Source organism: Prunus dulcis, chromosome 3 (genome assembly GCF_902201215.1).
Source record: "Prunus dulcis chromosome 3, ALMONDv2, whole genome shotgun sequence".
NCBI classification, from domain to species: Eukaryota; Viridiplantae; Streptophyta; class Magnoliopsida; order Rosales; family Rosaceae; genus Prunus; species Prunus dulcis.
In genome coordinates this window covers 8,040,071-8,108,216 of record NC_047652.1, presented here as the reverse complement: position 1 = coordinate 8,108,216, position 68,146 = coordinate 8,040,071, and the positions used below count along the sequence as shown (strand labels likewise).

General features: G+C 36.1%; 7 protein-coding genes across 13 annotated transcripts in view; 4 read left to right on the top strand and 3 right to left on the bottom strand.

Moving 5' to 3' along the window:
- Positions 1 to 7,905: 7,905 nt before the first annotated feature.
- LOC117620862 (ribulose bisphosphate carboxylase/oxygenase activase, chloroplastic) lies at positions 7,906 to 15,256 on the top strand. Its single transcript, XM_034351105.1, has 11 exons — positions 7,906 to 8,449; positions 8,811 to 8,820; positions 9,506 to 9,568; positions 9,937 to 10,050; positions 10,318 to 10,379; positions 11,698 to 11,752; positions 12,026 to 12,227; positions 13,134 to 13,240; positions 14,009 to 14,064; positions 14,781 to 14,873; positions 14,971 to 15,256. Exons 1-11 carry the CDS (start codon positions 8,012 to 8,014, stop codon positions 15,076 to 15,078), a joined length of 1,308 nt encoding a protein of 435 aa, XP_034206996.1. The 5' UTR covers positions 7,906 to 8,011; the 3' UTR covers positions 15,079 to 15,256.
- A 6,460-nt stretch (positions 15,257 to 21,716) lies between these two features.
- On the top strand, positions 21,717 to 25,242 carry LOC117620861. The gene is made up of 2 exons (XM_034351104.1): positions 21,717 to 22,136; positions 24,657 to 25,242. Exons 1-2 carry the CDS (start codon positions 21,920 to 21,922, stop codon positions 24,851 to 24,853), a joined length of 414 nt encoding a protein of 137 aa, XP_034206995.1. The 5' UTR covers positions 21,717 to 21,919; the 3' UTR covers positions 24,854 to 25,242.
- A 1,086-nt stretch (positions 25,243 to 26,328) lies between these two features.
- LOC117622949 (putative glucose-6-phosphate 1-epimerase) lies at positions 26,329 to 32,275 on the bottom strand. Its single transcript, XM_034353768.1, has 9 exons — positions 32,056 to 32,275; positions 30,255 to 30,329; positions 29,471 to 29,527; positions 29,214 to 29,374; positions 28,733 to 28,873; positions 28,120 to 28,222; positions 27,918 to 28,017; positions 27,345 to 27,592; positions 26,329 to 26,778 (listed from the first exon to the last, which is right to left on the bottom strand). Exons 1-8 carry the CDS (start codon positions 32,161 to 32,163, stop codon positions 27,378 to 27,380), a joined length of 960 nt encoding a protein of 319 aa, XP_034209659.1. The 5' UTR covers positions 32,164 to 32,275; the 3' UTR covers positions 26,329 to 26,778; positions 27,345 to 27,377.
- A 15,124-nt stretch (positions 32,276 to 47,399) lies between these two features.
- Positions 47,400 to 50,432, top strand: LOC117623043. Of its 3 annotated transcripts, none has more exons than XM_034353886.1 (2): positions 47,400 to 47,779; positions 47,872 to 50,432. In XM_034353886.1, the coding sequence occupies exon 2, from the start codon at positions 48,179 to 48,181 to the stop codon at positions 48,989 to 48,991; it is 813 nt and encodes a 270-aa protein (XP_034209777.1). In that variant the 5' UTR covers positions 47,400 to 47,779; positions 47,872 to 48,178; the 3' UTR covers positions 48,992 to 50,432. The 3 variants fall into 3 exon arrangements, 2 of the variants coding, with proteins under 2 accessions (XP_034209777.1, XP_034209779.1); XM_034353888.1 differs by having other exon boundaries at positions 47,403 to 47,779; positions 48,294 to 50,432; XR_004585063.1 differs by lacking the exon at positions 47,400 to 47,779 and having other exon boundaries at positions 47,788 to 49,268; positions 49,368 to 50,432.
- A 4,834-nt stretch (positions 50,433 to 55,266) lies between these two features.
- LOC117621665 (fasciclin-like arabinogalactan protein 8) lies at positions 55,267 to 57,141 on the bottom strand. Its single transcript, XM_034352229.1, has one exon. The coding sequence runs from the start codon at positions 57,139 to 57,141 to the stop codon at positions 55,267 to 55,269; it is 1,875 nt and encodes a 624-aa protein (XP_034208120.1).
- Positions 57,142 to 59,736: 2,595 nt separating this feature from the next.
- Positions 59,737 to 60,905, top strand: LOC117622124 (senescence-specific cysteine protease SAG39-like). The gene is made up of 2 exons (XM_034352677.1): positions 59,737 to 60,184; positions 60,313 to 60,905. The coding sequence occupies exons 1-2, from the start codon at positions 59,737 to 59,739 to the stop codon at positions 60,903 to 60,905; spliced, it is 1,041 nt and encodes a 346-aa protein (XP_034208568.1).
- Positions 60,906 to 61,459: 554 nt separating this feature from the next.
- LOC117622123 (serine/threonine-protein kinase OSR1) overlaps positions 61,460 to 68,146 on the bottom strand; it is a 15,733-nt gene continuing 9,046 nt past the window's right edge. For 2 of the 5 annotated variants that reach the window (XM_034352675.1, XM_034352676.1), the window contains exons 16-20: positions 66,396 to 66,554; positions 66,275 to 66,317; positions 66,135 to 66,187; positions 63,860 to 63,921; positions 63,390 to 63,773 (exon numbers count right to left, since the gene is read on the bottom strand). In XM_034352675.1, the coding sequence (XP_034208566.1) occupies positions 63,722 to 63,773; positions 63,860 to 63,921; positions 66,135 to 66,187; positions 66,275 to 66,317; positions 66,396 to 66,554 (369 nt within the window). In that variant the 3' untranslated portion in view covers positions 63,390 to 63,721. Of the gene's footprint in view, positions 61,937 to 62,032; positions 62,149 to 63,325; positions 63,774 to 63,859; positions 63,922 to 66,134; positions 66,188 to 66,274; positions 66,318 to 66,395; positions 66,555 to 68,146 lie in introns of those variants that run through there. The other 3 variants (XR_004584952.1, XM_034352673.1, XM_034352674.1) reach the window with 3 other exon arrangements.

The following is a 68,146-nucleotide window of genomic DNA, read 5'->3' as shown; positions in this document are numbered from 1 at the left end:
TTTTTGGCGTTGGATCACTTTGGGCAGTTTAATATTGGGTTTTTGTGAATGGCTATCAACTGTCTTTGTTTTTTATAAAGTCAATTAAATGCTCTTTTTATTAAATCTCATGTGTCTCATTTAGCACATACACTCTAATCTTGTTTAATAATTTTGAATGAATTCTCATCTTGCCCTTGTCTTGATACTAGATTTGCATTATACTTTTTGCTACTGAGCTCACAATTTTGTAACATCTCTTTAATTAAAAGAAAAGTAAAATAAGTGCTTGATCCTTGCCAAGTAACCGGGCCTCTTGTCTAACCAACGTCGAGGCTCGCGTCAAAAGGCTTTGATCTTATACACTTTGTTCTTCTTTGTAGCCTACATGACTCGGGTTAGTACATCCTAGGGGTGCTTTAACACCCATTGTCTTAAAGTCAACTGACTTGAGCACATTGATTTAACACCCGTTACATGGGTCTTGTAGAAAGCTTAATAAAGTTAGCAAAAAAATAAATAAATAAATAAATAAATAATTCAAAAAAAAAAAAAATGAAAGTGGTGACCTCTGTATGCATTTTGTATGTGTTTATTCTATGTTCTTGGCTTGCTCTTGATTGGATTTTTTCTTTGTTATTAAATAAGTTTGGTCACATAACATGAGATTGAGATTTAATATTTGCTCTTTTGATGGACTTTATCTCTTACAAATACTTTTGATTTCCTTTTTATAATCCTAGTATTTGATTAAACCTTTGTGATTTGATGTGCCTTCAATCTTGAAAGGCTTTGCTTCCAAATGCTTCTAGATAGATATTGGTATTGGCTTTGCTTGTCTATCCTTATGCATGGTGTTGGCATGTACTCAAGTTTTTTTTTGGCATGAATGAAGGAGGAGTCTTGGGTTCTTATTAAGCATAGTTTTTAAAAAAAAAAAAAAAAAAACGAATTTGTTTTTGTTTTCAAACATAGTGTAGTTTTATGCTTCTTGTTTAATTGTGCAGTTAGGCTTTCCTTCATGTTACTAAGACGGATACATGATAAATTGAACCTGAGGATTGCAGCATCATTTTCAATCCTGCCAGTTGCAGACTTGTGGCACAACTGATTTCTTTTTCCTCTTATTTTTGCCTTTATATATGCTCCCTTGTACTCTTTCCTTGCTCTTTGGATTTCCTGACAAAAAGGGGGAGAGATTATTGTGAAATTATAATAAAAAGGGGGAGAGATTGTGTTGTATAATTAAGGGGGAGTAGTTTTGTAATTTTGCCTTGAATTACATTTCTTCTCCCACATGCTTCACTGGTTTTGTTGTTTCATAATGTGCAGGGATTCAGAGCCTTGAGTTTAGAGTAGGATTTCATTTGTTGAATCCCATGCAATTTCGTTTGAGTTGTAATAGGTGTTTTGTCTAGAAAAATGCCAAAGGGGGAGATTGTTAGTATGAAAATTGTATTGTCATTTCCTAGACTCTAGCATAGGTTGGGAATTAGTGTGTGAACTTGTTTTACTGGAAGTTTTGGCGCAACACATTCATTCTGGATCTTTGAAGTATGACGTGATCGATATGAGAAACTGATTTCAGGTAAATCATGACATAATCATACATTCATTATAGGATTCCTAGTTGGAGTTATTTTTACTCAAGCACTTTTATGTTAGCCCTATTTTTAATAGGATTAGATTTTATCTCTTGAGATTGCTTCCTAGTTGGACTCTATTTTGATTCAAGTTAAAATCTTATCTTTGTTTGGTCTAATTAATTTGTTTTAAGAGATATTGTTTCTCCCTAAAAGCGTGGCTAATTGGCATCAACCAATCAGAGTCCATACTGAATCAAAAATGATATTCATGATTGAATAGAACTTGTGGTCTCCTGTTTGGCGTGATTACTTAGAACCATATAGGAAGTTTGGCTCTGTTATTCAGCATGCATCTAAATCTTATATTGATGATGGGAAGTTTGCATGGGCTGACGAATTGAGGTAGGATTCTATGTGAATCAAATATGTTTAATGGCAAGAGATTGAGCACGTGGCTTTGTGCTCTTCTCTTGCAAAAAGGAGATTGTGGTTGGTATAAGGGGATGAAGTGCTTCTTTGTTTTTGTAGCTTTTTCTCATATTTTGTTTGAGCATCTAAAATACTTAACAAAGTTACTGTGCATTTATTTGATATAAATCATCAAGTGTTTAATGTTTGCTTGGTGATTTATCAAACACTTCAATCATTCATATTGCATTCATATGCATATCGGTGACTCATACGATTGAGGGCACAAAGACTGTGGTGGCAGTTTTCCTCCGGCGAGCTTGAAGCAATCATGACCAGTATTGCGTTCAACATAAGGAGTGTCGAAGATCATCCCGTGACAGAAGTTGAGTTACGAAGAAGTCGGTAAACATTATCTAGAATGAGTCTAGGATAAGTGTGTGAGTACTTCTTGTTTAGTACTTGCTTTTATCATAATATAATTAAAGTTGGGTCTAGCTTTTTAAGAAGAAGGGTAACATTGTCTTTTCAGTTATTATTTTAAGCTGGCCCAACGAATCTAGGCCTCCTTTTTTGCCTAATCCAAAATAACAATTCTTTCCTAGGTATTAAAACCCAAACAAAAATACCCATTGTCTCAAATACTAATTAGTAAAGTTACTTATGTCACACACTATATTAATAATACGCCACTTAGGATAAAAAGATAACAATTTAATTTACCCTTAACATTTATATCCCTAGTAGGATCATATTCTTTTATCTTAGGATTAAATTTCTTAAAAATTTTATAAGGAGGATTTTTATATACACCTCCAGACATTACATTTTTTAAGAAAAGTATAACCATAACAAATCAAAGTAATATATTAGAGCCTTACAATAGTATTGATATATAAGAACAAAATTTTAAATACTATAATATGGAAGAATTAAAAGAAATAAATGAACAAAAGATAGATGAACAAAACAATCTAGAATATGATGATATAATATTCGACCATGAGTATCCAATTGTAGGAGAAATAGAGCCTTTAGAGATTATGCAAATAGATAGACCAAAGAATTTAGAAGACCCAAGCGCCAGCACACATAATTTACAAATGGCCTCTGGCCACAAATCTAACCCTACATGGGTGTATTCAGAGCATACTAAGAATTTCGTTAGTTTACATGTCGAAAACAGTAGAAAAGTCACGAAAAGAAAATCCTACGATGACGACGGTTGTGCGGAGAAGGAGTTTCTGATCTTGGTTGTTAAGCTTCTCAAGTCAAGGCCGGCGGGGGGAGGGGAGAAGGGGGCGCAAAACCATAAAAGATGTGAATGGACGAAAAGTAAGTTTAAACATAAGTAAAACAAACATACTAATCCTGCCTTTTCGAAAACATTAGCCCGAAAGCCATGCATGTAAAACCTTTTTAACCCTTGCTTAATTTAAAAACCTGTTTGATCTCAAAAATTCCTTTTATACAAATAAACGCATGCACATCCATAGCTATGTATCAGGGGAAAACAATCCAACGCGGGGATTGTTTTACTAGACCACATGGCAGAATCCTAAATGCTCATGTGGCTAGGAAATGAGCAGTCCAACCAGGGGACTATTGCTCCCCAGACACGCACGATAGAATCCTCAATACACGTGCGGCTGAATTAAGTCATACACTCGCTGACAGCTCGTCAAGGCCTTCAGTACACCCGGTCAAGGGTGCTCGGTTCCCAATACGCCTCCAAAGAGTTACTGCGTGTCAAAAATAAATATCCAGAGTAATAGTAATGGGGGAGATACATACTATGGTAAGCATATACACAAATCAAAACCACTATCAATATATATATATATATACATACCGCATGCACAAATCAATACTTCAATTCTTTTTTACTTCCATATAGTGCCACAAAACCCCTTATAATTCCCGCATGCAAACATGCATAAATTTTCAATATTTCCCATATCCAAGTAAAAACAAATATAAATTTGAAAATCCCTTTTTATGCATGAAATTTATAGTTTCAAAAAAAAAAAAAAAAAAAGCTCATTTAAAACAGAAAGTCCAAGTTGGTATGGCCTGATGGGGGTCCCACCTGCTGGCTAGTCGGAGCCTGAGCACCTATTGAAGAAATATCGAGATATGGTAAAAAAAAAAAAAAAAATTGTATTTCGAACACGAACTTTAAAGTAGAAAGAAAACCCTAATTCCCGAGATTTAAATGTGTAGTTCCGGTTAAGACGGTCTAGAGGTTCATGGTCAACGATTTGGTCAACTTCCCCTTTTTGGTCAACTTGGGCCCACGGGGCCCACGACCTCTGATTTCCAAACCGAGAGTTCCCAAAGGTCCAACTCAAAACAAACAACATGTCCCAAGGGTTTGGTCTCGATCAAGTGGTTGTATTACTCTCGATCGCACAATCGGACAGTTATCGATTACCCAACCCTAAACTCCTTGCATCGAAGTATCCGGGACTCCGATTCTCGATCCGCGAATTTCTACACGATCTTAGAGGCACAAAGAACGACATACTTGAAATTGGAGCATATCCAACTGTCTGAACATATCGAATTCGGATATTGCCTGATAGGCATAAATCTGTTAAACTGTCATACGATAACCAAATTCGAATCCGAGCATACTGTTGTACTTGGAAATACATGGGGATCAAATCACAATGGCCCACCACACCATGGTCCACGCTCCGCCACATGTGCTGGCAGCGCGTGGGTGGCTTAAGAAATTTCCAGCGATGAAAATTTCCCAAATCACCCAACAATACCTACATCTACTTGATCAGGGCAATTAGGGGAGCAACTTATCAACTGGGCCGACCTCTAATTTGGTTGGGAAGTGGCCGAAAAACACTGCTAAAGTCGTACAAACCCTAGGTTTCTAATCGAACACTCATGGCTTCAAATCAATCCAAACCAACTATCAAAACATCACGAACACATTGAGAGGATGAAAAACCATACCTCACTTCATGGTTTTGGTTGCCGGAAATGCCATGGAGGGGGTAAAAAAAGTACAACTTTTCCCCTTATCCCAGTCACTACATGGCACGAAATCGATCCTAGAAATTGGGTGGGCTGTGTAGAATAGGAGGATAGGAGAATTTTAGAAGTTGTGGCGTCGAATTGGGTGGCTGGGATGCGCCGGAAACGCCTCTGAATTTGTGGTATCGCAACGGAGAGAAAGGGAGGAGAGAGAAAGTCGGGGGAGAGAGAGAAGATGCGTGAGGGAAAGAGAGAGCAGATCGGATTTTAAAAAACAACTTCAAAAAATTTACGATTGTGCCACTATACTTCCGTTGACCACAACTTCTTCTTTAAAACTCCAATATGGGTCCACTACGTGTCTACAAACTCGTGAGAGCAAGCTCTACACAACGAAGCAACTCAATTCTCCTAAATCCTTTCTAAATTAAAAGTGACCAATTTACCCTTACCCTTAAGGGTCAAAATGTAATTCCACAATTAAATTTTTAGTCTAATAATTATTTTAGGTCGGGATGCTACAGAAATCTATATCCAAATAGCAGAACAAATTGAAATAGAAGACAACGACAACTCATATTGGAATAGCTTAGGAGAAGAAGAGCTACACAATATAGACAACATGATGGAAGCATGATAAAGCCATAGCAGCAAACACATGAAAACCATGTAAAGCCAAGCATCATCAACTTCATTTTCTTGTGAAGAGATCACCAGCAACATAGTAGCAGATGCAACATTAGTCCAAAAACTATCAAAGAAAGTTTTTAGCTCCATACAGCAAGCATCAAACAACAATCCTTTTGCATCATCTGAAAAGTAGAAAAAGGATTCATTAGGCAATCTAAAAATAAATAAGGGCATTATTGTCCAAGTACAAAAAATTTTGGCTTCTTTTAAAATATTTTTCTTGCTTTTGGCTTTTTTCAAAAACACCCTAAAATTAATAAGGGTTTAAAACTTCATTTTGAGGAATTTTATAGATACGCAATGCAAATCTCTGGACACCCACGCACCCATCCAATTATTTTTTCACAATTTCCCAAAAAGCAATTAGCCTGTGAAATATGATGTCTCTGAATTTTGTATGTTGTTTTGGTTATGGTTATGAATGTTGGAGTCATTCTATAAGGAGGGCCTTATATATGGCCCCTAGGTAAGGTCATATATCTTAATCGTTGGATCATGCTAATCGATTTAATCTAACGGCTAACTAATTTGGTCAAACGGTTAAAAGTACTAGTACCGATATGTTATCGATTCATGATTAAAAAAAAAATTTGATACGACAAGCATTTTGCACACTTTATCTTGTTCTTAATTTTGGGTTTCGATTTGGATTGAAGATGGAGCATAATAAGTGCCCTCCCGAAAAGTGATTCAATTCTTAACAAATGAGATCGGTGGTCAAAAATGAGATTCCTCTCTTCTTTTCACCTGTTTTGGGACAATTAAACCACAAAACCATATTGAAGGCTTATAAGTTAATATGCCATTCAGAAGTTGGAACAGCAGGTTTGAAGGAAATGCATACATTCTTTCACTTATATGAATTTATACGATAGCTATGAATACTTTCGACGCTGATATCTCTAAATAAAGGAAGGTCATTACTGCCCAATCTCTATAATCTCTGAGCACACGGGAATATATGAACATAGTCCATACAGGGCATAATGCATCGGATAGACTCGGTAATCTTGTAACAGAACCCTTCCCTTTCCTTGCATTTGGCCCTAGCTCCCCTATCATGTATTTCCACCCATCAATTGGTCTCCACCGGCTAAATATGTGAGTCTTGATAAAACTAGCAATCTGCATGTCAATGTCAGATAACCAATAGTAAGAAAGGACAGAGGTGAAACAGGAAGAAGTTTATGTGTGGAATCACCATTTTTAGAAACATGGTCAGAATGTGAATTTAAAGTTAGTGAACATTTCTCATAATATGTACTCATTTGCGAAGTTAAAAATTGTTTTTAGTTGGGTGACACGCGTAAATCCTTCTTACTAAATATTGTGGGTATGTCCTGGCGCTGGTGGTAGGGCTGGCAATGGGTCGTGTCGTGTCGGGTTCGTGTTGTGTCGGGATAATAAACGTGTCAAGAATGCTCAACCCGAACCCAACCCATTTAGTAAACGTGTCGTGTCGGGTTCGGGTCGTCTTTTATCGTGCGAGTTTCGAGTCATGTAACGGATTCATAAATAATAACATGCATGTTACAAAACTCACAACTGAAAAAATTTAAATTTAAAAAAACAGAGAGAGTAGAGAAAATATAAGGAAAAGAAAGAAAAAAAAGATGGAGAGAAGAGAGAAGAGAGAAGAAAAAGAAAGAAGAAAAAAAGAAGAAGAGAGAGAGAGATGAGAGAAGATTGAAGGAAAGAAAGAAAGAAAAAAGAGAGGAGAGAAAACTAAAGAGAAGGAAAAGAAAGAAAGAAAAAAAAAAAGGAGAAGAGAGACGGAAAAGAAAGGAAAACACAAAAGAACAAGAAACATTATAAATATCAAAAGGTATACCATAAAATCACAAAGTTATTTGTAGGATGGTGGATAAGATGTTTGAGAGAAATGAGGATGGTAGGGGTTCGAAACCCGTTGTGTGTGTGTGTTGAAGTTTCCATTTGTCTTTATTTTTTAGTGGGTTAGCGGGTTGTACACGGGTTGACACGACCCGTTTAATAAACGAGTTAGATATGTATTATAACGAGTTAGCGGGTTGACCCGAAACCCACCCGTTTATTAAACGGGTCAGAACGGGTTGACCTGAAATTGACCTATTTTTTTATCGTGTGGGTTTCGAATCGTGCATCGGGTCGTGTCCGAAATTGCCACCCCTAACTGGTGGTGAGAATAGCCAATTTCCCCATAAATTTTTTTTTTACCCCAAAAAAAAAAAAAAATTGTTTTCATTTGGTGAGTTCAAAGTTAAAATTGTCCGTACAATGCCACACCAGACTCCAGAGGATATGCTTTGGGTTAATTTGTGGCGCCAAACCCTTACTCTCTCCTCCAAAGTCCAAACCCACAAATCCCAAACACCATGACTCTCTGCAACTGCAACCCATTTCTCTCCAAAACCCCAATATTCTCACTCCCATTTCATCCCACCACCAAAACCCAACTCCCTATTTCCTCTCTTTGCTGCTCAGCAAACCCCTCCTCTGTCCCTGACCCCAATCCAAGCACCAACTGCAGCAACAGTGACACCAACAATGGCGGCGGTGGGCCCAAAAAGAAGCTTTCAGACCATTCCTCGTGGGAGGCGAAGGACTCCGAGGGAAATGACTACTTGTACAGGTTGGGCAAAGAGGCCGACAACATGAACATCGCCGTCGGAGCCCGGGCGGGCCTCGTCGACGACCTCTTCGTCGGCAAGTTCCTCGGCCGAGACTCGGATATTGTGTTTGATTATCGGCAGAAGGTCACCAGGTCCTTTCAGTACCTTCAGGGCGATTATTACATTGCGCCTCTGTTCATGGTATGATCATATCCTGTTTGTTTCTGCTTCTTCCTTTTGTGTTTCATCCAATTTTAGTGAAATTAATTAAGTTGCGAGTAATGTATTCTTCATTTTGAGTATTAAACTTCTTATAGATGTGAATTCAATGATCAATTGAATTGATTCTTGCAGTTGCAACGACAATTCTTATGATCGATTGCAAACTAATTATTTGGTGTCAATGTGAATTCTGTGTGAATTTATTATTAGTTGATATCATGTATGTAGATCACAATAATTGATCTTTAGCTTCTTTTTCTTTTTTTTTCAATTTTATTTTTATGCTGACAATATCTGGTAAGTGATTTTGTGTCTTTTTCGTTGCCTTTCTCTTTGACAGGATAAAGTTGGTAAGTTCTATGATACTGGGCAAAAGGTTAGAAAAAAATACCTGTGATGTTTCGGGTAAAAAAAAGGAAGAAAACTTGGTAATAATCATTGTACCTATCTCACCTTCCTGTGCTACATTCTTTTCCAATATTTTCTACAGTGGTGTTGGTGGCCATTTGCTATATATATTTTGACATGTTTTGTTTGTCCTCTGGGTTTGCAAATTTACTATACAGTTTATCAGACATTTGCTCAGTTTTCCAAGGGCCTAACAGTAGTTCTTACCTTTGCCCGTATTTACATTGTGCAAAGGAAGGCTAAAATAAAATAACCTAGACAATAAATTTGTCAGTGTTAACTATTGATATTACGACTACGCAACCACCACACCTCGTACAACCTATGTCATGGAAGCCATGTTTTTTTTTCTTCGAGAATGTTAGACATAAAAATAATTGGGTCTTGTTTCAAGAGTGTAATACTAACACCATAACGGCTTGTACAAAAACTCTACGTTATCTTCATTTACACTTAATGTTATCCGTCAGCGGCCTTGTAGTAGGGATTCTTATATTCATACATGTAATTGATAATTTTAATGTTTTACTATTGGATTCATTCATGTTTTGTGCAGCTTATCAAAGTCATCTTTATCCATAAGTATTTGTTGTAATCTTATATATGTGGGTTTTTCTTAAATTGCAGTTTGCCATATTGCGAAGAACTACCTTGCTCATCTTCTCAACACTAAAGTTCCTTTAATCCTAGGTATATGTAGTCACAATAACTTTTTACTGGTAGTCGTAAAGATTCTCATTGAACTTGAAAGTTGAAAATTTTATGAAATTTTTTAGTGTGGGTATATCATGTTAAGAGTGTTCAATCATGTTTCTTTTTAAGAGTTTTTCTGATTCTTAAGATGTTATAACTTGTTATTACATCTTGCAAAGTCATATGCATCCGTATGGTAAAAAATATTGGTCTAACTTCTTCTTCTTGGTTGCTTTTAGCCGCTTACTTTAAACTATCTCATTGCTTTTAATATCTTTTGAATGAGAATGATAATGAGTTTTAGTCTTCTTACGCGGTTACATGTTAATAGATGTGCTCTGGAAATTTATCATTTTATCTTACAGGTATTTGGGGAGGTAAAGGACAAGGAAAATCATTTCAGACTGAACTTATTTTCCAAGCCATGGGAGTTGAACCAGTAATTATGTCTGCCGGGGAATTAGAATCAGAAAGAGCTGGTAAGATGAGTTTGTAGAATGTCTATACTGCCATTTCTTCCATTTTCTTTTCTCCATGGCTACTTCCTAAATTATTGATGTTTTCTAATTATATCACTCAGTATATATTTTTATGTACATATATATAAATTCTCTGTGCAACTCCTCTTACTAACCTTAAACAACATATTGAGCTGTCATATTCTGCAAGGATAGTGGAAGACTTTTGACTGTGTTCATAGCTTTGTTGTAGAATCATGCTGTGTATAATCAAAAGTCACTTTACAGGAGAACCAGGAAAACTGATACGCGACCGCTATAGAACTGCCTCTCAAGTGGTCCAGAACCAAGTTAGAAGCTCTACCACTTTCACTGTTAATATATGTATGTCTTGGGTTATGAAGTCAAACAGTGTTTAATCATTGCCCAAAATTTACTTTGATTTATGATTCTCCCTCTTTTCTTTCGTCTGCTTATACTGGGGTCTGTAAACATTGCGTGTGTGTGTGTGTGTGTGTGTGTGTGTGTGTGTGTGAGAGAGAGAGAGAGAGAGAGAGAGAGAGAGAGAGAGAGAGAGAGAGGTTAGCATTGTCATCTCAAAGAAGGTATAGAGATGTGTTCTCCTGAAGTCTGAAAGAAAGCACTAGCAGAGCACCTTTAGCTCCTTTCCTCTTCCAAATCCTCTGGAGGATAGACCTGCTTGAGAATTGGTTTCCCAAGTAGCAATTTATTTCTTCTTTTATATTAGAAAATAGATTCTGCTATAAAAGAATAACTCGGTCAAGCACTAAGTAATTCAAATTTTCACTTCTCTTGTTGTGTACATCATGCACATTTATTAGAAAAAGCTTCTTTAGATCTCTTTTGGATTTTTATTAGACACTCCATCTGTAATAATGGGGAACAGCTTTATAAAATCTGCGGTTACGATTGCCTACAGGATGGTTTAGAGTTTAGACTTTGAATTTAAAGTGTATGGCTAATGAATAAAACCCTAGGTCCACTTTCATTGGTCTAGTCCGTTCATTGCTTATCTCTTTCTTCTCTATGGGTCATTAGGCCTAAGACTATCTTAACACTACAAAGTCACTGGAAACTGAGAATGAGATTGTAAAATTTGAAAATACTTGTCGGAAAGCTAGGAAGGATTTATTTAGGGGTTTCAGATTTTCCTCCTTTTTCACCCCCTTGATGCTAGGGATGAAGAACCATTCATGACATGATCTGAAAGGATTAGATTGAAGGACACACTGGAAAATTGCTGACAAGATACACCATATAGAGAAATTTAGAAGTGCTACAGTAATGAATGAACTGCCCTTCTAATTTTATCCCCACATTCACACCGGTGCCAAACTCAGCTGCATTTAAACTAGAACAGTGCTTCAAGGGTTATGTATTTAAAGATCACCTGTCAAATCCGTTGGGAAAATGACAGAGAGGATCCTTCAGCTAAAGATTGAAGGCTGTGCTCCCTCACACCATCATAGAAGACAACACGTCAAATTAGTTGCTTCCAAAAAGTTGTTTTACAGTCTACATATGTTTAGGTCATGCTAGTGATATTTCATTCATGTTAGTGATGATGGACAACCCTTTTTTCCAACAGTTTTTATTTTTTTATTTTTTTATTTTATACCTTTCTATTATTCTTCTTGGTTATTTCAGGGCAAGATGAGCTGCTTGATGATCAATGACATTGATGCTGGCCTTGGTAGATTTGGTGAGAACTGTATGATTTAGACTGGAAATTTGATAATTTACTGAGGGAAAAAAGGAAAGGCTTAGCATATGAATCAGCCAGTACCAACCTTTTCTGTTCTTTCTTTTCTTTCTCTTTTTTTTCTTTTTTATTTTGGTTTTTCAGGAAAAATGTGTTTATATGGTTTTATATCTTTCCAACATTAGTCATTGTGTGTAGGAATGACCGAAGACCTTTTAGTTTTATTCATGTTTCAGTTTTAGTGAAAATGTGTTATTGTTTATTCTTTTGTAGGAAACACTCAGATGACAGTCAATAATCAAATTGTTGTTGGAACATTGATGAATCTATGTGATAATCCTACAAGAGTTAGTATTGGACAAGACTGGCGAGAATCAGACATTACAAACAGAATTCCTATCATTGTTACAGGAAATGATTTGTCAACAATTTATGCTCCCTTAATCCGTGATGGAAGGATGGAAAAGTTTTACTGGTATGTGATTGTTCAACGAAGGATAAATTTGCCTTTTTGCTGGTATGTGATTTTCGACGAAGGATTAAGAGCTCATGTTTAGTGATTTGAAGGAACAAACCAGTTTAATTTGACATCTATTTCTTTCACTGGATAAAAACCTAACGTTCATTTTTGAAGTGTTCGAGTATACCCAGTTCCAAGCTCCAAACTTGCACCTTGAAAGGAGAAGTTGTCTTGGAGATTTGTGCCTTCATCATCCTTGAAGGAAATAATTGCCTGCATAATTTATTATTTAAATTTTCCTCAGATCAGCGAGTCTTTGTTTGAATGAAAAGAAAAAGTATTTGTATGTATGGGGATCTTTCCTATTGGAAATACAAACAATTTTCTCAGAAAATCGGTTATCTTCTTGTCTGTGACCTTAGTTGGATAGATGTTTTGTACGTCTTTTCCTATAGAAGTGATTTCTTCGTCAACCTTGTTTGCATGAACCACATGATTAATAATATAATCACCACAGGATGGTGAAAAACATGCATGTTCCATTGGAAACAGCTGTCTTTGCCTCTTTCTCTGTTTGTGAATTCTCTATTAAATGTGTTGGGCCTTTTTCTGTAAACTTGGACTATGTAGCCAAGATTACTGTGGATTACAATGTTGTTCAAGATAGTTGTAAACCAAATATAGTTCTTGATGTTCTGGTACTGAATTGCACTATTGTTATTGTTAATTACATTCTTCTTTTATTGACCACACCGTATCTTTAATAATTTCCGCTGTATGTCAAATGCTATTCTATACTAATTGTTTGTGTATTTTTTTATTTAATTTTATGGAGTTTATGTTTTGATACTTACTTTTCCTTTTTTGATTAGAAGGAACCAAGGCATGTCACCCTTGTTTGATATGTTGTTTCTGAAACAGGCAGCCTAACCACGAGGATATCATTAACATTGTTTACAGAATGTATGAGAAAGATGGCATGTCTAGGGATGAAGTTGTAAGTATAGTGGACACTTTTCCTAATCAAGGTAACCCACTGCTTTCATATCCTCTCTGTTCACAAAATCAATGCCTTCAATTTTCTTTTCAGCGTGTATAGTAATTCCAATCTGAAAATGAATAGACAAGAAACACTTGCTTTCATCTTCTCAAAAAAGAAAAGAAAAGAAGCATAAACAAGAAGCACTTTTACACACCCATGTACACGTGGATTCTCAGTTTCAAGATGTTCTGGATTCACCATAGGCTGTTGATCATAACGTCCTCAATTGTCTGCAAGTGTGTGTGCGTGATCCTGACCAGTCAGTTTAAATATTCTGAATTCATACACTGTCACATCTTGCAACGTAGTTAAAATAAAACAAACAGTATACTAAAACAAACAGTATACAAACAAATCGTAATATAAAACATTATCTTCCCAAGTAAACATTATCTTCCCAAGTATCATATTCATATGTGGAAAGCAATCTCACATGCACAAAGGAAATGGCACTGCGTGTGTTTGAGTTCCTGTAAACATATACTAAAGAAAATAACTTTTTCTTTTCTCCACTTGATGTCTTTTGTTATATACAGTACTAAAATTTTCATTTCTATCGTCTTTCTAGAACATTCAACCTGCATCTTTGCTTAGGTAAATTTCTTTTCGAGCAGTTGGGAGGGGGTGGGTTGCTGTGAGAGTTGAATCTGAAGATTTTTGTTCACCGTTATTTTCATATTATAATTTGAAGACTTCTGCATTATAGTTTATTTCTGTTTGTTGTTATTACTATTTACTTTCGATGACTGGGCAGCACTGGATTTCTATGGAGCTTTGAGGTCTCGAACATACGACCGGTCAATTTCTAAGGTACATAACGATCTGGTTTGAAATGTGTGACCACTGTAACTTATTAGCGAATTATTGTATCATGTGAAAAGATTGGGAAGTCAATCATGTCTCTGTGATTAAACATTTGAATCCTATAAATACAATTTGTTTTTTACCCAGTGGGATTTAGATGTTAAATATCATAGTGGTAATCGGTGTTACTGTTGAGTATTGACATAATATCTGTAGGATCATGCCTAACTTGTTGCCTAGTTTTCATGCCTGATGCCTTACCTGTTGGGCGTTATATTCAGTAATGCTCCAGCTTCTCAAAGTCTTCATGCCTAACTCGTTGATGAATAACCAACAAAACAAATAATCACGAAAATTCAGAAGGATTAATTATGATGTAACCTTTAGTGTCAAAGAATCTGAGAGACCAGTGGATGTTAAGCCATAAGTTAACACAAATAATATAAGAGAACAGAATATGGTATTTCATGTAAATCTTTGTTATCTGTTCCACAAGAATTCTAAAAGGGCAATGCTAAAAAGAATGATGTTTTCAAGAGGAACCCTGCAGATAAACTTGATAATGAGCGATAGCAGCTCAAATAGTTCCCATTATGAGCTAAAACTAGTCTAGGTTAGCTTGATTTTTAACATCTCTAGTTTTATGTCATCTTATTTCTTGTAAAACTTTTTAATTAGTTATGCACATTTGTTGTCCAACTAGTTTCCTTCTTTTCTTTTAGTGGGTTGAAGATATTGGAGGTGTTCAAAGTCTGGGAGACAAACTTCTAAAGCGAAGAAAAAATGACAACCTTCCTGTGTTTACTCCTCCAAAGGTAGTGTCATCAATTTTAACCAGTGTTTCTTTTCAAACCTGAAATCCGTATCACTGCTGAACAAACGATTGAGTGGTTTTCCGTTTCCCTTGTACAGCAAACCATTGAGGCTTTATTTGAATCAGGCCATTCTCTGCTCAAAGAACAGAAATTGATAATGGAGACTAAACTTTCAAAGGAATACATGAAGAACATGGATGACTAGAACTTGGGATGTCATTGTTATGCCTTGTAATTTTGTTCTGTTATGCAAGGGTGAGTGGAATGTCCTTGGCCTGTTGCATTTGCATAAATGGATTTGTGGAAATGTCATTTTCAATCTCTACAAAGCAAAACTGTCAAAACACACTTGCACATATATATTATGATTTTTTTTATTGTTTTCAGAGAAATTCAACGACGAGCGTGTGTTTATCGCTAATGGTAAAACCGTATTTTCCGTCGTATTTGGATCAAATATTGTTTTCTTTTATATTTCTGGTTTGATCAGAAGTGCAAGTATATCCACCAAAGTATGGTGACAATTTATAGCAGCAGATGATTAAGACATTCTTTCTTTTCATTGAAAAGAAAATGATTTAACAATTTGTATTATATTATGATATTATCACCCATCACATTTTGAGAAATCACTTCTTAATTGGCTTCCAAGCCCTCTGAACAAGCTACTCAGCCATTAAGCTAATGCTCAACGGATGATTCAGCTATGACATATCTGTAGTGTCTTGTAGCACTTTAGCAAATGCCACGTGGAATTCAAATTGACCCCTTCTTTTTCTAGCTTCTAATTTTATTTATTTTTATTTCTAACTTGTAATTTAAGTTGTGAATTTTGGAGTTATTCACGACCATTCATTTTTCAGGTATGGTCCACTTGTGAAAAACACTTTGTCTATGTATTTGGTCACAGGAAAGTAATTAAATGGTTTTCAATTTATTTTTAAGGTAATTTTTTACTGAGAAATTCTCTTTATTTGTTAACCGTGCGGCAGAACTATCATATTGAAATTAGTGGCGCCTCCAAACATATATATATATATATATATATATGGTACGTGAAATTTCTTAATTTCCGTAAAAATCAATCCAACTAAAGCTTGTTCTTTATAATTTATCGCTCCAAATATAAAATTCTAGCTCCGACCTTTACCAGATGCATCCAATTTCCGACAATGTGGTTCTTTCTTTTCTAAAAGGGAGAGGGATCTCTCTTCAGAAGGTTTGGCTGCATATATAACACATACATGACACATATTAAAGAGCAATCTTACAACATACAAGAACCTCCACTTTTCTCTCACTAAATCTTAGACAGAATATGTGCTTCGAAGGTCAACCATCAACAATTCTGTGGACAAAGCAATCTGCGTCTGAGATAGATGATTTATGGACCCTAAGCTGTTTATATAGATAATGCTTTATCCAATATTCATCTGGATGAACTTAACTTGGAATATGAACATTCGTTGAATTTGCTTTATTTTTCACTTTCCTTTTTCACATGACTTTGTGAATAATTCTTAGGGCAAGAGCATAACTCCATGATTATCCAACTCTACTTTGATTAATAAATTTTCAAATCCTGCTTTAAACATTTTTTTTTTTTTAACTTCACTATTTATTTTGCTAAATGGGCGAAGTCTTGAAAGGCAAAAGGGGGCCACACACACAGGTTCTTACGCATATAATCAATAAAAGAAAGCATTCATGGAATCTAATGCTTAAACGTGAAACAGCTGAAAGTCATTTCTATATAACAAAAGCAATTGCATCTTTTAGGAGAAGGGGATTCGAACTCGGGTGCAGAATGGAGAGCACATTCGTTCTAACCAACTCAAGCATTGTTTGCAAACCATGCAAAAGACTATCTTAATTGCCAATTTTATGTGTCTAAGGGTTGGTGCTTTACATTGTGAAGTCGCTTGCAAATGCTAAAAGAAGATGCACAATAGCACTAATTGTGCTATCTTGTCTCATTGGCTTTGTGTTAAAGCATGGATGCCTTTGATAAAGAAAAAATGATATGATTGGTTGGGAAGGCATCACTTGTGAGCCCATTGTCTTTGATGCTAACATAATATCGCATACTTGACAAAAGACCTTTATCTCCTTTTCCATATGCTCCCCAATTTTGTTTTGACATTATTTAATTCCAGAATAAACCCAATAAGGAAAGTTTCATGATGGTGTCGAAATTTCAAATTTCCAACACCATTCACGACATGAAAGATGCTTCATCATCCTTTTTGTTTAGACAAAATGCATACGGTATCAGTGGTTCTCAGAGTATATAGCATGATTCTCATCTTTTTATTGTTGTTGTTATGGTTGTTGTTGCAAACTTGTCCTACAAAACGAGGCTCCACGCTTTTGTTTATTGTTGTTATTATTATTATTATTAATTTTTTTTTTTTTTAAAAAGACGATATGATATAATTGAGGAAAGAATTACAATTCAAAATAGATAGGCACAAACAAAGAAGATTGTGCGAACATCTCTATACATGAGGGATTGATCATCATCAGTCTAACCAAGTAACTTACTCTCTCTCTACTAAAAAGTGATTAAAGGGAACTACAAATCCTCAAAAAGTACACATTAATGATAGTTGGAAGGTCTAAATGTTCAAAGCAAATCTTGCAAGGTGATTTGTCACGTTATTAGCTGTGCGGTGAATATGGGTAAAATCATCTCCGGTGATAGTGTTTTTTCCCCAGAGACCAACTAAATAATTAATTATCAAAAAACGAAGACCTAAGTGGCGAGACGATATGGAGAGCCACACTCTCAAAGCTTCCTCCACTCATTAAAATTTCAAAATTCCATCATTGTTGTCTTCCTTAGGGACACTAGTGACTAGTGATAGAGAAGCATTGAGAACATCTGCCAAGCCTCAATTATTTGTATACAATCAGTCGCTTTCGTAGTACATAACAAATGGCTTTATCATTGTCTTCAAGTTAAAGAAAGAGTTTTGGATTGAACTCTTTAATACATTGAAAATGTAATAAAAGAATGCCTTATTTGTGGATGCGAAGATTATTAGCATTCAATTCTGATAGGGAGATGCCTAACTAACTATTGGTTTAGTTTAATTTCTCTTGACTTTATCAAAAAAAAGTATCGACTTGGAATCTTTCTACCCACTAATAGTAGGGTTAGCATTTGACGACCTATTGACAGTCTATCACACCTAATTTTTGGGTCAAGCTTGAGATGTTTCTTTTGGGACATGGAATTAGTACTCGTTCAATCTCTAGCATTTCATTGGATTTTACCAAAACTTCGGTTCATATATTTTTAACTTGAAAATATAGGACTAAAATATTCTGTCTTCGTGTGAGTTAGATAAAGTTACATTGCACATAAAAATATACACTACAACTTAAAGGTGATGTTCCTTTTAATTTCATTTTTATCACCATATATATATATATATATATATATATAATCTCGAAGAATTAGATTTCAGACAAGTGAAAGTCCCAGTCTTCCTTGTCACTAGGTCTTTCGTATATTATTTTTTTCTTATTCAATGTCATGTTTGAATATATATGATTCTCATTCACAGTATATGAATGTATCATTCTAGTATATGTATATCGCTTGATGCGCATGATTGGATTGTTCTTAATATAAAAGATTATAATAGATTGCTTTGAAATTGGATAAAACATTGCTATTTTGTGTTTAGTTATGGTATCTCAAGGCTCGAGCGCCAAGGTTGAGGCCGATTTTCTTGTGTCGGGTTATTCTGGCTGGCTCTAGCGAGGCAAGGTCCTCAACTTCCTTTATGGTATAGAGTTAGTTCGCTCATGCTCTTCGTCCAACGGGATTTTATTAGTCTACTCATATTATAGGGATATGATTTTCCCACTCCGTTTTTCTCCACTTACATTCCCTTTTACTTTTTAATACTTTTTAATCAGTTTTTTTTTTTTCTTTCTTTTTCCTATTATACCCTTACCCTACATTGATTTCTTTTTACTTCACTTTTATATTAGTTCTTTTTCTTTACACTTAATTTTTCCAACTTGCACTCTATTTTTAGTATTTTTTTTTCCTTTAATCGAATAAGAAATTTGAGTATTTTTTTTCCTTTTAATACTGAAAATGGAGCGTAAGTTGAAAAATAAGTGTAAAGAAAAAGAAATAATATAAAGTGAAGTAAAAAAGAAATTAATGTAGGGTAAGAATAAAATAGGAAAGAGAAAGAAAAGCAAAAGGGAGTGTAAGGGCCAGTTTGGCATTGTTGTACTGTGAAAATAATCGCTGTTAGATTTACTGTGAGAAAAATTAGCTGTGAGAGTAAACAGTTTGGTGTTTGGTAAAAATTTTGTTAAAAGTTTTGTACGTACTGATTCCCACATAATCAGAAAATGATTTCTGCATAATCATCAAACCCAGCGCCTTTTCGAAACTGATTCATGCATAATCAGAAAATGAAAGCACCTCATTAGTTACTTTCTCTTATAGTTTTCTTTCACAACAATTTTTAACAATAAGTAATTTTTTCATAGTTTACAAAACAGGTTGGGCTTCTCAAATTTTTTTAGAAATCACTTATCACCCTAAATAAGTAATGCCAAACGGACGCTACGTGAAGAAAAAGAAAATGGAGAAATCAGATTCCATATTATATTATGTGTATTATATATTAATATTTAATAATATACCCTAAATCTATGAGATATCAACAAATCAGTATGACATATCAAACTAATCGGTAACACTGCGTAATGATATAACGGTCATATTAGGATGGTGACGTGTTATATTATCATTGGTATTCTCAAAAAGCTTGAGCACGCTTAATAACCTAACGTTTTGCACCATACAATATTGAACACGTGGAGAAGTGAGCTTGCCGACACCATTGAACTTACAGAAAGCTTAACAAAGTCAAAGAACTCCATTGGAATTCAGAATTTCTCATTGAATTTTTAATACTGCTAATTTACAAAAAAAATTAGGCAAAAAGTTGTTCATATAAATTCAAACAATCAAACCGCCCCCTCCCCGGATTTTATTGGACTTTCTGTTCACAAGAAGAAGAAAAAAAATCCCACATATAGACCCCGACAAAACAGAAATGATGAAACTTACAAAGAGCTTAAACACAAAAAGTCCAAGAAGATGGTAGAATTGTAACACGTGTTATATTCCCATTCAACGATGTATTCTTTCGGTCAGCCATTCAACTTGGTACTAGTTTGGATTCTAAAACTATAGGATTAGAACTTTACAAAACATGTGTACCTAACAATCTAGGCATTATCTAGAGAAGTAACAAACACACACGGGTTATATGTATGATCTAGTGTAGCGTATTTGTAGTTTAAGTAGTTAAGAGTGTGATTCATGCACTCAAAGTCGGTGATCAACTCTAGCTTTAATGTGAGATAAATGCGAAACGTGTTCTTCATAATCGGTGATCAACTCTAGCTTTGATTCCCCATAACACTTTCCTGTGGTAGAGAAGATTTCTTTTTCTTAATTGAAGTTCGTTTGAATTTAAAACATTCTCAAGGAAGTGTTATTATGTTACAACAATACTTGTATCAATAAAAGTATGGAGTAGTTGGTGTCCTACTAGTATAATGATAAGGAGTTTTGTCTCCATCCAGCTGATCTTGAATTCGAGGCATGATATTGTAAAATAGGTGTGATTTTGCACCCCTTCCCCCTCCCTAACTATTGGTTATAAAAAAAAACCATGGAGTTTTCGTATAACAAACGCCCAAATACAGAAATTAAAGAATCATTACGTAATAAACATATTTAATTTGTAGAATGAAATGATATATGCTATGCTATTGCCACCTCCATTTCCTCACACCCAGGTTTTATAATTTTTTTTTTACAAGTTTACTCTTACGTATACAACTTGACTAGTGCATAAAATTACTATAAACTGCCACCATTGGTTGGCCTCTAGCATCCTTCTTGGATGTGATCAATAAGAATAAGAGGGAGGCCAAACAATTGGCTTTGCCTTTCTGGGCTGCTGCTCCCACCCACGGTTATGGCCATTAATAATTGGCAATTAAATATAAGAATATTGGTAATTAAAGTTTAGGGTTTTTTTAAGATAAAAAATAATCTTGGGTTTAGTCTAGTAGTAGTTTATAGAGCTTAATTGTTAATTGAATCCACATATTATCCATCATTTTGAGTTAGTCTAGTGGCTACAATTATTGCCATGAAACCCTTCCTTCTCTGCAGCCACTAAACAAGAGTGAATTACCATGAGCACTCAAAGCAGTTTTGATTGGCCTTTTATGGTTCGTTTGTATTTGCGGCTAGCGAGTGACTTTTTTTGGCTGAATAATGAATGCAATTACAAAATTTCTCAACAAAAGAAAAAAGCGATTGTGATTCTAATTATGGTATAATTACAATTATTAATTATATAAACAAGAATCGTTATGCAAGCAACCATTACATGAAGTTTCTCTTTTCTCTCCAACCAAAATTAAAAATTTTAAAACTCTCTAGTTTCAATCTTCCCCCATGGCCAGAATTATAATTACAACTGTTTCCTGGCAAGTAAAAATCTTAATACCCTTTCATACAAAGAAGAGATCGAGAGAGAGGTAATGCATGTCTTTTTCTTAGTTCCCTCTTCCTTCTTTTTTTTAATTACCCGATACAATTGGATAAGGTCATTTTCAACTTTCACATAATTTAAGAAGGCGTACGTCGAGAGGAAAACTGAACAAACAGTAAGACCAGATTAGATGTGTCCATCCATACATATACATCCATACATACTTTTTAAAAAAGTCTTATAAAGTAGGGTTTTGCAAATAAAAGAATATAATAAACACAGAGAGACAGAGAGAGAGAGAACAAGTGTCGGTGGCACTTATTAGAAGCTTATAACAGACAAACCGGTGGGCAGGCAGCTCTCCACTGTGATTTTCTTCCAGAGCTCTCTCTCTCTCTCTCTCTCTCTCTCTCTCTCTAAAACCATTTCTCCATCTGCAAGAAATTACGTGGGTATATGTAGCAAGTGAGAGAGGGAGAGAGATCATCAGAGTGTATGTGTGAAAGAGAGAAGGGTGCAGGTCTGGCAGGGCAAAGGAGCATAGCGATTAGAGTGAGTAGTGGTGGTGGGGGGTATAACAAGAAAAAAATCAAAGGCAGAAAGAAGGTAAAAGTTATCAAAGAAAGGTTGATGGATTTTTGGCACAAGATGATCTTCCCTGTCCGCCGCGTCTGGCTCACTGTCTCTGCTCGCATCAAAGCTCGCAAAAATGGTCAGTACACAATTTTTTGTTTTTCTTCTGCTCCATATATATAATATATCTGTTTTTATTTATTTTGTTATTTATTTTATACATGCCATGCCATTTTCTCAATAATAACGTCCGGATGTTTAGAGAAAATATATACAACATAATTCGGATGAATAAGAATTTAATCTCTATTTGTTTTCATTAAGAAGCAAAGTTTTAGTTTCATTTCTCCCTATTAATAAGTCTTCCTTTCTTTGTGATTGAACAACTTCTCCAACGTTGATCCATCAGTGATTCAGTGCTGCATTTTTTTTTAAAAATTTTGCTACATCATTAAATGTTTTTTTAATTAATTTTTTTTAATAGGCTAGATCCCACCTCTCTCTCTCTCTCTCTCCCCCCTGATCTCTGGCCACCACATCTCATCCCCTACTTCTGGAGTTGTGGTCCCTTCTGTCATATTTAGAATTATTTTAACAACACTTGTACATCATTAGCCACATAACAGTTTTCATATTTCAATCTTTGATTTCCCTCATTAAAAACTAAAGTCGTTTTCTTTGATCCGACTTGAACTAATAAATCTTTTCCCTCCTTGTTTTCTTTGTACATTTTTTTAACATATATTAGTTTACCCTTACAAGCAACCGAATTACTTTTTTACAATTTGCATCTCTTTTTATTTTACCACAAGGTCAAATTTATCTAAACTTGTATATTTAATAAATATTGTCGGTGCTTGAGTAATTGAATTTGTCTGTAACCAAAAATAAGAAATGTCAAAATCAACGATCGGTTTCGTTTTAAAAAATCTAATCCCAACTGCCGATTGATGACTCTGCATGAGAAAAGTCTTACAAGATTAAATAAATTTGAAGACTCATGAGTCATACCTAAAAAAAAAAGTACGAGTGTGGCTTTTTTTTTTTTCCTCTAATTTTTAATAATTAATTAACGGGGCTCATAGAAAAATAATTAATCAAGTTTTGCTGGTAATTGGAGATTACTTCTAATTCATTTTGCCCAAAAAAAAAGTATTTTCTTGTGTTGTGCTGCTTTTTCATTTGAGCTCACATCTCGCTGGCCTCCCCACTCAGAAAGTTGTTTCTTACCAAACCTCCACAATTCTCTAGTGAATGCCTACAAGTTGAAGTTGGCGTCATTTGTTTGCTAGGCGCAGGATTCATTGAATTATTGTAGATGCAAATTCATCTTTCTCTAAACGACTTTGAATTATTGATTGATATGTGATTAATATAAAAACTATAAAATTCACATTAATCGATGGTTGTCGACACCTTACACACGTAGATATATAGGCGACTTTTTCATGCATTTCTTTTGTTGCCTAATTATGACCCATGGTTATAGTATTTCTGTAGATTTACTATTATAAATTTAAAATAACTGATAATTTATCCAAGTTTAATATACTTTGCCATTTGAGAAAACAAGCTTTGATTCCATCATGTGGGGAGTTTTTTTCCACCATCACCACAACAACAACCAATGATGAATTCAACCAAACCTTTCAAATAGTTATAAAAAGAGTCTTTTTTGTTTTGTTTTGTTTGTTCTTTTTTGTAATTTCTTGCAAATAGGCCCAAAAGAAAAAGAAGATTGGCACATAGATTATTGAAAGATCCATTGCTGGTGCGCTATCCACTAGAGTAAATTAAGGCAGGCCAAAGTGTATGTGATTGTACGGAATTTTCTAATTAGTGATTAACTCCTGCCATTCAAATTGATGGACAAGCAACTTGTAGCGAAAGTGATTAAGATAATTTATTTGTGCATTTGAGATCTTAGGTTTGATTTTCCTCTTTTTCAATATTTCTCTCTTGTATAAAAATAAAAATAAAATAAAAAATTGATGAACCTACTTTAGGGACCATCCAATTTTCTATTTTACATCTCATAAAAGTAGTCACCAATCTTCTGTTTTGTCTTTGGGTCGAAAGCTAAAGGGCTTAAAGAGATAGGATCAACATCTTTATTGATGCAACTTGATGTCGACCAGATCACTAAAATGGTGGCCTGACAACAACCTCAACATATTATTCTAATCACTATCTTGAGCATGAAATTTCCCACACCATAAAAATATCATTGTCGACGGTTGATGATGTTGTTTGAACCACTAACATCTCTGCCACTTGAAGCATCTTGTATTCAGATATATCACATGATATCCCAACTACCTGGGACATCATCATGATAAGTGTCACATTATTTCTTTGGTTATGGTCAATAAATTAATGGCTAACATGGGTTCAATTAAGTTGGTTTTCTAGAATCTATTCTAACTTTTTTTTAATAACAGTCGATGTGGATTAGATCAGTTAGTCAAGATAGTGAACCCGCTTTTCTTACACCAAAGTTCTTAAAATGTACATATCAAAACACGAACGATTTAGAATACTTATAAAGAAACTAATCTGTGGTTGCTAACTCTCTGGCTAAGAAGGGACACTTTTCTTTGGATACTTGTATTTGGTTTAGAATCTCATCTCATCTCACTTGCAAGTTGTTTTGGAGCAGGTGCTGGACTTTTGAAGCTTCATGACGATGTACAAACCTGTGGATATCAAGATGTGCAGGTGATGTGGCAGATGCTGAGCAGAGACACTGAGCTGACAAGTCACCATTCCAAACGCAAACAAAGACCCTTCTGGAGAGTTTTTGAATTTTCTAGCAACAATAGTAAACCCTCACCACTCTCTTCAAATCATGCATGAAATTAAACAGTCAGATACTATAAAAATAGTGACAATTAATAATGTGTTGCTGCTGCCCCCCAGAAAAAAAAACATGACATTTGGCATCATATTTTTACTGTCAAATTGCTCCAAGACTTACAGTGGCATATGGTACACAAGCTGTTGCAGGTGTCAAAACCACAGTGATATAAGGTGAAATTGTGTATCTATTTTTACCTCTATTGTGTGTAAATTAGTACTATCAGAGATTACCCAAGTGATCATTTGTAAATATAAATAATGTTTGTCCATGAAAATCAGAAAAAGAAAAGCCAGATAATTCGAAAGAGCCTCCATATGTATAGAGAGCTCATTTTTCCCTATATTATCATTTGTAAATATAAATAATATAAGTTGGTGGTTCTGAATTTCTTGACTGAGTTTGACGTGCATAATGTGTAATGAGATTTGAAATTAGAATAATGCTACTCTTATCACATTTGCAACCAAAAAAAAATAAAAAATCGTCAAAAACAATCTACCCATCTTCTTCGACGTGTGTATGTGGTAAAAACGCATTTAAGAAAATCATTTTTCCAAGAAGTGAAAAAATGAAGAACGTGTTATGCTGCTAACTTATCTTTATTAGTAGGATACAATCCATGAAATAAAAATGATGAAAACAAAAGTAAATGGAGATATATTAAATTACGTATCCTTACTAATATGTAAATAAGTTAAAGTTGGTAGGTAAGTTAATCCATATATATAAAGCAAAAGGTAAAGAATGGTGAAACATTCAAAATACTAGAAAATGCCCTTAGTTAATCCAAGTATTAAGAATTAAAATTATTAATTAAATGAGAATAATATGATAAATTCACACTTTTTCATATTTAAAAAATTTAAAATTAAAAGAAAATCAGATAATGAATCTTATTTTTATGGAACACAATTACCCATTATTTTTTTTAATTTTAAAATAAATAAAAAAGCCTCTCACAGGCGCAGAAGCGCGTGCGGAGAGGCTAGTATAGATGAAACAAACATCCAACATAACTCCACATGCTATAAAATGTGTTACCTAAAATTCAAGTAGAGTAAAAGACGAGCACCATTACCACATATGAGGGGTGTACTGAATTGGGATTTTGGTGTGTTGTAAAGAAAGTGGTGGAACCCACATAAAGAAAAGAAGGAAATAATATTCAAAAAGCTTAATGATGATATTGGAAGCCATCCGATTTGCCTATAAATAGGCTTCCCATTGCTTAGCAAAACACACCAACGGAGACGAGGAAAGAAAGGAAGAGAAGAAAGAAAGAGTGAGAGGAAAGAAGAGAGAGCGAAACCTGTGCGTTAGTGAGTTCTATCTGCGAAAATTCTGTCGGTGTAGATACTAGAAGAGTATATATAATTCTACTCTTAATATTCAGTGATACTTTTCATACTTTGATTATTTTATTTTTATAACATGGTGGATATTGTAACAAAAACGAAATTTTCCTTTCAAGAAACAAAAGAGAACTACACTGCAGAAATATTACTTACAAAACAAACTAAATCTTGGTGTTAAAATCTTGGAAACGACCCCATCCATCGGGTGCTTGGTAACATTACGTTCCAAAGATTAGCCAGAGAATAACAAGAGTCATCCTTAGACGAGGGCAAAGAATACTCATTAACAGGAAAGAATACAATTGTATCTGAGAACAGTTTTTGAGAGGGAAGATTAAATGGGGCCAGAAAACGAAGGGGGTACCAAAAGGCCTTCAGTTTTCTTCTTTTCATTTCTTCGGTATTAAGTCCCTATAGATGTACAAAATATTAACTAACTTTTCTTTAACTGCCTTCTTCTGTCGTCTTTCGTTAATCAAATGTCCAATGAAATCATTATAGACAATTCTGCTTACTGAATCTGTCATCCAACAAAAAGCCTGCCAAATCTAGAATGCATAGTGTGCCTGCAATGCATTCATTATAGTCATCATCACCACTTCATCACAAACGGAAACAGAAGGGGGGAAAAAAAAAATACAAGCAAATTAAGAAGCTTGCAGGCAAAATTAAAAAATTTCGTATAGACAATTATTGAGGAAAGAGTTTTTTTTTGTTTGTTTTTTTCACTTTTTTTAAATTATTTTTTATTTTTTATTTTATTAATAAAAAAAGAAAGAAAAAAGAAAAGAAGCTGAAATCCAACTCATAAGAAAAAATAAATAAAACCAATAGCCTTTTATGGTAAGGCATAGGGCATGACCATTGGGGGCGGCGGGGGGTTTCTAAAATGCCTACTTCATATACCTCAACTGCAGATTGAGCAAGAATAACAATCTACAACCATTTTGCTCCCTCAAATTAAAGATGACCTAATCCCGCTTTTCAAAGCATATGCATTTATAATTTCCAAATTAGGTCAACTATAGAACAAGTCTTAAAGTGGTCTAGCAGAAATTGTATTATGTTATAGAAATTTAGAACTTGCTATTGTATCAAAAAACTTAAACATTGGGTAGGTGTAGTAAACTACCTGTACAAGAGACGCATCAAAATGGCTGATCACTTAACCGCCTTGCATTACCTTACGTGGGTCAAGCTGTCCGCTGCAGTAACTGGAAGGGACAGCAGACAGTTCCTGCCTCCCCCTCCATTCTTCACCAGGTTTCAAAGTAATAGGCTTCTCCACACAAGCGGCCTCAACACAGAGCATATGCTTGTACTCATCATCCCCAAAATCAGAAATTGCCTTTGCTTTCTTATCCCACGGATTCCAGACCACTGCAATGCAAAAGGACCATCTGATAAACACTAAAGCCAAGTTTTGTTTTGTATACCATAAGCACTTACGCGAAACATGCAGAACCTTCTATGTTCGCTCAATTGACTTGTTATCTAGCCATAGTTAAATAAACGGTAGCATTCACTTAACAAAATAATAAAAGACAGATTGGTTCTTTGTTAATTCTTTGAATGTTTACAATTATCATAACAGCTTGTCTAAACTCTATACACCTTCATCAAAATACAGCCTTTATTTTCTTTGATAAGTTTCTCAACATAATATAGTTTTCTAGCAAAGAAAAATGAATGAACAAAAACTCACCAGCATCTGGTAGTCCGTCCTTCCGCAACACAAATGTTCTCTTCCTCTCATGGTCCAGAATAGCAATTTTTGTAGGCGTACTCAGATAAATTTTGTCCACCTTGACAATGAAAGTATCATTTACTAACAAATAAACATATATATAAGAACCAAAACAACAGTGTCAAAAATACAACGCATCTGGATAAGGACAAACACTAACTTCTGACTCGAATGTTATCGCATCCCCTTGCTCAGTAAATCGCTCTCTACCCTTCAAGTTGTCCAGATAATCCAGTGTCTCTAGTCCTTCCACTCGCACTTCACTAAACAAAGGCAACATGACAGTTAATGTGCAAACCACACAAAAGGAACACTTTCCAGCAATGGATTATGCAGATGCACATACAGGCATCTCCATTATGTATTTAACTAAAACTTCTGCTCGCATTTATATATCACAGCTAGAATGTGGGATGTGTTATTGCCCCTTCAAAAAAAATATTAAAAGATAATTTATTTTGTTTAATTGTCTACTCGAAAATTTCTTATAGTGCTAGAAATGGCATACAATGCAGATCAGAACTAAACAAAATCTGACGAATGTTACCCTAGAATATCATATTACCATTCCCATTTTCACAACCCGATTCTGAAAGGAATTATAACCTGGTGTTTTTAATAAATATATGGCTGAACTAATACTGGTTAAATAACATCAAGGGCGCAATAATAGCATATGTTTATGATGCTTGCCAGTCAAATACAGCTGCCCAGGAAACATGAATTTGATTATAAAGAATTCAAAACAATAGCAAGAAATCGCATCACTAAACCTGATATCAGTTACGAAAAGATAGGTGTTATAAGCGAATGTGAACGTAAACGACTTTCCATCGGTGTTTGTATTTCGGATGCGGGAAGTCAACATCAAATCCCCTCCTGGTCCCAGAGTAACCCTAAGGCGAAATTCATATCTGCAAATGATTGCTATTACATCATTACTTGACCGAGCAAACAGAGATCCATGGGATTGCAACAAACATACATTAAAGCAAAAACAAAAAACAAAAAAAAATAAGAACTGACATATTTGAAATCTAACACTTCGCAGAGCATAGAATTGCATTCTAATTAACTGATTGTGCAAAATTATAACACTATAATCACATATGACATTCTATGATATGTCTCTGCATGTATGTGCGCATAAACAGAAGCACAGATCTGGAATTTTCCTGTTCCAGCCACCATGGAAGCAATTACATGCTACCTTAGCTGAATTAAACATGTAATTATCAAATTTAAGTCCACTACCTGTGCGACCAGATCTTTGAATCCTCTTCAGAGGGTTTAAGGATTAAATCAATAAAAGCCTTGTTGCCGCTATTTGTTGGAAATGGAAGGGGATCATGATCAATACTCCAAAACCTATTCCTTGCAAATCCATGTTGTTCAAGAGAACCATGACTTCCAAACTGCATTTGCCAACTAATTATTATTTAAAGAAAAAAAAAAAAAGTAATACTAACCAAAGCAAATAAAACAGAAGATAAAAGATGAGAAACTCCTACTTGCGGAAAGCAGATTGGAATTCCTCCACGGATAGCCTTAGGAGACTTAAAAGTAGCCTGCAATAAACATGCATACATTTTAGAAAAGGAGGGGGGAACACATACTGAAAACAATCTTTAGGCCTAACAAAGATCAGATTATCTCATCTCATCCATATGTTCCTCAAAAATCATTCTCCCAATATCCATCACCTGAGTTTGTTCCTTTTAGTTCTATGTCCTCTCTAAGCTTTAAAGCCAGCCACGAAGCTACGAATGCAACAGGGCTACTAAGCAAGATTCCACATATAATTTTAATTTGCTGTCCACATTTAAAATTTTTCTAAATTCATTTGGGACATAATAAAGAAAAAAGTTTGAAATCATCAATAGAATGACAGGTTCAAGCTACATCAAGTTTGCGTTCCACAAAAAGGCTGAAAGAGCACTTCTTAAAAGTGGGTTATCAGGTTCAAGCTATAACTATGGCATCAAGCGCTCCAAGAGGTTTATTGGGTGTTTTGCATGAAAATGGGTTGCATTCTGCACAATGACTTAACTGTTTAATAACATCCGTGACAATATACTTATCTCATGTAAATGGTTTTCTCACAATAAGTAACAGCTGAAATGTAAGTTGCGCTTGTGCGAATGATATCTAACATGCACGTTTTGTTTTCCTAGTCCCTCATGTGACTGAAAACCAATCAATAGCATATGAATAACTAGAAGTAACTTCAAGAAAATTTATCAGTTATGTAAGGATAAACAATTTCCGTGCAACATCTCTACCAAAATGTGATACCTTGCTACTAACAAAAAGCAACTCTTCGCCATATTCATTTTTCCATGATGTAACTTGACCACCATACAAATACACCTGTTTTCAAAAGTAGAAAAAATATTCATTAGTAATCTAAGAATTAGCCTTAGATGTCAAACTTGAGGACTCATGCACGAAATATAGAGGAACACTCAAGTTAACGCCATACAGGCAGAATTCATGAGATTGAATAAGGAACAGTCAACAAGTTGACAACCACATCAATCTAAGACCATAGATTTTCTTTTAAAGAAGGGAATGAAATATTACACACAGAAACTTTGTCAAAGAAGAGATTATTGGTACTATGTGGAATGTACTTAAATGCTTTAGCAAATCAATACTAAACACTACACATGCTCGCACACTCGCGAGTAGCATCCAAACACACAACATGAAGCATAGTAGTCCAGAAAAGTTCCATATTCTGCAGTAAACTTAAAATACCAATGGCATTCTCTACCATAAGGTTGTAGAGTTAACAGAGGTTAATGGCACACAAACTTTCAAAGAACTTTTTGTACTATGAGATCTATGACATATAACAGGAAACAGATTAGTGTTTAGCATGGGAACGTATACAAAGTGCAAAAGCCAGAACATTTTCATCTTCTGTAGCAAAGTTAAAATAAAGAGTAGCCAAGGTTTTAAAAGTTCACATAGGTAAAAGGCACATGAACTTATTTACATATGTTTATAACTATGAGAGTTATGAAATATAATAAAATAGAATAACAGTAATTGACAATCCACACTCTTACTATTGAATAGATCACATGTATTCGTATACCCACTGCAGCACAGCTAATGCGACATTCGACCAAATCCCATAACCCATTACCGACAAATAATAGCATATTTAATCACCATAAATTGAATCTCTCCCTTACAGAGGACACATGCTTCAAATCTCTTTGTCCATTCAGGACACTAAAAATTGAACCCAGAAGCAGTATTCTGACTCATTTGACCCACCACTCTCCTAAACAAAGAACATCGGGGGAGGAATGTTATCCAACTAAACTTTTGTAAAATGGTCGCACACTCAAAGTAGCACACAGCCAATACTAAGATGTACTTAGCATCACAAATGGACTGGAATCAAATCCACTATACACTCTGAAAGCCCAAATATGTGGAACAAGACGATTAGAGCAACTGCCTGCCCCTCTAAACAACAATTACCTTTCGGAACTGATAAGATATTCAAGAAATTGAAGCTCCACCGAAGGAAAAGGTATGTCGATAATGTTGTACACCGACAAAAGCGAGAAAAAAGCCGAAGATAATCAAAGATTACCTGGGTTGAAATTGCATTGATATATTTTTTTGTTTTCTATTTCTTCCTTTCAATGACAGGATTCAAGCAATAAAAAATTTCAGTAAGCAACGATTCTATCTGTTATTGTTGAACTAGACAAATTGCAATTCCATACTTGTATACAAAGCTCATCCTATATCTAAGGACATCCAAAAAGTAAAAATATATAAATAATTAAATCAAGTAGAATTTTACATAGTATATGAATTAAAATTGAAAATTCGAGGACAGCGCATGTATCTATCACAATTTGGTTTCAAGATTCTGTGCCATTTTAAGATTCTAACAAAAACAGAATGCAAAAGTATTCTATATAGAAATGATAATGAATTAATCAACAGTGAAAGAACTCAATGAAACTGATGTTTAGGGAAATTAAAATTAGAATCAGAATAATGAACATTATTAACAAAAATGTTGAGAAGGAAATGAAAAAGATCGGAGAAAGAGAAGGGTTGGTACCTCAGCGGAAGAGCCTCGAACCTCTCTGAGAACGACCTTGTCAAGGCCATTTGCGCCCTTACAGTGCTCCACAAACACCTTCTCTCTCTCCCGAGCACCGGAAGACATCTTTCTCTCTATGGCTCTCTTTCGCTCTATTATATCCTGCAATTTTAAACCTTTTCAGATCCTATACTACGCCTCATATATATTTTTATTTTTATTTTTATTTGTACAAAGTATCTTGGGAAATCTTTATATTTTCTTGGCTGATGTGGGAGATACAATAGGTAATTTGGAATATTCAATATTATTGTTTGAGATATTTTAGAGTAGATTGCCAAACACCCCCTAAATTAGGACTCCAATCGAATTTAACCTCTCGAATTAAAAAGTTAGTCAATTTAACACTTGAATTAATTAAAGGGTAAACTACAGTAAACCCCCCAATTTATAGGATAATTTACGAGTCCATACCTGATTTTGAGGACATTTATAAGTACATACTCAAAGTCGCAAAAAATCTACAATTTGCCCCCTCCATTAGCGAGATCGTTAGAAAATCCGTTATCTACCTATGTGGCATTTATGGGACCCATTTTTTAATTGACGTGGACTTACAATTTGCCCCCTCCATTAGCGAGATCGTTAGAAAATCCGTTATATACCTATGTGGCATTTATGGGACCCATTTTTTAATTGACGTGGACAAATAAATAATAAAAAATTATATACACATAAAAAATAATTTTTAAATAATATTAAAATCATTAAAAATGAAAAAAGAAAAAAATCTCATCTCTCTTCTCCAACCCAACCAACCACCCCGACCACCTTGCCCACCCCTTCCCAGCCCCTCTCTGTCTCTACCCCCACCACCCCTCTCCGTCGCAGCCATCATCTTGCCCAATTGCTTATAATCCCTCTGTTTCGTTATTGTGCAAACCAAATTTTGTGAATCTAACACTGAGAACTTCTTTGATTCTTCCAAAAAGATGAAACCCGAAGTTCAGCTCAGTCGAATTCCACTGCCCAGATCCAAAATGAAGCATTTGAATGATTATACAAAACACGTCACAGAGTGCAAATGACTGGATTTCATCACAATTTTAAAGAAAAATCATTTGTTCTGTTTCATTCAACCAAAACATACACTCAAATCTACTTTCTCAGCATCCAAACAAAGCCAGAAAGCAAGAAAAGAAAGGGAACCCATTAAAACCCGTTACTTTATGGGCGAGTTTTGCAAAACTTTGAGATCTGGGTTTGAGAGAATCCATGGTTTCTTAGAAGCTCCAAAATGGACGCAGGCCATCGTTGCTGCTCTGTCGGCTTCGAATTCTCACTCTGATTCGCTCGAAACGGCATCGTCACCTTCCTCTTCTCTAGTGTGCCTTTCCTTGTACTCCAAGACGGCGTCGGCTTCACTTTACTCACCTGAAGCAAATACGACTCGCCTTGAAACGAAACCGATAAGCTCCTCGTTGAAGTAAATAAGAGCTTCTGAGCCACAGACATTTTGCGGCCGCCAGAGCCACCATTCACAACTTGATCCCATGAGATCTAGGTTTGAGAGAATCCATGGTTCCTCAGAAGCCCCAAAACGAACTCTGCTTTTTTTGAGGACTACAACTTGGTCCCTTCGGAAGTTGAAATCACATCTTGTGGTGACAACCATGGTTGAGGTCGATGACGATCAATTCGGAAAATTGAAAACCCCCAACCCAAGCGACGATCAATCCTTAATTGGGAGGCCGAGGAACAAAGATGGCGATCGTAAGGTCTCCAAGGGAAGCAAAAGGAAGAGGCAGTTGATGAGGATAGAGAAATTGTTTTCTTTTGATTTTTGATTTTTAATTTAATTGAATAATATTATTTACTCGTTTATAATTATGTTTAAATAATATAGAATTTTTTTAGTATTTATTTGTCCACATATAAGTCCATCTCATTAAAAAATAGAACCCACATTCGCCACGTTAGCATTTAACAAATTCACTAACGATTTGGCTAACGGAGGGGGCAAATTGTAGGTTTTCGGCAACGTTGAGTATGTACTTATAAATGTCCCCAAAATCGAGTATGGACTCGTAAATGACCCTATAGGTTGGGGAGTTAACTGTAATTTACCCTTAATCAAAATGTTCAATTTAGTCATTACTGTTAAATTTTGTGAATTTCATCTGATATTTCGTTAGTTATAAGGGTAAACTTGTAATTTCAAGTAAAATAAATAATAAATAAATCAAACAAAAAGAAAATAAATATAAATTAATAAGAAAAATATAATAATAAAAAATAGACAAAATTGTAGCAATGGTCCCTCGACTAAGACCAAACTTTACTTTTCATCCCTCACATTGTTAAATTGTTACGGTGGTGTTTCAATTAGATTTCATGTTGTATCATTGGTCTTTCCATCAACTTAATTAAATTTTCTGTCAAAATTAAGGGCAATTTGGGAAATTCATAGTTCTCTCTCTCTCTCTCTATCATTGGTCTTTCCATCAACTTAATTAAATTTTCTGTCAAAATTAAGGGCAATTTGGGAAATTCATAGTTCTCTCTCTCTCTCTCTCTCTCTCTCCCCCTACGATCTTTTCTTCCCCCAACCGCAACACCTACAAACCCAGAACCCTCTACCCTAGCCCACAACCCCAGCACCCATGAACTCAGAACCTCAGCCCTCATCCTTCACCCCAGATCTTTTTCTTTTGCTTATATATGTCAATTTTGCCAACCACAGCCCGCCATATGCAACCAAAGCACGACAAGCTATAGACTAGAGCACACAAAATTGGCGGTGTGATGGGGGGAATCGGGGTTGGAGAGAGAGAGAGAGAGAGAGAGAGAGAGAGAGAGAGAGAGAGAGAGATTTGATTTATTTTTTAAATTTTATGTAAAAAGACATTTTTGCCCATGCTAAGTAGGACTTGTCATTGCCATGTCATCATTTTTAACGGAAAAATTGATTGAGATGACGGAAATGACGATTTCTGAAAGTAAAGGCAAAATTAAAGTACCACCGTAACAATTTAACAATATGAGGGACGAAAAGTAAAGTTTGGTCTTAATATTTTAAAAATATATTGGCTATTGGTCTAGGTTTAGTAAAAGAGTTTGGCTATTATATTTTTGTTTTCTTAAGTTATGTTGTAATTCAAACTATTGTTTAAGAGAAGACTAAATCCATCACTTTTGACAAAAAAATGTGTAACAAAAACATTTAAAAGACTTAGAATTTTTTTTTTTTATATATAAAAAAGCCAGCCCGTTTAGGCCCATGACAGCTTGGCCCGTTTAACCCCAAGCCAAACCTTTTGAAACTTCATAATTTTGAATTGGATCTTTGAATACAAACATGAGACATCATAGTTTTGAATGGATGTCTACAAAAATAGATTGTTTGAGTTAGTGAAATACAATGTGGAGTTGGCCCTACAAGTGATATTTGGTCATCATAAAAGTAAAACAAGTCCTTGGAATATAAAATAGTATGATTTTCAATTTGCATGATTTTTTGCAAGGATAATCTCTGAATGAATATGTGAAAAATAGATGGTTTGGATCGTTAAATTTTTTTTGAATGGAATCTCTAAATATAAACTTAAAAAATAGATGGTTTGCGAAGCATATGGATGCAGTCAAGTAGTAGGAAAGGATTGAAAAATTAAAATTTCAGTATCAAGTTTTATAAAAGTAAAAAATTTCTCTTCTTCCTTCCTCCACTCATCAGCCAAGATAGAGACGGGTGAAAAATGTAAGTTTGAAAAAATCCAAATCGGTTTGGTTTAGTTTGATTGAAGAATTTAATTCGAAAATTAGAATTACTTATGCACTAACACAACACGTTTGTGGCTCATGACTCATCTTCTCAAGAAAACACACACATTTAGCAAGAGAAAGAAGAGATTGTTTTGATAATCAATGTTATTTATGTATTTTCTTCTGATATGAACTTAATTCGGAGCTAGTAGTTTCCAAATTGAAACCAACCATTTGAGTCATTACAACGCCAAATGAGATATAATTGTTTACAGAAAATACTTGTCTATTCTGTTGGAAGTACAAATTTCTAGTTTTTACCAATCACAGTTTATTATGTGTATAAAATAATTTCTTTGTGTTTTGTACGGTGAAGAATATTTTCTTCCAAAGAAGGCAAACAGTGTCCGTTATTTTCCATAGTTCTTACAAATAAAAATGCTTTCTAGTTGTTGCTTATAGATACTCGTGCTATGTTATTATGTTTAGTCATTATGGTATTATTTGCTTTTGTTTTACAGGTAGATGTAGATATTACTTATGAAATAAGTGATTTTTATAAAACCATTGATAGATAGACAATATTAGAGGTTGTCAATGGGTTGGGCCGGGCTAGTTCAATTCAAATTTTATGAGCTTGGGTTGGGTTAGGTTGGGTTTTAATTAAGAGAGAGAAAATAATGAACCGGGCTGGGTTGGGCTTTTTTAGAAAATTCAAAGCCCAAGCCCGTCTTATGGGTTGGGCCTAAGAAAGCCATCAGGTAGGACCGGGCTTGAGCCATTGGGCGAGGTCGAAATAGAACAAATTATAGATATAACAATAAAAGAAGCTTCATTACATGAGAATTGTAAATAGATACCAAGTACCCAAGAATCAAAAAAATAAAAAATCAAAGATGAACTTTGGGCTTTGACCATTGAGAAAGCCAAATAGTGTGCTTACTATTATTCATAAACAAAGATGGTGATAGGTACCAACAAGTAGAAAGGAAAATAAAGCAATAAAGGAGAAATTAAAATAGAGAATTCTTCATTCATGCCCTAAAATGGCCAAAGGCCTTAGACTAAATACAATGAGGTTGTGAACTTATTGCCTACAGATACGGAAAGGGAATCTATGGGCTCCTATCAATAGGCCCACTAGTGAAGGGTCCTAACATTCCACCCCTCTTGAATAAAGGCTTGTCTGCAAGCCTTAAATATGTTAAAAGAGAAATGAGCGTCCAGAGCCACAACAAAAGAACTGTAAAGAGAAGATATAGGTAAATGCAGATAGTGTCATGAACTCTGTCCTGCTAATTTCCGGCAGTTCCATGTGTTGAACATCAAGGATCTGAAGATACTCATTTGCTTGCTTAACGAGACATTTTTCATGGAATTGTTCTATGAAGTCCACCTTATTTTGGTGAAGTAGATGGTTGAAGGCTTTGAGAACTGTTTCATCATGATGATTGGCTATGATGGCTCTATTGAAAAGCAACAGCATGATGGCTGGACTGATCTTAATTTCTTGTACTTGTACATGGTGGTTTGATATAGAGTAAAGCATAGTAGAGTTCTTAAGGATAAACACCTTGTATAGGCCATCTCGTGCGAAGTATGTTAGAACCTTGTGTAGAAGTTTGAATTCTGATTGTATTCCTTTGTGTAAATATTACAATATTTATAATTGCACAATAAAGATATAAACAGTAAGAGCCTTGAATGGTAGTAAACACAAAATATTTGGAGAGCAAGTCAACTATTGTGATTAAGAAGAATCCATTTCAGATTCTTCTTCCTTGATGAGTGCGTGTGGTTTAACACCCCCCGCAAACTGAGCGGCCTTGGACGAACAAGTTTGGAACATAAGAGATGGTGGCGTAGCTTGTGAAGTGGTTTAGTGAGAAGATTCGCACGTTGATCAACAGAGGGGATGAAGCAGACTTGATGACTCCCAAGGGCCACCTTCTCGCGAACAAAGTGGTAGTCAAGTTCAATGTGGCGAGTACGAGCATGGAATACCGGGTTTGCCGCCATATAAATTATGCTGAGATTGTCACAATGCATGAGAATTGGAAAAGGCAGTTGAACGCCCAGTTCATGTAACAGAGAACAGAGCCAAGAAGATTCAGCGCATGCATGAGCAAGAGCATGGTACTTAGATTTCGCACTGGAGCACGAAACTGTTGGCTGCTCTTTGGAGCAACATGAAATAAGATTGGAGCCCAAGTAAATGAGGCAGCCAGTTATGGGCACCCAGCCCAATCAGCATCTGAGTAGATGATGAGACGAATGGAAGGACCTTAGGGTGTAAAATGGAGGCCAAAGTGAATTATGCCCTTAACATAGCGGAGAATCCTCTTGACAACAACCATGTGAGGAAAGCGAGAAGAGCTCATAAACTGGGCCACAATGTTGATTGCAAAGGAAATATCTGGGTGGGTAAGGGTGAGGTATTGAAGACTCTCTACAAGTTCATGGAATCCTGTGAAAGAAACGAGCAAGTCACTATCACTGGCACTTAGAACAGACTTGGCCGCAAGAGGAGTGGAAGCGGGCTTAGCATGTAGGAGATTACTCTTGTGTAACAAATCATGAACATACTTGAGGTGATTGAGATGAAGAACACCATCATGAGAAACAACCTGTAAACCCAAGAAGTAACTAAGAGGACCAAGGTCCTTGATGTCAAATTGGGGCTCAAAAGAGATATAAAATTCTATAAAAGAGAGGAATCACTGCCAGTAATCACAATGTCGTCAACATACAAGAGGAGAAAAATGGTGTGGAATCCCTGCTGAAAGATAAAAAGGGAAGAGTCTGCCAAACTTCTCGAAAAACCAAGGGATAAGAGGAAGGTGCTGATACGATTAAACCATGCACACAGAGCCTGTTTGAGGCCATAAAGAGACTTGTGAAGTTTATAGACATGAGTAGGATAAGCAGGGTTCACAAAACCAGGGGGTTGGACCATATATACGTCTTCTTGAAGGAACCCATAAAGGAAGGCATTCTTGACATCGAGTTGCCATAAGGACCACCGGCGGGAAATTGCAAGACTGAGAACAGTGTGAATTATGGCTGATTTGACAACAGGGTTGAAGGTCTCAAAGTAGTCAATGCCAGGAAGTTGATGAAATCTCTTAGCTACTAGACGTGCCTTGTAGAGTTCAATAGTGCCATCAGAGTGATGCTTGATGCGGAAGACCCATTTGCAATCGACTGGAGTATGTGTGGGAGATGAAGGAACAAGAGACCAAGTCTAATTTTGCAGCAAGGCATTGATTTCTTCAGACATTGCCGCGTGCCATGATGGATGTTTGGAAGCCTGAGAAAAATAAGTGGGTTCAACATTGTCAATCACAATTAAAAAAGCACAAGGGACCAGGTATCAAACTATGCCGCCAGTGCAGTTTTTAGGCCGAGAAATGCCATCACGCAGACGTGTGCGCATGGGATGAGCAGGCGCTGGTGGCCCTGGTTGGATAGGTGGTGGAGGAGTTGGATCCGTAGAGGCAAAGGGAGAAGGGACTAGCGTAGGTTCTATAGATGGTATGCAAGGTCTTCTAGAATATTTGTGGAGCAGGGGATGGACTAGCTCAAAAAGAGCCGCTTCAGGTGGATTAAAGGGTGCTGCGCGATCAGGGTTGGTACTGTGTTGTGGGGTGGGGACTGCGGCTTGTGGAAAGATGGAGGTGCTGGAAGCCTGTGGAAAGGTGGAGATGCTGAAAGCTTATGGAAGGATGGAGGTGCCGGAAGCTTATGGAAGGGTGGAGGTGTCGGAAGCTGGTGGAATGGTAGAGGTGCCGAATGCTTGTGGAAGGATGGAGGTGCCGGAAGCTTGGGGAATGATGGAGGTGCCGGATGTGGAAATGTCCTATGTGGGCGTCGGTGGGATGTGCACAGGTGGAGGTAGTCCTGGAATGGCCACATGTGCTGGAAAAGGAGAGGCAAAGACCACATGATGAAAATTTATTTCAGTATACTCTGGGAAGGATGAGACCTGCAAATGCTAAAAAGGAAAACTTATTTCGTTAAATAAAATATGTCGAGAGGTATAGACACGACCAGTAGAGGGATCGAGGCAGTAATAGCCTTTATGTTAGGTACTGTAGCCAAAGAACACACATTCAGTGGTCCTGTAGCTTTTTTGTTTTCTGTGTAAGCACCAAGATGTGGGTAACAAGAATGGCCAAAAATCCTAAGATGAAAATAGACAGGAGGTTGGTTAAAGAGTTTGGTATATGAGGTTTTCAGGATAGGATTGGGGTGGGTAGGAGATTGATGAGGTGGACAGCAATGAGTGTCGCGTCAACCCAAAGTGTATGAGGGGCATGGGTTGTAGTGATGAGGGTTCGAATTTTTGTGGCAATATGGCAGTGTTTATGTTTAGCAAGGCCATTCTGTTGTGGGGTGTGGGGACATGAGAACTAATGTTGAATGCCTAACTTGTGATAGTAGTGAGTGAAGAGTTGTTGACCTATTCAGTGCCATTGTCACTTTGAAGAAATTTGATGGAGGAATTGAAGATGTTATGTATCGTGGAAACAAGAGTTTGAAAATGGTGAAAAACTTCACTTTTGCAACGCATAGGATAAATCCATGTATACCGGGAATATTCATCTGTAAATAAGACATAATACCGAAAACCAGTTGTAGAAGGAATAGGGGACATCCAAACATCAGAGTGAATAATAAAAAAGGGAGAGTGGACATGAATTTCATTAGTAGAAAATGATAATTGAGTAGATTTGCTAAGGGCACAAGTCTTACAACATTCCTTATTTAATTTGAAACCTAATGAAGAAGAAAGACGAGACAAAACAGCGGAAGACGGATGACCAAGACATAGATGCCAAGCAGTGGAATTAATGGAAGCGAAGGCATGCTTGCTGTGGGAGGCGAATGGAAAGGAGATAGGATAGAGACCATCTTTACATGGGCCCCTGAAAAAGAAGAGTACCAGTTTGTAAGTCATAAATTTGAAAAGAATTAGGATTAAATACAAAAGAGACAGAATTATCATGAGTAAAGCGAGCTACGGAAAGAAGATTAGTACGGAGGGAAGGAAAATGATAAACATTACGAAGAGAATATGCGGAAAAACCTAAAGAAACAGGAAGGGTACCAGTGGATGAAATGGTTAGAGAATCACTGTTACCCAAATAAATGGAGTCATTACCCATGTAGAATTGGGGGTTCTGAAGGTTGGTGGCAGTACCAGTCATATGATGGGTTGCTCCGGTGTTCAGATTCTAGGTATTTTCAGAAGGTTTGAGATATTGTGCCCCTGCAAATGGAGGAAAAGTTTCAAGGCCCCGAAAGCGGTAGGGACATGATGCGTGAGTATGTTGGGCAGTGTTGCACGTGGGGTACCATAAGGGGCCCAAGAGGCCAGGAGCCTGGACAGGTTGCTGTTAATAGTAGCCCATGAGGAAGGTGACTAGAGTTGTTGCTGCCAGTTGTTAGCCCAGGTGGGATTGGACGACTGCTGCCAACCACGGTAGGGGCCAGATGAGCTATTGGAAGACCACGGTTGGAACTGATACTGCTGCGAGTTCCAGCCCCGACCTCGGCGGCTGCAATAGCCACGACTACCACTACGGCCACATCCAATGCCACGATTAGAAAAGCCACCATGCTGAAAGAAAAATGGTTGATACTGAGTGGCCATGAGAACCGTGGACTGGCTGGTGTGAATAGGATCGGTGTGAGGAGTCTGAGCTTCATATGAGAGCAATCGAGCACGCAGGTCAGCAAAATCAGGAAGAGGAGGAAAATTTAAAAGAGGGGTTACCAGCATTTTGTAATCAAGACCCAAGCCATGAAGAACGCCAGTGATGAGATCCTTATTTGAGACGTGTTCATTGATGGCAACAAGGGAGTCCGCGAATGATTTGGCTTGATGAAGGTATTGGTCCACAGTTTGTGTTCCTTTTTGCAAGTCCATGAGTTGAAAACGGAGGATTGATTCGCTAGCCACCGAAGTCTGAGAGAAGTGGCATTGTAAGCAATCCCAAATTGCTTTTGAGGAGTCACAACCAATGGTGAGAAACAAGACTGATTCAGATAGAGTGCTGGTGAGGTAACTGACAATGAGTTGGCCTTGTTGAAACCATGTTTCATAGGCAGCATTAGGTTGAGGAGGAGCAGGTGCTTGGTTAGGAGAGGATGCGGGTAGAGGCTGAAAGGGAGAAGGTTGAGGAGATGAGCCATCAACATATTTCCACAAGCCGTTGGCCAATGAGAAAAGGTTTTATTTGTCAGAGCCAGATGAGATAGTTGGTGTTGGTGAGCTTGATGAAATGGGAGGAGTGGGGACCAGGAAGAGAGAAGGAGGAAGATGGAGAGGCCATGAGGGTTTGCCCAGAGAGAGAGAGAGAGAGAGAGAGAGAAAGAGAGAATAGGCTATTGCTTGGAAGAGAAAAGGGATAATTTTCTAATACCATGTAGAAGTTTAAATTCTGATTGTATTCCTTTTGTAAATATTACAATAATTATAATTGCGCAATAAAGATATAAACGGTAAGAGCCTTGAATGGCAGTAAAGACAAAATATTTCGAGAGCAAGTCAACTATTGTGATTAAGAAGAATCCGTTTCAGATTCTTCTTCCTTGATGAGTGCGTGTGGTTTAACACCTTGCCTTTAATGGAATCAACTGCTAAAATTCCATGCCACGTTAAAGACAGACTCAGACTCGTATTGAACCATCAAGGCATGCAGCTGACTGGTGAGAGATAACATGCCTGACTCAATTATTGTCTCAGCACCAAGAAGTTGAGCTCGGAATTCTTGCAAACAAATAGGAGTTTCGCAAGCAAAAATTACCGTTGTGTTCATGACCAAATCAGAAGATAAACCATTCAAAGCAGCCATAACTATATCATGATCATAAATTCGCTCTCCTGCAACATTGAATTGATTTTTAAGATGCCTGCTATCGAACAAATACTTTTCAACAAGATTAGTCCCTTTTTTCAAAGTTTGAAATGCAGTTTTAAGATGATTTACGCTTGCAATGATCAATCTCCTCTAATGTGTCATCAACCCATCAGAGTATACTGCACCAAGGCACGAGTTTAAAGATGATAATGCTGAAGGCATTTTGATAAGATCAATATGCATGCACCAGCTCCATTGAGTAAAAATACCATACTTTGCATCTATCCCCACAAGATGTGATCCCATGTCGCTTAAGTTGGGATTCCTGCACCTCCCAATATTCTTAGTTGCGAGAAGCCTTTCCAAATGCACATGGAATCCTGACAATTTTGAGGGCACTACATTCACAACTATACCAAGCTTAACAGACTCACCAAGGTCATGCCAACAAGTGAGTGGCAACGTGTTAGAGTCAACAAGAGCCCTCAAGAGCTGCAAAACCAAAGCATGCATATTGATCTCCAAATGCAAGCCTAATGCACTACTCAACCTTGTGAATAGCAAAACGAGATGAGCAAGCATGAGGCTTAAGCTAGCATTTCCGTTTGAAATCCGGATTGCATGATCCACAAGCCCAAGTTGGTTGTCAAATACCACAAGTCTATACCTATCACCAACAGCAAGTATTAAGAAATGTAACACAATGTTTAGCTCCAAGATTGGGCTCGGAAAGCTACCATCAATTTGGAATTGAAACTCAAAGGATCCATTAATAGGCAAGCTCGTGATCTCAGACACTATAAGAAAACATAACGTATTATATTACCACTTTTCAATATAATGTATTATACCAAGACCAAAATAGTTAACGATCCTTTAATAAAGCAACCATATATTAAAAGTGAATCATGGCCGACAATGATATTGAAGTGATTATTATGCATATGCCCATGCCTTCAATCTTGTTGCTTTCTCACCTGCCATTAGTTAGCATATATAGAAAGTGGTATTGAATGGTGCAGAGTATTAATAAAATAAATGAAGAAGATAAAAAGACAGAGAGCTTATTATGTTTTGGTGTGTTTGATCTTTTTGCTTGCATAATTCTCTGCTTTAGTCTCCATCCCTGCTAAGTTTCTTTCGAGGACTATATCTTCTGTTGCAGTTGTAGAAATAGGTAGTTGGGGCTTGAGAAAGAAGGGTGATAAAGTAAAGGAGTTTGATCGAAGAACCCAGTTGGTATTTGGCAGAGGATTCATGCTAATAACGTGTTGTAAAATGAATGGAATGTGGGAGAATATTGAGCTGCACGTAAAGTAAATGAAACATAATATTTAACGAGATTCCGCCATGCCTACGACCTCGGAGAGTAGCAGTAGTAACTTTTCCACTATGTAAAATAATAGGGCTACAACTTTAGTATTTACAATATATGTGGCTCACTGATTTTTCTCTCTTAGAGAAGTTCTCTCTGCTCTCTTTTTCCTCTGCTCTCTCTCTCTCCCTTTCTTTCCATCTCTTCTTCCTTCTCTTCTTTTCTACCTAACTCTCTTTCTTCTCCCAGTTGGGGTGTGTATGCAAAGGCATAATAATGCCTTATTTATAGGCTTAGGAAATGATGCATGTGAGTGTGCAAGTGATAAGCCTCCAAGATGTAGCTAACTAGGAATCCAACATGTGGGCTCCACCCACTATCTTTACAACAAATAGACAATTCTTCATTCATGCCCCAAAATGGTCAAAGGCCTTAGACTAAATACAATGAGATTGTGAACTCAGCAACGGTAATGTCTACAAATACAAAAAGGGAATCTATGGGCTCCTATCAATAAGTCCACTAGTGAAGGGTCCTAACAGATGGGGATTCCAAAGATTGCTAGTTGCCTGGACGAAAGAGCAATGGATCAGAGAGAGAGAGAGAGAGAGATATATATATATATATATATATGGGGAGAGAGATGAGAGGGATGAGGTAGAGTGTTGTAGTGCGGCTAGGGTTACAATTGAAACACGGTAAAACCTTTTTTTAATTTTTTTAATTATAGAGGTGGTAATAGGATTAGGCTTTTCCCTCATTGGGCTTGGCCGTTCCCAAAAAATCTTATGCAAACTAATCAACCCAATATAATTATATAATATAATTCAATATGAGCCTACGGGTCGGGCTTTGATGGGCATGTCGGATTGGGCCTTTGTGGGCTCAAATGAGCCAGGCCTAGGGACCGAGCTGGGCTTTAAGCAGGCTGGCCGGCCCATGGCCCATAACGGACTGAGCTGAACTTTATCTCGATGGGCCGGATAGGTCCCCATTGACACCTGAGCCTATGGGCAAAATGATGACCCCTAGAAAATATCATATCCAAACCAAAGATAGTAAAATTACTTTTTTTGGACCAAATGGGACATCTCTTTTGGCATACCCGTTCCCTAAAAATATTCAAGCTGTTCAAAAGTTGGACAAACAAGAAAAAAGGAAAGAAAAAAAAAAGAGTAAATTTATTTATGTTAGATACATACTATTTTATATTCCCAGGACTTGTTTTACTTTTATGATAATAGACCAAATATCACCTTTTGGGTCCTCTATGAATTTTTTTTCAATGATCCAAACTATCTATTTTTTAAATCTACATTCATATATATAGGGAGCTATTTTTTGCAAGGACTATCTTTGAATAAATATGTGAAAAATAGATGGTTTGGATCGTTCAAATTTTTTGAATGGGATTTCTAAATGTAGACTTAAAAATAGATGATACGCAAAGACTGGTACACACTATATCTGCTTAATAGGGAGAATGACTAGTCTCAAGTTATTGCATGTAGAGACACTAAGATAAGTGTGTATAGGTGCTTGTAATGGCAAATATGCTTAACGCAATCAAACCACGAGTTCTAGGATGGACGTCCTACTCACATATCAAACTAGAACTCATAAGTTGCAATAGTGTTAACTAGTCCTCAAACCTGAGACATCATAGTTGTATTGTGGCTATGTTGTTTGTCTTTGACATTTGTCTATCTTTATAATTTTCTATAGTTATTTGTTCTACTCAAAAACGGAATAACTGACTGTTGACATAAGGCTATAGATATGTAATTACATAATATATATATATATATATAATTTAGGGGTCCCTTACGAAATTTTTTTCAATGATTCAAACCATCTATTTTTTTAAGTCTACATTCATAGATCATCCTTGCAAAAAAATTAGACAAATCGAAAACTGTTTCGATGTCCAATTGTGTCCTACAAATCAATGAACACAGTGTTTCAAGAAAGTACTAAAATTTCAATAATTCACTTGAATGGTTAAATGACATCGAATTCAAGTGATTTTTTGTAGAAATGATATTTGAATGAATATCTACAAAATAAAAAGTTTGGATTAGTGAAATACATGCGAAGTGGGCCTTAGAAGGGTGTCCCTTAGGCCACGTTTGAGATTGCTTTTTTTCGCCAAAAATCTGCTTCACTTTAAAGTTAAGCAGTTTAATGTGTTTGGTAAAAATAAAATATCCTGATTACTTTAAGAGATATTTAGTGATATACCATTCTTAGCACTAATATTATAGATAAACCCTACACCATTGAATTTCTATAAACAAACCCAAAAAATGACAGTTTGCCTTATTGAATTTAATATTGATTATTAAATTACTTTGATGTCCTATTGAGTATTTTGGGTATTTTTATGAGATTTTGGGGTTGTGCTTGTTTTAAAAAATTGATGGCAGTTTTGTAATTTATAATAAGTTAAAAGCCTCTTTGTTATGTTGTAAATGGGCTTTAGGTGTGTTTCTAAAGTACATTTCATATAGAGTATTTTTAAAATTTGGGCCCCTATATTGGGTATAATAGTGAATCTCCCTTATTTTAAAAGCAGTGGCCTTTTGACAGTAGTTTTTAAAAGCAGGCTCTGGGTTGCTTTTCAAAGCTGCTTTCAAAAGAAGCAGAGATGAACTTTGAATGAATTTTTTTAATTCCCAAAATACCATCATTCATTTTAAAAAATGACGCCACCTCCACTTCCACATCCAACTCCACCACTTGCACCACCACATTCACTACTTTATAGCTAATTATTTTCAAAGCACAGCAGAAGCAACTTTTTTTTTTTAAAAAGTGACAGCAATCCCAAACTGCCTTAAAGCCAGCAAAAAAAAGGGATTTGTCGTTACTAGCTAATATGGTTGGGCACAGTTCGGGTTGGACCGATTTTTTTCTCTAATTAGAACCGATCTGGTACTATTTCTCTAGTTTGATTCGGTTCGATTTAAAAAAAATTCAACAACTGTCCAATTCGAGTTGAACCGGTTTTGATTCGATTTCGAACCGGATTATAAAAATTATTTTTTAATACAATTCTCAACTAAAATATTTTTTTTACTTGAAAATTAACAAATTATTCAATTTCATATAAAAATAAATATTAAAGTTAGAAAAGAGAGATATTTTGAAATTTTGGATAAATATTAGTTTTTTTTTTTGGTGAAATTAAAAATATAGCATTAAATATAAATATATATTAAAATTATATTTTTTTATAATTTGACCGGTTCGGTTCGGCTCGGTCCGATTTTTGAAGACATGGAACTGGATCCAAAACCGATCCTGTTTGATTTTTGATTGGTTGTTGATTTTTTAGTCAACCCAATTTTTTTCTGATTTGTTTTGGTGCGGTTCGGCTCGGATTTCCGATTCACTGGTTTGAGTGCCCTCCCCTATTGGCTAATGAGTGGAGGAAGGAAAAAGAGAAATTTTTGACTTTTATAAAACTTGATACTGAAATTTTATTTTTTTTAATCCCCTCCTACTACTTGACTGCATCCATATGGTTCTTTAATTATCTTGCCAGTATCATCTTGCTGATCATCTGCTGAACTTTGAACTATACGATCTGATAATGTTTCTTCCTGTAATTACAGTACCATCATTCATAGCTTCATCACATTCTTTTCCATTATACCACTCATCTTACCAGAAAATGAATATGAAGCTTTGTGGTTTGGCTGAGCAGACAAAAGTCCTCTTACCAGAATATGAAGCTTTGTGGTGTGGCTGAGCAGAGCAGCGGCTTCTGGTGAGACATTAGACCAAGCCATAAGAGGTAATTCCTAAATCCCTAAATAAAAATCTTTCAGTATCAATTTCAGAATTTGATTTCAATTAATCAAATGACTAGTGGAAAATTGATCTTAGATTGATCTAATGCTTGACCTATGGGAACTTTGAGATCATGTGTGTCAACAATGGCTCTGGATTCTGATACCATTTGAAAACCTTGGAGAGGAAGAGAGAAAGGGGAAAGACAATGAAAAGCAATGAGGAAATTTTATTGCTAAAGTTGTCTGGTTCTTGCAAAACAGAGCCAAAGTGAGTACATGAACTGAAAAACACTAACTTGCATCCCTAGAAACTAATTAATACAATACAACTGAAAGCTGCATACACCAAGAACAAAAAATCAAATCACCTACTTTACCATGTGACTCTTCTTCCTTATTCTATGGTCATGAACCTGATGTTTCTTCTAACTCAAATCTGTATCACGGAAATTAGAGGCAAAGTGGACACCAAAATTATGGTTAGCACAGAAGCACAATTAATAGAAAACCTTGCAGGAGTCCCAGATGACTGTGGGCCTGCAGCAAATGCATTCGACAATGGTGACTCAGGTGAAAGAGCCACACTCATTGGTGGGTCGGATATTGGTGCATTCGACAATGGTGCGATGCCCATGGTTGGTGTGTTTGACAATGGTGCGCTGCCCATGTTTGGTGCATTTGGCCATGGTGCACTGGCCATGTTTGGTGCGTTTGTCAATGGTGCGTTGCCCATGTTTGGTGCGTTTGGCCATGGTGTACTGGCCAAGTTTGGTGCGTTTGTCATTGGTGCGCTGCCCATGTTTGGTGCGTTTGGCAATGGTGCGCTGCCCATGTTTGGTGCATTTGACAATGGTGCGCCGCCCAGGTTTGGTGCTGATGCAATGCTGCTAGATGGAGCCTGGACTGGTGCAGCAGCTCGCAACTTACTTGGGTTTGAAGAAGTTGATGGAGAAGGTGATGAAGTCCGTGCAATTAAGCCTGAAGGCAGTATTAGATTGCTAATTTGCACCACAGATATGGTATTATTTTTATCAGCAACATCTCGAACAACCACTGCTTGGTCAGAACCAGCGGCTGAAACAATTGAGATTGTGTCACCATTTGTAATGTTCACGAAGCCTTGTTGGCCACTTGGTTCGTCAGTAACTTGGAGCAGTGTGTTTATTCGAGTGGGCTGTGAAACAGGCAAGTTATGGAACTTTTGGACAGTATAATAGTCCATGATAACATGGAGGCTTAGGACCTTTTTCTTAATCTCCATTGGTTTGTCTACTAATGAGGTCATGGCGCCATTGTTGACCACGAAGACTGTCATGGTTTTGTGTTCATTGATCTGGTTAGCAACTTGGGTTTGAGTCAGGTAGTTGTTGAAGAGGTTGAAATCTGAGTTGCTGCTTAGAATTTTGGTGATGTCAAAAGCAGCTGATGAAGAAGGAGCTGATGAAGAAGGTACTGAAGGAGAGGACTCTGATGGAGAAGGTGATGAAGAAGGTGAAGTTGAGTCTGAAGGAACAATTAGATTGTTAATTTGCACTACTGATATTTTCAAATTCTCAGTAAATATATCTTTAACTATTTCTACTTTGTCAGAACCAGCAGCAGAAACAATCGAGACCGCATCCCCACTTGTGGCATTCAACAAACCTTGAAACCCATTTGATTGAAAAGAATCTTGGAGCAGTGTGGTCAATTGGGTGGTCTTCAAAGTAGGAAAGTTGTGGAAACTTTGAGAGGTATAGTAATCCGTAATAACGTGGAGGCTTAGTACCCTTTTCTTAATCTCAGTTGATTTTCCCACTAAGGAAGACATGGCAGCATTGTTGACAACAAGGACCGTAACAGTTGTACGTGCATTGATCTGGTCACAAACTTGGGTGTCGGTCAGGTAGGTATTGAATTGGCTGAATTCTGGATAATTGTTTAGAATTTTTGTGATGTTGAAAGTTGAGGAAGAAGGTGATGAAAGTATTGACGGAGAAGGTGATAAAGAAGGTGATGAAGGTGGTGAAGTTAAGCCTGAAGGCACTATTACCTTGTTAATTTGCACCACTGATATAGTAAAAAGCTCATCAGCAACAACATCTCGAATGACTAGTGCTTGGTCAGAACCAGCACCTGAAACAATCGAGATAGTGTCCCCATTTGTGATGTTCACAAAGCCTTGTTGGCCACTTGGTTTGTCAGCAGCTTCGAGCAGTGTGATTATTCGAGTGGACTTCGAAACAGGCAAATTGTGTAACTTTTGGACGTTATAGTAGTCCAGGACAACCTGGAGGCTCAACACCTTTCTAATCACGTCCATTGGTTGTCCTACTAAAGAGGACATGGCTTCGTTGTTGGCCACGAGGATCGTGAGGGTTCTACGTTCATTGATCTGGTTAGAAACTTGAGTTCGTGTCAGGTAGTCGTTGAATATGCTGAATTCTGGGTACTTGTTTAGAATTTGGGTGATATTGAAAGCAGATGATGAAGAAGACGGGGATGGAGAAGGTACTGATGGAGAAAGTGTTGAAGGTGATGAAGTTGAGTCTGAAGGAACAATTAGATTGCTAATTTGCACCACTGATATTTTTGAATTCTCAGTAAATATATCTTTAACTACCTCTACTTTGTCAGAACCAACAGCTGAAAGAATCGAGACCGTGTCCCCATGTGTGGCATTCAACAAACCTTGAAAGCCAATTGATTGGAAAGAAGATTGGAGCAATGTGGTCAGTTGGGTAGTCTGCGAACTAGGCAGGTTGTGGAAACTTTGGGAGGTATAGTAATCCATAACAACGTGGAGGCTTAGCACCTTTTTCTTAATCTCGGTTGATTTTCCTACTAAAGAAGACATAGCGGCGTTGTTGACCACAAGGACCGTGACAGTTGAGCGTGCATTGATCTGATCACAAACTTGGGTTTCAGTTAGGTAGGTATTGAATTGGTTGAAATTTGGATAGTTGTTTAAAAATTTTGTGATGTTGAAGGTTGATGAAGAAGGTGATGAAGCTACTGTTGGAGAAGGTGATGACGCTACTGTCGGAGATGGTGATGATGGAGAAGGTGATCTTGGTGAAGTACTTAAGGTTGAAGGTAGAATTACATTGCTAACTTCCACAATTGATGTCTTATAAATGTCGTCAGGAGAAATATCTCGAACTACCTCTACTTTCTCTGAACCAGCAGCGGAAACAATTGAGACGGTGGCCCCATTTGTGACGTTTAGGTAGCGGTGTTGGTCAGGAGATTCAAACAGTGTGGTCAGTTGGGCAGGCTGTGAAGTAGGCAAGCTCTTGAACTTATTGAGGGTATAGTAGTCCAGAAATACGTGGATGCGCATCACCTTGTTGATCACGTCTATTGATTTCCCTACTAAAGATGACATGGCCGCATTTTTTACCACGAGGACCGTCATAATTCTGTGTTCATTGATCTGGTTAGAAACTTTGGTTCTGGTGAGGTAGTCATTGAAGATGCTAAAATCAGGATACTTGTTTAGAACTTCGGTGATGTTGTAAGCAGTCGATGAAGAAAAGAAAACGAAAAAGAAAGAGAGCAAGAAATAAGTAATGGGTGCGTTGAGCCTGGTATGATGCATCTTGATTTCACAGAGAAGCAAACGATCAGGCAAGGAATGAGAGAGGTGTCTGTGTCGGAGTGGATTCAAAAGGCATCTATTTATATGTGTTTGAGGAAGAGCAAGTCTTCGTCCTGCCAGATTTGCAGGAACATGTTTTCCTTGGTTGAAAATGATGCAGAAAGATGGATGGTAAAGTTGATTGCTAAGTTTGTAGGAAGAGTCAGTCCCAGTTGACAATGTATTCGCACTTCCTCCCACTTAATGTCTTAAAATAGATTTTAGATGTTGAATTTGATTTCTAAGTTTGTCATAAGATTCAGTCCTAGTATTGGTATTCGTACTTAATGCCTAAAAATAGATGTTATCTTAGAAATAAGACCATTGTTTTGGAGGACATCAGCAGCTTACATGTTATCACAGATTGATGTGTCATTTTTTTTGTTCGTATTATGTAAGTTACCTCAATTTCTATTTGAAGATAGATTGATCAAAATACATATGTATATATAAGAAAATATGAAAAGAAAAAAAAAAAAACGACAAGTTTATAAATTTGATACGTATGTATGGTTTAATATAATACGAAACGAAAAATAAAATAATAATGTATGTTTTCTTTATTGAAAAGGACTAATTGATGCATCATATCTCTAGCTTTCCCCAACATATTTGTTAATTAAAGTTGTTATTGCAGAGTCAATTCCAAGTATCTAAACTACTCATTGTAAAAATAAATTTTTATTTATTTATATTTATATATATATTTTTTTACATAGTAGACTGATAGAGTTTTTAATCTGAAATTGCATTAAGAAATTAACTAAATACTAGAAATTTTCCTTTATTTACCTACCAATTTGTTTTTTGGTAAACCAATGAATTGGTAAATAAAGGATCAAAACAGAAGTGTTGCTCATGTTTTTTTGTTCAGCATAATGTGGCACTTGAAACAAGTTAGGCAAGAATTCTGTTTCTTAGAATACATAACATATCTAAAATTTTGCCTCATACCATGCTGAATTCATTATATGGCCATACACACGTGTATATTTATACAAATAGATACAAGAATATACGTACTTTCAAGGATTACGACAATACATTCATGACTGCAGTAACATTAATTTTAAGACAACTTGCTAGTTTCATATTGAAATCCCTTCTAATTAAGACTCTCTGTGTATTTAGTTTGCTTTGACCTGTGGATTACGACAAAACCTTTGATGCCTGCAGAAACTGCACCGCAAAACCCTTCAAAGAGGGCGCCTAGATTTTCCAATGGAAATGCTTTCTTAGGTTAGGTGCCTTCTCTTACCGGAGCATCTCTCAAATTCCCATTTCTCCCATGCCACGCATTTCTACAATAAGATAAGTTTCTTAATCTAAGTATATTTAACAGCCTCTCAAGTTTACCTCTCCCCTTTTGTTTTTCCCTTCCCCTCTTTCTCCACTTCTTCCTCCTCCCAGTAAAATATAAGATCAGATTCTCCAGTTCTAAATTGGTAACCATGATCAAAGGAAGAAACTATGAACTTATGAGCTATGTACAATATTTGGAAAGAAGGTTGGCAAGAAAGGTATTTATAAGAAAAAACTTGGTCGATAAAATCAACGGTGGATCAAGGCTTGATTAACTACAGACAAATTATTCACTGGTTTCGCGTGAAGTTACAAAAACCACAGATGTAGCACTTACAAAAATTTAAAGCTAACTGAAACGGCTTTTGACACAGTTTTTCGAATTTCTTATCATTTTACGTGATCGAATATTCCATAGAATACTTTTATGCATGTATTAATTGCAAAAATAATTGAACAGTATACGAGTGTTGATTTCTAGAAATTTCGCTTCATCGAATTTTGTAAAACGAAATGCTCGTTTTAGAAGGAAAAAAACCTTAGAAATTGGTACTTCCAAACTTACATAATAGGAAACTAGAACTAAACACAAATCCTTCAAATGTTGGCGTGAATGGTAGCAGTTACAAAATTATAAGTTAATTGGTGGAACTCTTTACAACGGGCGTCTAACTTTCCATTGCATTTTCTCTTGATCAAATGTTCTAACAAGTTCCTTCTCGTTTATTGAACTTATCAAAATATTGAATTTGCATTGTAGGAAAAAGAATATTTTTAAACTACGATTTTTTGTCTATTGTTTGTGATGGTACATATGGTGAGGCATGTGACATGCATACATTTCAACAGAGGCCTTCTCTCTCTATTATTATTATTATTATTTTTTGGTTTTTCTTCGTTCGATCTTGATTGTCCAATATAGGTCCCTACAATTTCTATTTCCTAGACATATACCCATCATTCTATAAATCTATGTGTAAAACCCAATTTCAAACTTAAATGACCGGTAGGATATAAGAGGTCGTAGTATTCCTATGTTTTTACATCTTTGCCATCAGACTTCATATTTTATTTATAAGTTATTCCAAGCCTTTCATTAATTGCCATAATTGTAATTAAAACTCCCTATTAATAGCATATCAATCACCTCATTTCTTTTGGTTGCCATTCCCTCTAACGTATGGCCCCTTAAAATTGCAAATAAAAAAAATATGTAAATTACATATCCAATAATGTTCATATGAAAAATATAAATATATATATATATATATATACGTATAAAAATATAGGTATAGTAGTTACCAAAACAAATTAACAAAAATAGGTCAATTACTTTGTAATTGGAATTTCTGTAAATTTTTCATAAATTAAAAATAGATACACAATAATTTATAGAAAATAGGTACGTTGTATAATTGAAATTTATGCACATTCTTTTATAAATTAAAAATAAGTACATTACTTAGAAGAAAAAAATTAATTCATTATACTAGGTAAATTGTTTTACTAGGTATACATTATTAGAGAAAAAAAAGGTACATCATTTAGAGGAAAAAAGTAGGTTCATTATACCAGGTAAATTGTTTAGGGGAAAAAATAGGTACATTATTTTAAGAGAAAAAATAGGTACATTATTTTGAGAGAAAAAATAGATACATTATTTTGAGAGAAAAAATAGGTACATTATGTAGAAAAAAAATAGGCACATTATTAGAGAAAAAAAATAGGTACATTATTTTGAGAGAAAAAATAGGCTCATTTAAAAAAAAAAATTGTTTTCATAAAACAAACAATAAAAAGATGATCAAATTATTTTTTATAAAACAAGTAATAAAGAAGAAAATAGGTACAATATTTGGAGAAAAAATAGGTTCATTAAAAAAAATATTTTAAAAACAAACAATAAATATATTATCAAATTATTTTTTTAACATAATTAGCACTATTATTCATAAAACTATAATAAAAAAGAATACTGGTCGTATAATTCATAAAAAGAAAACAACATTAATTCCTAAATTTAATATTGAAGTTAAATTATTAATACTTTAAATAGATTACTAGTCGTAATTCATAGAAGAAAAACACAATTAATTCAAAAATAGATTACTAATACTTTTTTCTCAAAAAAAGAAAAAAGAAAAAGAATACTAATACTTTAATGTGGAATTTAATATTTAATTTCAAATAAGTTTCTAAATTAGTTCCTACGCCCTTTACAATTATTTGGAGATATTTCCAAATTCAACGGGTGTCATTAGTTATACCCCCATAACACATTAACTTATAAATAGGGGTAGTTTTGGAATCTGAAAAATACAATAAATCAAATTTTAAATTATATTAGGTAACTTGTTTAGTTGGATCCTAGTCATCGGGTATTATTTGAAAAAATTGGGTTTTTTTTATATAGAAAACTAAAGGAAAAGGTTGTAGGTGATTTAAAATGAATTTTATGGGTAGGAAGTAAAGAACTCAAAGTTGTGACCTGAATTTATAATAGTAGAGATGCATACAAAAATGATGGAGCCTGGCTTTATAATATGCAAACCTGATTTTTCTTATGACTCAAATCACGATCACGGAAGCCAAAGAAAAAGCCGACACCAAAATCATAGTTACAATAGAAGCACATTCAATAGAAGAGACTGCAGATGCATGCGGAGCTAGGGCAGCTCCAATTGGTCCGCTGGCAATTGAGGTAATTGGTGCATTGGATACTGGTGCGGCTGCAATGCTGCTAGATGGACTGTCTCCTACCTTTGATGCGGCTGCAATGCTGCTAGTTGGAGCCTTGACTGGCGCTGCAGATCGCAACTTACCTGGGTTTGAAGAAGGTGATGGGGTTGGCGCAGTTAAGCTTGAAGGCAATATTAGATTACTAATTTGCACTACTGATATGTAAGAACTTTCATCCGCAGCAATATCTCGAACTACGACTGCTTGGTCTGAACCAGCGGCTGAAACAATCGAGATGGTGTCCCCATTTGTTACGTTCACAAAGCCTTGTTGGGCACTTGGCTGGTCAGTAACTTGAAGCAGTGTGTTTATTCGAGTGGGTTGCGAAACCGGCAAGTTGTGGAACTTTTGGACGGTATAGTAGTCCATGATAACGTGGAGACTCAAAACCTTTTTCTTAATCTCCATTGGTTTGTCTACTAAAGAGGTCATGGCACCATTGTTGACAACGAAGATTGTCATGGTTTTACGTTCATTGATCTGGTTAGCTACTTGGGTTTGAGTAAGGTAGGTGCTGAAGAGGTTGAAATCAGGGCTTCCGGTTAGAGTTCTGGTGATGTCAAAGGGAGATGATGAAGAAGGAGTGGATGAAGGAGGCAATGAAGTGGATGCAGAAGGAGATGAAGGCGGTGAAGTTGGTGAGTCTGAAGGAACAATTAGATTGCTAATTTCCACCACTGATATTTTGAAATCATCAGTGTATATATCTTTAACTAGCTGTGCTTTTTCAGAACCGGAAGCGGAAACAAGTGAGACAGTGTCCCCATTTGTGACGTTCAACAAGCCTTGAAAGCCTACTGATTGGAAAGAAGCTTGGAGCGTTGTGTTTAGTTGGGTTGTTTGCGAATTTGGCAAGCTCCTGAATTTGTTGAGGGTATAATAGCCTGTAATAACATGGAGGCTTAGCACCTTCTTCTTAATGTCGGCTGATTTTCCTACCAAAGAGGACATGGCGGCATTGTTAACTGCAAGGACCGTGACGGAGGAGCCTACATTGATTTGGTCACAAACTTGGGTGTCGGTGAGGTAGGTATTGAATGTGGTGAAATCTGGATAGTCGAATAGAATTTTGGTGATGTTGAAAGTGGATGAAGAAGGCACTGATGAGGGCGGAGAAGGTACCGAAGATGGCAGAGAAGGCACTGAAGATGGCGGAGAAGGTGATGGTGATGAGGGTGAAGTAGTTAATAAGCTTGAAGGCATAATTACATTGCTAACTTCCACAATTGATGTCTTATAAATGTCGTCAGGATAAATATCTCGAAGGACACCTACTTTCTCAGAACCAGCACCTGAAACAATTGTGAGGGTGCCAACATTTGTGATGTTCAAGTAGCGTTGTCGATCAGGAGATTCGAGCAGTGTGGTCACTTGGGAAGGCTGCGAAGATGGCAAGCTCTTCAACTTATTGAGGGTATAGTAGTCCAAAAATACGTGGATGCGCATCACTTTGTTGATGAGGTCCATTGATTTTCCTACTAATGAGGACATGGCGGCATTGTTGACAGCGAGAATCGTCACGACTGGGTGCTCATTGATCTGCCTGGAAACTTGGGTTCGGGTCAGGTAGTCGTTGAAGATGCTGAAGTCCGGGTACTTGTTTAGAACTTCAGTGATGTTGAAAGCAGACGATGAAGAAAAGAAGAAGAAAAAGAAAGAGAGGAAGATATAAGTAATGGGTGTGTTGAGCCTGATAAAATACATCTTGATATCAATTGATATCTATATATGTCTTGATTAAAAGGTAGAGACAAACAAACAAAGGACAAGAGAGAGGTGTCTGCGTCCCAATGGATTGAAGAGGCATCTATTTATATATGTTTGAGGAAAAGAGTAAGTCTTCGTGCCGCCAAATATGCAGGAACTTTTTTTATTGTTTGGTTGAAAATGGTGGAAGAGATGGATGGTGGAGTTGATTTCCTAGAGGTTTGTAGAAAGATCAGTCAGTCCCAGTTGACAATGTATTCGCACTTTCTTGCCTAAAAATAGATGTCAATTACTCAAACGACGACACAAGACTAAAGAGACCAAATTTTTAGAGGACATCAGCTATTAATTCGATGAACCCACATCTATTCATCTCAATTTTACACAGCTGATAAATTTTTTTTTGTTAATTCCACATCATAAAATCATTCCCAACTCACCACATCTATTCAATTCAAGAGTAATCAAAATTTTTTTTTTTTCTTCTTCAGAATATATAATTAAATGGCCATCATTTCATTTTCAGTGTTTTAAGTTTTTATGTGCACTTTTTCTATTTGGGACCTCTTGACTTGGACACGACCGCTTGACTCTTGTGTTCCATTGCAGACCCAATACGAACCTCAAGACCTATACAAACTTCATCTTAATTTCAAAAAATTCACTAAAAAATACTACGAATTCTTTATAACATCCACTGAAAATGAAAAACTAAAATAAGTCATCAAATAGCTTCTAAACAGATTTAAGTTTTTTTGAAAAGTTTAATTGGTTACCAACCTAAATCTTGTATATATTCATCAGTTCACTACCTAAATCCTGTATATTTTAAAGGCTTATTATCACAAAACGTCCTTAAGGTTTATGAAACTATCAGATTGCATCCTTAATGTTTTTTTTTGTCATTCGTGGTCCTCTTAGTATGCATGATCACAAATGGTCCCTACCGTTAGGTTTCGTCAAAAACTCTGTTAGTTTACTGACGTGGCATATATGTATATCACAAAACATCCTTGAGGTTCACAAACCTATCACAAATGGTCCCTATGAAATTTTTAAATTTTTAAAATTTAAAATTCATAACATTTTTGTTTTCTTTTTAAAATTTTATGAATTATAATTATTTTAAAATATATATTAAATTTTAAATACATGTGACACTATATTATTGTAGATGTTGGCTCCATATATATGCCACATCAACAAACTAATGAAGTTTTTTAAAAATAATTTAAAATTCATAAAATTTTAAAATGAAAAAAACTAAAGGTTTAGGGTTCATAAATGGTCCTCAAGATTAAAATCCTTCTATAAATGATTTTTTTCATTTATAAATAATTTTAAAAAGAAAACCAAAATTTTACGAATTTTAAATAAAAAAATAAAAAAAATTCATAGGGACCATTTGTGATAAGTGTGTAAACCTCAGGGATGTTTTGTGATATATATGTATGCCAAGTCAGCAAACTAACAGAGTTTTTGACAGAACCTAACGGCAGGGACCATTTGTGATTGCACATACTAACCTTGAGGACCATAAGTGACACAAAAAAACATTAAGGATGCAATCTGATAGTTTCGTAAACCTTAGGGACGTTTTGTGATAATAAGCCTATTTTAAATATCACAATCCCTCTCTTTTATTCTTTTCAATCATTAAAAATAAAAAAATATATAAAAAAACTTCACATTAATCAAATCTTGTGCAACACTTCACAATAATGAGAGTGTAACCAAGCAGTCGTAGTTTCAGATGTTGCTGCTGATGAAACTTCTTACATTGCAGTGGTGCAAATTAGCAACCTATCTAGCAGCATTGCAGCCGCAGCAGTATCCAATGCAACAATGACTTCAATTGCCAGCGGACCAATTGGAGCTACCCCAGGACCGCGTGCATGCAGTGTCTTCAATTGATTGTGGTTCTGTTATAAATATAATTTTGATGTCGATTTTGTCTTTGGCTTCCATGATCCTGATTTGAGTCAAAAAAAAATCAGGTTTGCATATTATAAAGCCAGGCCGCATCATTTTTGTATGCATCTCTGTACTATTATAAATTCAGGTCGCTACTTTGAGGTCACAGGCTTCACCAAATCGCGCAAGAATAAAATACACTTCAAACTCAAAAAAAAATAAAAAAGAGAACAACTTACATGAAACGGATAACCTTTTCCAATATTGCAAGTTCTTGAAATTACAAACACCCAAAAAATGACACAGCTTTTTCAAAGCCAAGAAAACCCAAAATTTTCAACAACAAAAATAAATAAATAAATTTATCAGTGTTAAATTTATTGGAAATAACAAGTTTACGGTCAACCAAGTCATTACAATGGCTTCTCTTTTTATTTTATGGTAAACGACAATGTTTAATTTTTATGTTATTATTTGATAAGGACAATGGGATGGCTAGTAACTTATAGAAAGCTGTCCATGTCAGAACATTTTTTGGGGCACGAAGAATAGCATGTCGATTAATATTTGGGCCACGGAGAAGGCAAGGCGATTCTCTATATAAACTGCGGAGCAGTCTACTTTTTTTGTATATCTGCTCATTAATTCCTCTTCTTTACCAAATCCCAACTTTCTACCATGGAGTTCATTAGCCGGCTGCAGGGAAAAATATGTGTTTGTTTGGCGTTGATCCTCATCATGTTGGGGACATGGTCTTCTGAAGCCACTTCTCGTCGTCTCCAAGATGCATCCATGTATGAAAGACACGAGCAATGGATGGCTCGTTATGGGCGCACATATAAAGACATTAGGGAGAAGGAGAAACGTTTCAACATATTCAAGGAAAATGTGGCATATATAGAATCTTCCAATGAGGATGCAAACAAACTATACAAACTAAGTGTGAATCAGTTTGCAGACCTTACAAATGATGAGTTCAAAGTGTCACGAAATCGATTCAAAGGGCATGAGTGTTCCACAAAGACGACTTCTTTCAAATATGAAAATGCAACATCATCAATGCCGACTACTATGGACTGGAGAAAGAAAGGAGCCGTGACACCCATCAAGGATCAAGGCCAATGTGGTAATTAAGCTTCTTGCCAATTTTTATTACACTAGAGAAACATTATGTATTCTTCTTTAAAACTTTCTTACTGTTACATATTCTAACTGCTACTAATTGCAATCATGCAAAATTCATGCAAAATATAGGATGTTGTTGGGCCTTTTCAGCGGTGGCAGCAACAGAAGGAATTACTCAGCTTACAACAGGTAAACTCATCTCTTTGTCTGAGCAAGAGCTTGTTGATTGTGACACCAATGGCGAAGACCAAGGCTGCGAGGGTGGTTTAATGGATGATGCCTTTCAGTTCATTCAACAAAATCATGGGCTTAGTACGGAAGCTAACTACCCCTACAGCGGTGTTGATGGTACGTGCAACACCAAGAAAGAAGCCAGCATTGCAGCCAAGATAACTGGCTATGAAGACGTGCCTGCAAACAGTGAACAAGCCCTTCTCAAGGCTGTTGCTAATCAACCCGTCTCTGTTGCCATTGATGCAAGTGGTTCTGACTTCCAATTCTATTCAAGTGGTGTCTTTACCGGCACATGTGGAACAAGCCTGGATCATGGTGTTACTGCTGTTGGTTATGGAGTCGGTGATGATGGGACTAAGTTTTGGTTGGTGAAGAATTCATGGGGCACAGAATGGGGCGAAGAAGGCTACATAAGAATGCAAAGAGATGTTGATGCAGCAGAAGGACTTTGTGGCATTGCTATGTCTGCCTCTTACCCTACTGCATGATTTTATCAATGCCTGCTATGGCTTGTATGAAACATAATTTTTCATCTTTTGATCTACAAATCAATTTGGTCCATGTTTTCATCTCTCGAAAAACCTTTCGTTAAAACTGGTCATGTTTTATTACATAACCAACTTTAAAATGATTTTTTCAGCAAAATATAGATCATTCACTTATGAGAGAATAAAACTCACTTTTTTGTTTAACAATGTCACCCACTCTCTGTTTAGAGTTTCACATTTGAGTTCCATCGAGGAAAAATATAACCTTGTTAATCAAAGACGTGAACTTTACTTTGTGTCATCTGCTCTACAGCTGTCGTAAATCAACTATATCTAGAGAGTATTTCACTTTACTGAATATTATGTTAGGCTATTTGTTATCAATACAAGAGGCAACAGCGATAGTATTAAGCTTTTATTTAGTACGCACCACAACAGCTACAATTTTTGTTTTTGTTTTTTGTTTTTGTTTTTTTTCACATAATCTATCATCAACAACAGCTACAGTTGATACCAACAAGACTTGAACACAAACAAACTACATTTCTTGCCAGCAGTCTTGGTACTCATTCATATACACATATATCATAGCATGCATAACATAATGTTATATTTATTTAGGTCTAGTACTAGTAGTGCTGATTGCTCAAGTAGAGGACTTTGTACCAGTACTATTTGACACAGTACCAGAACCCGTACCGGAGACTTCACTAGCCTGGCTAAACCCATATCCAGAACCAATCCCATAACCCGAATCAGACACCGATTGCCTGGTACTTCCAGATTCTGATCCAGTAACAGTACTCACAACCGAACCGGCAGCCGATTCAACAGTGGAGACTGCAGCAGTAATAAGTGATCCAAAACCAGAGCCAGAGCCTTGCCCATAGCCTGACTCCATTTCCTTACTATCCTTGTTTGTAGCCATTGGGTTTCTAGCAGTCTTTTACTGGTTGCAGTATATTAATTGGTGACCTAATTTGAGGTGTTGATGCTTTATATAGTGGTCTCAGTGTGTCTCACCCTTTTCCCTAATGCGGCAAACAACATGATTAGAGAGTATTAGCAAAGCATGAACGCGGATCACGTTGAGAAAAATTTGAATGCCCCAAATGTCAACAACCTACCAACTACGAAATGTTTGTGGCCTGATTGAAAAAATGAGGCTAAAACTGGAACAAATGGCCAATAATACTAGAGGGATATCTCTTTAGGATAGTGATGCTGGGAGTATTTGTCCCTCCTGCGTAATAGACACTTCGCTTTAATATCAGATCTCCACTCATTACCAATTAATTTTGTGCATAATGAATTATCCCTACTCACATAATGGCAAGAAAATTTATAGATAAGCTCACTCTGAACTTCTTTTAATTCTAACAAACAAGAAAGCATTTATCTTTCTCTCTCTCTAAACTAACTATTTATCTATATCTTGACTCGAAATGAGAGCAGGTTTGAAAAAGGATCTTAGAGTGTCTAGGATTGGGTCAGGAGGGTCTCTTAACGCCTTCTTTTTTCTTCTCATCGGAGTTATTTCTAGATCTAACTTTCTATTCACTCGTGGGATCCAGGTGGTCCGGGAGGGACCACCACGGCTCCTCTCTTCTCGAGAATTCATACATCCCTTATCAGTATATGGATAGCTCTCTCTCAAGCACAGGTTTAGACTAAAGTTACCTGGGGTTGTGGGGCCAACAAACAAGTGCCACCACGCCCAAACAGAGAAAAATGACAGCAAATTATCACAAAAATATTTTTTGTTCTATTTTGAATCTACTCGCTCTCTCTCAATTTTTTTTTCTTTTCAAGTAAAAGCATTCTCATAAGAAGACATATAATTAACTTCATTGCAGCCCGCTGATTCGAGTTTATACAGAAAAAAAAATGAGATATAGATTGCTCTACTATGTTTTATTGACATTGTCTTGCAAATGCATATACAAGTACATCAACCATCTGCAACCTAATGTCCTTGTTTTTTTTGTTTTTTTTTTTAAAAAGTATTTATACATGCACATGTGAGATAGCTTCTGATAGTTATGAATAAAAACAAAAAATTAAACAAATTTTAAGACAAATAATTGAGTTGTGACCAACAAAATAGACCAAATGAAAACACTAAAATGAGAACTTTTTAATCGTGTAGTTAATGGTTTTTGATTCAAGTGATTTATGCTGGCATCTTTGACCGAATACCTAAAAGACAGTTCGGATCATTGAACACTATGCGGAATGAGTTCTACAAAAGTGTCTCTCAAATAAGGTTGTTAAAGGGATTCTTCAATTGAAGCTCCCTCTATATTTAGGTATCGTAACTTCTGCTCAGAGTCAAGTAAGCAAAGATGAATTTGGCAACATCACTCTCAGAATTTCAAGGAAAACAATATTATGAAAGATAAAGCACCACAGTAGTTAGCCGAAGATGCAGGAATTAATCTACATAAATATATATATATATATATATATATAATTTGAGCAGAGAATATGCCAGACAGAGGTAAATCTATATTTACAAGTTACAACCAGAGCATGAAAAGATAACATAACTAACATCATTGCTGAAGTTGGATTAGTTGGAAAGCTATAAGAATAAGTTTCTCATCACCTTAACAAGTAAAATTAGCCCCTTATCTTGTGTCAGTCCTTTTTTTTCGTTACAAATTGTCAGTATTGTTGCATTTGAAGAATTCGCCTACATCGTCCGAGCACCGGTTGGATAATGGAATCACACCTGAAACTGGTATGTTGGAATCAAGGAACCATAACGAAAACATGGGATTTTCAAAATGTTGGACCAACGTATAACCTGAGTGTTAAGCAGTATCTACTTTTAACTTTTGGAGCTCATCTTGGGCAGACATGAGCCTACATAGGACAAAACATCTAAGATTACTACCATTTTAAAAAGAACATAATAATTGCACCTGGGATGTGTTAGTGGCTATTTATACCTCCTCTGCAACTCAATAATTTCATTAAGTAACTCGGCTTCCCTCTCAAGAGCTGCTTGACGCTGCAAGCAAACACAGACAGGCCACTTTGAGTAATATAGCAAAATCACCTAAGATCTTTCTTATGAAACGAAAAGATGAAATTTTATTTCAAAAGACTGTACAGTACAGTGCGTGGACAAGTAATCCACCAAGGGTAGAAGAGAAAAGAACATTAATTCAAACACCTACACATCTAGCTTAAGACCCAAAGTTGATCATGACACTGCAGCTTTCCAATCTAGAATAATATCGGATAGAGCTGTGTTCCTAAAAACAGTAAATACAGAAGTCCAAAGCGCTATTCAGAACTTGACCTTTTCCTACACCTCCTCCACATCCATCCCCCTAACATCTTCAAAGATCCGGTGGTTTTCTGACCAAATACCCCAACGAATAGCCATAACCAAACAACCCTAATTTAGCCTTTTCCCCACCACTTAACTTCTCCCTCAACAAAGAGAAACAATCTTTTGGCACTACCCAACAAATATTAATATCATTAAATAAAAAGCACCATAACTTCCACCTGAAAGCGCAAGATAAGAAAACCGGATCCACACTCTCCCCAGATCTCTTGCATAAGATGCACCGATGTGGGCATAAAAAAGATCCCAGCCTACATCTTTGGATTAAACCGCATGTTATGTACCACCAACTAGGCCAAAATCTTTACCTTGGGTGGAACACTGAATTTCCAAATCATGCTAAAAGGAAGAAAAGGAGGACCGCCTGGTATATATGTCAACCTATTTAAGTAGAATCTACAAGAAAGTTGTCCAGAAGGCTCCAGGCACCATCTTCTTGAACCCTCCCAATATGGGAATAATCTCACCTCCTCCAACAGCCTCAACGCTTCACATCTACTCCATTTCATTCACTCTCGATTTCTCCTAAAACCAAAATCCCAGCTATACTCATCTACTTTTTATTACCTTATGCCATAGTGCTTCCCTTTCCAGAGGAAATTTCCAAAGCCATTTAGCAAGCAGCGCCTCATTCTTAAGTGGTACCCATCCCCCCATCCTCTTTGGCTTTACTCACCAGTTCCCAATTAGCCAAGCAATCCCCTTTTCCTTCCCCTACACCTTCCCACAAGAAGTTGCACAAGATGTTCCCAATCCCCTAAGATCTTCTAAGTAAGCTCAAAAAAAGACTAGGATCCAGTGGAGTCTTAAAATCAACTAAATCAAAAGCACAAGATCCCATCTTAAGTGAACATGGGAAGCGAACTAATTTCACTTCCATCAATAACTTGGGATGGCAATCGCAGTCTTCTCATAATCACAATGCCTCAATCTGATATACCAGCACCAATATGATAAACTGAATACAGATACGCCACCCAATTACGATCTGAGTGGCTTGATGACAATAGATAAACTGAACTCCTCAACAAACATAAATGTTCAGTCTAGGGATAAATGGATCCAGATAGACATAAAGGCATTGAGTACTTGTTAAAAAAGAAAAGGAAAATAAAATAAAATAAATTAAGGATTTACTCCATAACCCTAAACCGAAAACAACCATTGTTATCAGGTTTGGGTGGCATGGGCATGTTCAGCATACCATTAATCATTTCATGTAAAAATAATAAAGAGAAAAAAACCCAATATTTTAGTTAAGCGGTACAGAACTTAAACACTGCAATAACATTGGTGTATCAACCATGCATGCCAGCTTAATTTTCATGAAGGAAGTAGCATAAAAGTTTATTTTTGGCACTTAAGCTCTCCAGAATTACTATCTTTATCTTACTGTCAATAATTTAGAATACAGCACTGTCTCCCAGTCCCGTAGCAAGCAACATTTTGGAGGCATGAAGTAAATGCCAAGCCAAAGATTTTAAGCTAGCTGTGGTATCTAAGAATGAGAAAACCTACTGAGGGTGAACTTCGGCCATAATTATGGCATCATATTTAGAAATCAACATTTCTCTCATCAAATCTTATGGTCAAAGTTTATTCACCCAACACATTTATGACATTCAGATTTGTTGTAATTTCATCTTTAAAAAGTGAATAAACTTTATAGCATTATCTTGTTTGTTTTACTAAGAGAGAATTTCTTGACAGATACCACATAACTATATATGTGTAATTCTGTATTCTACGAATCTGACACAATGTATTAGAAGATTTTCAGAGGGAGAGTTGATAAAAGAGCATCAGATGTTGGAGTTGCAAACATTTTAGCAAGGGATAGCACACAAATGAACCCCTTTCTAACATACCTTCTCTGTCATATTAGTAGCCTGGGAGGATCCTCCGTCAGCTGCACGGTTGGCTGGAGTAAAGGTTTAAAACAGTAAGTTAGGATCATCGAATTCAAATTAAAATATGTTTAAAATGAAAGGGCAATAATTGCTTGAACCTGCGAAATCAGCAGCTTGCTTCATTAAACTTAAAATACTCGCCTGTTGAAAAGAAAATGTCAAATAAATATTATAATACTTAAAATGTAAATAAGTCAAACTTATGTGGTTAACACATACCCTTTGAATAATATTTGTCTGCAAAACAGCGTTTAACAATGGGAAAAGAAAATAGCCACAAATAGCTGATGGGGTAGCATCAGAAGGTGATGTTAGAGGTGATGGTAAGGGTGATGGAAGAGCTGATGGTAGAGGACTTGCAGGACTCATGCTAATCACCTACATAACCGGCAACATTACCGCAAGATATTCAGTAAAAAGTATTAGTATAATCTTCTGCCCTTAGGATATAAATCCACAATTTATCAGCAAAGATGTTTTGATAGGCATATAGGCCACCTACAATCAACATTGTAGAACTAAGTTTCAACTCACATCTAAAGAATTACTGGTTGGGCCTGGGTCCAAAAAAACCATGCTACTCCAAAACTGAACTGGTATTGCAGATTTATGTCCTAAGGAATGGTGAAATCCAATGACATATGACAACCATAGTAAACACTTTTGACATATAGGGCCATTTTGTTGTTCTTTTTCCTTCTTTTTTTTCTTAAACAAATTTAGTATTATCTCATAGAGGAAATAAGACTCAGAAAAACCTTCATGAATTCATGAAACCTATGATAAAAAAAGCAATCCAAGGTACCACTTGAATTTTATTTATTTATGTAAAGTGGAATGGTAATATATAATACTTGGCAAAGTAAACCATGAGAGAAATGGGGTTCATATTAAAACAAGCTTCTGCCATTTATTCTTAAACAAAGGTTTTTGGGAGCATTTTCCATCAAACCATTTGAGAATCCTCAACTTTCAAAGGTTAACATTGATGATAAATTAAAACAATATCTAAAAAGCTGAGTAATCTAGAGCATGCCAAGCATTCATTCACAAAACGGTGCATAAGAACAATTTATCGCTAATGATACTTTTAGAAAGCCTTTTCTTTCCATTTTAACCCAAAGGGATTGATGCAGGACACATAGGACCTAAATTTATTAGTTTCCTAACATGTTTGTTAGTTTCCTAGATTCTCTAGTTTTCCAAATTCTAGTAGGATTTCTGCTTTTCCAGATTTCTAGTTTTAAGTTTCCTATTTTATTTGGGTTAGGATTTTTGTTTAAGCAAGGGATTTTTATCCTATAATGTCTAGGTTTTAGTTTGCTATAAATAACCCCGTGTAGTTCTTTAAAATTCAGATTTGGATATTGAGTAAACCTTCTCTTAAAACTATGTGATTTCTGTCCTTCCTTCTCGGTTCTCTGATTTCGGTCCTTTCTTTCGTCCCTTCGATCTATATTTTCGTCTCCCGACCTCCGATATTCTTCTTGTTCTACTGTTCTGCCTTTTCTTTCATCTTTTCGATCTATATTTCGGCTCGTCGATCTCTTATATTTCTTCTCTGTTCTACTGCGTAAGTGTTTACTCTAAAACCTACGGGCTGTTCTACATCAGGGATTTTTGAACGACCAGAAACTTGCATTGAAAGACCGATAGTCTTGAATTTGAATAACACCCACATCTTGGAGCAGACCCCAATTACCTAATAGACCAACAACCCCAAGGATTATTCAGGCGTTCTCAAAGGATCAGATACCCCTTTTTCCATGGATAAAGAGGTTCAGATGCCTTGAGTAGCAAAAACACTATGAATGATCTTATTTTTGCATGAGTGCGTGGGTTCCTGTGTGTGTTCTTTCGGGAGGTAGAGAGGAGGGAGAGGTTTCGAACTGCCTCTGTTAGATCTGCTAATACTGTTAAGATCCGCCATTAGTATTAGATGTTTAGGATAATGCATGTCTTATATCTAC

What these genes read in the sequence shown, in the direction of transcription:
- LOC117620862 (XM_034351105.1), top strand. Translation starts at nt 8,012, where the DNA reads ATGACTCTCTGCAACTGCAACCCATTTCTCTCCAAAACCCCAATATTC. An exon ending in TGCTGGCCTTGGTAGATTTG is followed by an intron (nt 11,753 to 12,025) that starts GTGAGAACTGTA and finishes ATTCTTTTGTAG; the next exon opens with GAAACACTCAGATGACAGTC. An exon ending in ACGACCGGTCAATTTCTAAG is followed by an intron (nt 14,065 to 14,780) that starts GTACATAACGAT and finishes CTTTTCTTTTAG; the next exon opens with TGGGTTGAAGATATTGGAGG.
- LOC117620861 (XM_034351104.1), top strand. Translation starts at nt 21,920, where the DNA reads ATGTGTGAAAGAGAGAAGGGTGCAGGTCTGGCAGGGCAAAGGAGCATA. An exon ending in CATCAAAGCTCGCAAAAATG is followed by an intron (nt 22,137 to 24,656) that starts GTCAGTACACAA and finishes GTTTTGGAGCAG; the next exon opens with GTGCTGGACTTTTGAAGCTT.
- LOC117622949 (XM_034353768.1), bottom strand. Translation starts at nt 32,163, where the DNA reads ATGTCTTCCGGTGCTCGGGAGAGAGAGAAGGTGTTTGTGGAGCACTGT. An exon ending in CGATAACATTCGAGTCAGAA is followed by an intron (nt 28,018 to 28,119) that starts GTTAGTGTTTGT and finishes TTCATTGTCAAG; the next exon opens with GTGGACAAAATTTATCTGAG. An exon ending in GGACGGACTACCAGATGCTG is followed by an intron (nt 27,593 to 27,917) that starts GTGAGTTTTTGT and finishes TTTGCATTGCAG; the next exon opens with TGGTCTGGAATCCGTGGGAT.
- LOC117623043 (XM_034353886.1), top strand. Translation starts at nt 48,179, where the DNA reads ATGGTCATGAACCTGATGTTTCTTCTAACTCAAATCTGTATCACGGAA.
- LOC117621665 (XM_034352229.1), bottom strand. Translation starts at nt 57,141, where the DNA reads ATGTATTTTATCAGGCTCAACACACCCATTACTTATATCTTCCTCTCT.
- LOC117622124 (XM_034352677.1), top strand. Translation starts at nt 59,737, where the DNA reads ATGGAGTTCATTAGCCGGCTGCAGGGAAAAATATGTGTTTGTTTGGCG. An exon ending in CAAGGATCAAGGCCAATGTG is followed by an intron (nt 60,185 to 60,312) that starts GTAATTAAGCTT and finishes TGCAAAATATAG; the next exon opens with GATGTTGTTGGGCCTTTTCA.